We start from the raw sequence: 72089 nt of genomic DNA, 5'->3' as shown, positions 1-72089 counted from the left end.
ATCGATGCTCTCGCAGCATGTGTGTATGCATGAATGTTCATTACACACGGCCAATGGTGATATCAATAACAGCAACTTACAATATCATCTCTTGTGGCTTCCGTCCAAGATGGTGCAATTAGTTTACTATATAGTTCCCCTTTCATATCTACATGGTATTTTAACAGTGAAGGGGTTTATGCTGGCATCCATAAAACATAAAGGGGTCACATTTAATTGCAAGGGAGGGAGCAGATGAGACAAGACTAATTATCTTTATAGCCTGAAGGCAATATTTTATTTAACTTCAGCACTGGGACCTTCGCTATGGACGGTGGACATGAGGAGATTTACTCCTTGGGCTTGAGCAGGTTTTTGTGGCAGCTATGACTCCCCATCCAGTGCAAAAAAGACAACAGTGATATATAGAGATGTGATGTATTCATTCTCGGGGACCTAAATACAAAAGGTGAGTGTACTACTATAATTCTGCATACACATATTTGTCATCTTTCCAATTTTTTTTTCCTTCTGTATGCACGCTGCAAAACTAGTGGCCTGGTTTATGGCTAAAGCAGCGCTAACGCTAAGACTAAGGCAGTCAGGGGGAGATGAGGGCATAAGAGACCTGAAGATAGAAGGAGACGGGGGAAAAAAAACTGGAAAATAAATTGAGTGAAAAACCTAAGAACAGAGAGGAGGGCAGTAGAGTGGTGTCATGGGAGCTGAGAGAGGCTAGTGCCATGCTATTGAGCGCCTGGAAGAGCACAGTCTCTGATTTCTTCTTTTTTTCCCCTTTTCAAAGAGCACTTGAAAGCTCTTCTGAGGTATCGAGCAGGTGGGAGTGTATGTTAAGGTGGACTGGGGCTGAGAGTGGCCAGGGCTGGGTAAAGCGGCTCCATCTTTCTCCAGCCAACTCACAGAAGTGCAGGACTCAGAGGTCCAAAGGCCCAGTGGCCCAGAGCTCCAGCCAAGAGTCTCCGAGGAGCCCTCAGCCAGGCAGAGGTGCAAATTGGAGGCGTGAGGTTGGGCAACGAGGATGAAGGCTAAGCACAAAGGCTGCCTAAAAAGTATCCCCGCTCCGAAAAAGGAGAACAACGTTGATACATATTTGAAGAGAAGCTACCTTGAGAGTTACTTTTTTATATAAAAACATTTGACACTGTTATTTTCCATTATAATATAGATATATATATCTGTTGATAATAATCCATTGTACTGTTTCCCATTGTTCAATAAGTTTCAAACAACTTTTGTGATACAAAAACTATACCTTCTATTTTCTTCTTAAGCCCCTTTTCCACTGGTCAAAAAACCCACTGACACCCACTAGCATCTGACTTTGTCTGCAATGGGAATGGATAAAATCATCAATTACTCCTGGGTCAAATGTCCCTGCAGATACAGGTTTTTAATCGGGTCCAGCGCTGATCAAAATCGACGGAAAGACTCAAACTCAGATCAATGCGCTAATAACTTCTTCTTCTTCTTCTTCTTCTTCTTCTTCAACTTCTTCTTCTTCTTCACCTTTTCCCCACAAAATTATGATGCGCATTTAACTTTTGGCCATAAATAGCCATGAACATTTGCAAACCAATTGCACTGGCGAGACAGCGAGATGAGAGAGCATGTTTGTGACGTCGAACATAACGCACCAGGGGACAAAAAAACAGAAGGGCAAACTCCTCTACTGGCAATGGGAAATTAGAATTTTAGTGCATTTACTTGCGTTCAAAAAATTGCATATACCTTCTAAAAGTTGGATAAACTCTACAGTTATTAAAGTTCATAGTATATTTTATGTAAATCAGAACAAGAAAACAATGACGGTAGTATTACCTATATTTTTATATGTAAATATACTGCATATTAGTCCATGCTAAGGTAATGACCACACTTTACTTATGAGTCTTGTCATGACACTTGTGTTTTTATCAAGACCTGCAGAACACTGCTGAATAAAGTCAGACTGGAAGGCAGTATTGACGCAATCCAGATTTCTTAAAGTTTGCACTTTAATATAATTGATCAAAACAGCAGCCGGCCTTTGAACGTTTGCTCCTCAGGGAGTAACTTCAAACAGTATCAATTATAGAAATCAGCGCGGAGGAGTGGAGTCAATTCTCTATCAATAAAGTATTCAGCGGCAATCGCCAAGAGATTAAGGGAGAGATGAGCCAAGTGCAAACCCAAAGGACTGCCTAAACCTACTGCATGGTGGATGCTCCAGTAAACTAAGTAGCTTCAGATGATCAAACAGGAGGTATTCCAATCAAACACTGCATAAAACCAGCAGGAGCTGTTAATACAGTGTGAACCTCTGGAGAACTGCTTTCCAGCCATGACTGAAACATGTGAGCTCAGAAGTGGCGCAATACTTTTTTACAATCGCTCTGCATCTATTGTTGTAACAAATCAATCAACACAATCAGGAGGGGGGGGGGGAGGACAATGAAACTGGATTGAGATGTACAACAGAGTGCAGAGAAATCAACCAGGCCATGGATCATGATCGACTTTCAGTCATGAAGAAACACTGTTTGCTGTGGCTACTGAGTCATTTAAAAAACATCTATATCAGGGTATTAACTCCTGGTAAATACATTCATTACATTGTGGTTTCCCTGAGGAACACAACTTGCACAGAGAAACTATTCAGAGAATTATCTAGATATTTAGCAAAAATACATACAACCTTATCTTGAACATATTCTTAGTTTTTTCAGTCCCAAAATGACCATAAGAATCAAAGAGCTATATAAACTGTAAAAATAGGTCCTCGTTTAGCAAAATAAAATCTTCAATTTTCATTTTAAATAATCAAAATGCATGTTTAGAACACACATACATATATGTTAAATTTAACATAAAAAGTTTAAAAGAATCTCCAAGAAATATCAACGCACTCTCTCCTGCATTCTCAGCTCTCATAGTAAATTCAGAATGGCATCCTGTTTAATTGTTTACTCAAAATTCCTAAAGTTTTAACTGCTGAACCAAAGACTTTTTGTTCAAGTGAATAAGAAATGTAACTGTGCACCAGTCCACCAGGAAAACCTCCTTTTAAAAACAACATGAAAAATGAAAAACAGGAAAATGCTTGTTTTTGCAGCTGACACAAAGACGTGAGGGTAATAATCTCCAGCTAATGCTTAACAATTAAACAATTAACAGTAAGTGTTATCAGATTTCCTATCTGATCTATAAATACCACAGAAAAGACAGAAGTGCGCATGCACACATTCACTCACATGAATACATAGAAGTATCCTCCACTGTATCAGCATTACACTGTATAGATCTATTGACAGAGTCATGCCATATCAATGACACCTTCAATCTTTACAGGCCCTTCTCCCTGAAAGCCTCTGTTGCGACACAATCATTACAAATTGATTGCAAAATAGCTAACAATCATGATTAAATCATTAAATTCTTGTCTGCGCTTCAGAGAATGGGGAGAAAATTAACTTCCCACCAACCTCATTTTTTTCCGAACACGAAATAATGATTTTCTGCCAGTCTAATTACAAAGCCAACATCTGATCAAGCCCGCATCCAGGGGGGATTATCACATGCGCCAGTATTAGACCTCATTACCAGCCTGAGTGCAGAATTATTACATCTTGTAATTGGATGGTGAGATTTATATACAGATCAGGCTGGTTTCTGTAAGATTGTAATTACAGGCTTCGTTGGTTAGCTACTTATCACTCAGTACTGGAGTGCAGGAAATCGGCGCGTGGAAGAGCATTTCATTAACCCCTCACCCTGTCGGAGGGGGAGAACCTTCACATGTGTGTTTTTAGGGACAACAGCATCATGCACACATCAAATAATTTATCATTGCCTCATTTGGCCCGCACCTGGTTAGGGAAGCCCTCACTTTGTTGAGCTCTTCAGTGAACAATTAAGGGAAATTTGTCTGTTAACCATCCATTTTTATTGTTGACTGAGCACCATTTTCATTTTCTCAGTAAGATAAGAGTGTAGAAAATGCCCTGCAGAGGCTTCATCAAACCCTCTGCTTCAGAGTAAGCTGGCCAGGGTTAACAGACTATAAGCTCACTTTACCCAGCAGGTGGAGGAGTGTGTATCTGTGTGTGCATATAGATGTTTGTATAGCCATCCATTTGGCTTCGCCCATGTGTACAGCTAAGAGACCACAGTATCTTTCTCCTCTCTCTTTGGGCAAAGCCTTTTCTATTTGCCTTTAGCTCATGTAAATTATTGAATACACTTTCTCCCTTTTTTCCTTGAGGAGGCTCTTAATTAATGGACCGGGACGCTTGTTAAACACCTCACTTTCCATGGCACAAATCTGCCAAGTGTGATTAGACCGGGCCGGCGTGCTCCAGTTCAGCGCCGGAGCAAAGGAGCAAGATAGAGAGGCTTCTGCAGCCATCATCATCATTCCTCATCACAACTCCAGCAATGGCTGCTCTACTTACAAACAGGTCACTCGAGATAAACCAAAGTAAATCTGCTCTGACAATGTCAAGCTCTGACACCTTTTACATATGGTAATAAATTGAAAACGGGGCCGAGGCAAATCTTGAGGCAAATGGAATGAAAAATGACAGAGAGGGGAAAACGGGAAATGTGTGTAACGCGGAGCTGATGGAACACAACTCATTTGCTGCTCACAATCGTGCAAGTCAGCAAGAAACGCCTTGATCCTCGTGTCAGGGTGACACTGGCGGCGAAGAAAAGAAACCATCAGCACCTCTTCCCGGTTAACACCCATGCAACTTACTTTCTCTCTGCATATCACAGAGCCCTCCCTCCGACAATCAATACAGGCCTACATTTTATGAGACAAGGAGTTAACTTGTTCAATTATGCCACAGACAGCTCTATTCCTTTGTAACAAGTAATCTGGGTAGTGAAATCAATACTGACAGGCTCACGGCACGCTGGCTAATTTCATATTACCTCCAGCCAATGGCGGAGCGGCTCGTAATGGAGATGCAGTTCCACTTCATTATAAGAAAAGAGGGGGGATCAATACTAGCACAGACACACACACGCGTCCATGTTAACACACACATGCACACACGAGGAAAAAGGTCTTACTCTCGGCACATAGACCAACACAAACACATACAGGCAAAAAGAGCAACCCCTGCTACTTCAAAGTCCCCAAGGGGCCACACAGAGCTGTCTGAAGCAGGGCAGATGGGACAGGGGGAGTGGATGGGGGTCCGGGGGTCACAATCCCCGCCCAAAATAAATTACACTTCCAATCGCCAGTAAACATGTGCTCACACACACACAAAAAAACAGCTTTCTTCTTCAAACTGTCGAGCAATCAAGGGGGAAACGTTCACATTTTTATTCACTAAAACACACACACACACACCATTAAACACTTGACTTTTTCACAACAAGGTCATAATCAGATTCAGAGCATGACTACTGAGAGGGAAAGAGAAAAAGAGAAAGAAAAAAATAAGGGCGGATAACCTTCAGATGGCGGATCAAGTCTTTGACCTCTGCAGCTAATTACAAATTAAACTCCATATCTGCTTTTGGAAAAAAAATATCTCCATTCTTTTTTCCCATTATTGTTATCACTCTGTAGGATTAGCTGGGGACTAAGGGGATGATGTTGTCTAAGCCGATGTCAACTGTACAATTACTCGACTCATCCATCCCTTTCCAAGAAAAATAAGACACTGTAGATTAAGATAAGCCATCTTGAGAAAGAATGGGGATGTAAAGCCTTTGACAATTACTAAGTACACATGGCACAGGGTGACAATTGCTCTTGGTAAACAAACTAAATACTCATTAGACTAAACTCTGACATTCTTTTTCTCATAACTTCCTATTATGCAATTTGGATTTATTGCACTCATTAATAATCATCTTTACCAGGTTAGGCTACAAACACTGTGACAGCAGCATCATTTAGCTTCAGCAAAGGGCACACGCAGAAAGGACGGCGATGCGAGAACACATCTCGACTGCGTTTGGAGAGAACCCAATTAAATGCATTTTAATCTAAATATCCTTCAATATGCTTTATTGTTCTCCTTTAATTTCCTCGCCACTATTCCATATGGGGCTCCAGTTATCAAGCAGACAGGCTTTATGAGCCCGACAGAGTTGTACAACACTGGAGCTCATCAGTACTCAGCCATTAACAGGCTGGTAGTGTCTCAGCAACAGGGGGCACAGGCCTGTAACAAATGCCTGGTGCTTGGTGGGAATGCAGTTAGGACGCAGCTATTCACTGGAGATATTCAGCCTGTATCAACAACTCAGTGTACACAGCATCCATCTCGTGTTTAAATGAGAGTTTTGGTTGATTAAAGTTTTAATGTGAGGCTCATTGTGAGATTTCAACGTATCAAGACTACAGGGAATCGACTATTGGTTGTATATCTGTGTGGATTACAGGATGTTAAAGTCACACAGTTTATGACACACTTACTCTGCTGCTACACTGTGGCACAACATCACTATTGAGGCAACTGGCCTCTCATTCTCTTTATGGCCATTTTGTCAATGCAAAGCAAGGGTTTATGTGTAACTTCTGCAAAAGATCATTGCGGCAGAACAGGGAAAATGGGGGCTATGTGAGCACTACATCAAGTAATCTGCCTGAGCAGGAGCATTTCTCCTAATTGCATGTTAGTTTAAGTAGATGTCAACTGAATTAGAAATCAAGTTATTTATGATTGGTCAAAACACAAAGACAATATATCTCTAACTATATGTTGACAAGGAAATATCTAGTCAATTGCTGCCCAATATGATAGAATTGACTGACATTGTCTATAAAATTAGAAAAGGTGAACCAGGTTGGAGTATTTACAAGTCACAGCACCACAACATATCTGCAACTGCAATCTGACTGATACTCTCAAGGTATGCACGGCGAATAACAGGTATTTTGACTCATCTGATACCAAATAATAACTGAAAAGCCAAAATAACAGTGTCCATCAGTTTAAACTATGGTCACCGACATCTGGAAAAAATGCCATGAGCTTAAGAAATTTGTTGTGAATAAGAGCTGCCATGCACTGACAACTACTCAGGAACTATTGTGTCAATTGTTAATTTAGTATCTCCTGGCACAGAAACAAACGTTTGCAGATTAATGAGAACTAGGGCTGCACGATATATCGAAAATGTATCGTCATCGCGATATCAACATGCGCGATATACGTATGGCAAAAGACTGCTTGAACTGCGATAAATGGTGTTCCATGTGCCATGCATTCACACTCTGAATGTCAATATATTTGGCCAATCAGATGGAGCCCTGCTGCCCTAGATGATAAATCATAGATATTCAGATCATTGACGGGATTTTCTGTCAATCAATTATTGTTGGAAGAAGAGAATAGAGAGACAATAGAGAATAGAGACAAAACAGAGCATTGCGAGGCAGCTCCATCAAATCTCGTGCCACCTCTTGCCGACTAAATTCTACTTTGGAAACTTTTGGTGATCACGTTTGTCCCGGGTCAGATTCATCACTATGAGCCGTCGATCATTTAAAAGAATTGCGTAGCATATTTATGATCCTAGAACCTGAGGGGAAAGTAACCACACACACACACACACACACACACACACACACACACACACACACACACACACACACACACACACACACACACACACACACACACACACACACACACACACACACACACACACACACACACAGCTGCTCTCTGTCTCTCTCTCTCTTTTTCTCTCTCTCAGATGCAGCTGACGTCGCTGGATTACCCCACAAGCTTGAGAAATGGGCATATCAAGAGCCCTAGACCAGGAGGATTTAATGCAGGCAGTGGCAGAGGTTCAACCTCCATCCTCTCCCAGATTATCACCCAGGTGCCCCATCCCACCAGGTGGACTCGCTGATGTAACAACTCAGACATCATTTTTAAAACCAAATAAACCCCTGTAAGGTTGAAGAGCAGAGGATGTTTCAACTTACTTAAAAATGACATGCTTTAATTAATAATCAATAATAATCTAATATCTTAAATCCAATCAAGGCACTCATCAGGTATCATCTATTCCGAGACAAAGAATATACTGAAGAGAGTAAAAGAAATTAATTCAGACAGCAAACCAACAAATGCAGTAAAGAAAACGGTGTCAATCCCGTTTTACAGGACGATGTGATGTATGTGGGAGGGATGCGGAGAAACACAGACGGGCAGAGCAGCAGTCGAGATTGAAGATTCCGACTCACTCACTTCCCATTTTCACCTCCCATTATCTGATTAGCCTCCCATTTTTTCCCCATCAGTGCAGTGACCTGGATTTCGGTGGGATAGTGATGGTCAGCCAGGGCGGGGTCTGCTGAGAGGGGCGAAACCATTTGAGGGTGGCGGCACCATAAATCAGCAGCAGCAGGAGAGAAGAAGAGTGAGGGGGATTTATAAAGATGTTGTGCTCGACCAGCCCACTTGTGGACACTGTGATGAATTCACAAGCACATTGCCAAGGCAAACTACTTCATTATACCATGGCCCAGTGGTCATTAATCTCCCTGGGAGGCCTGCATCCTGGGGGATCGCCAGACCAGAGAATTTATTCAGGCCTGGAGGTACCCATTTCATTAGCCATTCAATCTGTTCAGCCCCCCTCCCCTCTCTGTGCCTCTCCCATCACCATAGTTTATATTATCTAATAAGTAGTGGCACAATTTTGGGCAGTTGTCTTTCACAAAAACATTCACACAAAAATTTTGACTGTATCCAGATGCTGGTATTTTTTATAGAGAGGGTTGGATTTGTACGAACATTGTATGAAGGGTTGGACACTGCAAGTTCAGGTGCAACACACACGCTCCGAGCCCGTACGACTAGGAGGTGAGGCAGAGTGGAGAGAGAGATTAGATTCCCAGAGGTAAACTCACAACTGCTGGCTACTTCAGTCCTGTAATAGTGTCATTACTGGGGGCAAGTGCTGCTGGCTCAACATGTTATGGGAGGGACAACATCCAGGGATTACTTATTAATGCCAGGTCTCCTTATTTCACACACATATAGAGAAAACAAATATGCTATCCCCTCTGTCTATTACTGTGATCAAACAGATGCACCTGGACACAGAAAAATAGAAACTACAGTGCGTGTTCACTCACACACACACACACGCACATACACACACACACACACACTAAAGGTGAATCAAGGATACCTGTGACATTGTAAATGCTAAAAGATATCGATATTTATCTTCAGCCAGGGCGTCCTAAACAACTGAGGTTGATTAGAATAGCGTTATGAGAAATTGCCAATTGGTAAAACTGTGTCAGACGCGACAAACACTTATGCATACAAATCTTGTCTGACACAAAGACGTGCTGTGTAGCTATCTCTCGCACACAGCCCAGGAATCATTACACACATCACAGTGAACTCAGATCTTGTGAGGTCTCTAATACTATCATGTTGGCCAAGCACACGATCACCCTCAGTGTGTTATCATGTTATCAGAACTTGCTTCTTTTTTTTTTATGTAGGAAAGTCTTCATATTTCTATGTTTCCTTAATCCTCTCCCTGACAGATTTAACCATATATATATATATATATATATATGGGAATAGTTTCATCAACCATGCTCTGTCCCTGTGGACCCTTCCACTTTAAACACTTAACGGGCTAAATAAATAATGACGGCTTGTGCACTGTGTGAGTGTTAACGTTAACGGCACCAGGCACTAGCTCCGGGTCCCACAGCAGCAGGAGTCCTTAAAGCGAATAATTTGCTTCCGCTCAGGCCGCCGCACTGTAGCCATTTGCCAAGCAGATTATGGGCCTTTAAGTAGCAGCCAGGCCTGAAATGTGACTCTAGGGCTCACAGGCTGCTGGGGAGGAGGCAGGACTCCTCGGAGAGAAAGAGCAGGACAGGGACAGAGAGGGAAGGATGACTGACAGTCAGCAGAAAGATAAGTCTATAGATACAAAGGGAAGAGAGAGATGGAAGCAGATGTGCTTAAAGATGTAAAGAGAGCAACACAAAGTTGCTGCTATCTGTTGAGTTAAAAGGAATAGGTATGGGGAGCTGACAAAAACAATTATGCACAAACTACTACAGGGAAATGAGGAAATAATTCTTCTTATGATAAGTGTCACAGTATTGTTGCATACAATTCAAAATGAAGTTGTGCTTGAAACTGTAACTACGCAAGACCGTCCTCGATCACTTGTTGCTAGGTAAGATAGAAAAAGACACTAAAGGCTCATTTATGGACAACGTATATGGAAACAGATGGAGACTTCTGTTCGGAGTCTACGTTCATTTCATCTATAATTGTGCATGTCTTCTGAAAACAGATATGGACGCAACAGACTAAACAGAGCAGTACCACTAGAAATCGTAGGGGGCAGTGTAGTGAGAACGACGAGGGCGAGACGATCATAGGACATGGGACGAAATTTCAACAATTGCAGAACTTTTTGAGGATAGACTTTAAGAGTCGGTAATAAACTATGATGATACTTGGCCCTGGCACAGGGACAAACAGCTGCTTGTGCCTCTTTCTTTACATAATCACACCTCCTCCACTGTCAACACCATGTTGTTGTCAGAAACTATGGACTCTGTGCTGCCATCTTATGGATGTGTTGCTTAACAACTACATCAACGTAAAGGATGTATGGAAGTATGTGGGCAGGTTGCAGCAACATCATTTGACACTGATCTCTTTTTGTGTGTAAAGGCAGCATAAATGAAATTTACACCCTAAAGTTTCAGACACATGTACTTGTTCTAAACATATGATAAAGTTGTGATAAGTGTGCAGTGTGTTCCACAAGCAGCCGTAATCAGAATCTGTGATGCTGACAGAAATGACACAGTAAGAGATGATTCTTAACTGGAAGACCTGCACCTCCTCTTCATTTAACCAGGTTTCTGTGGCTCCTTCCACTTTCACCATTCACTCCTCAACGAGGAAAAACAAACAGAATTTCACAAACTTTTGTCCACAAACAGTTGGACAAAATATCAGTATCATCCCCTCCCCTACTTTTACAGTTGACTTTTATCCCTTTGCTACTTTCTGCTGGTTGACCCATTACCTCCCATGACCCCAACTCCAGTCGTAGCACAGTGGTTTACTCAGCATTCTCTCCATTCAACATCCTGCTGTTCTCTGTGTATTTATAACCCCAACGTCTACATCCAACATTGATATAAATTCAAAACATCTGTATTACAACACAGTAGGAAAATGCCCTGCTTCATAAAAAGTGTTTTGAGACCACCGTTTCTATGGAAAGAGGGATAAAGTGGTGCCTCGGTTTGTGTTTGTTTGGAGATTAAAATGATAATCCCATTAAAATATCAGGTTTTTACTCTAATTCTGTAGCTTTCCTGACAAAAAGAAAAGCATTGACACACACATTTTCCTCTTGTTTGTTTGTAAGCTCCGCACATTCAGTCCCAATTTCACTTCCACAGCTTCACTGGGCTGCAGTAAAACCCTGGAGAAAGTGAGCAGACACCATCAGTTGATCTACGGTGGCATCTCCTCACTGAAGAGAGGACGGAAACTTCAAATCCCTCTGAAATGACATCTGAACATCAATACACGGTCCCCGCCCATCCAGTGTGACAGTAAAAGGCGTATTGATTTCCACCCCGATTAAAGATACTGCTGGGAGCAATTTAAACATACAAGCTGAAGTGTCCCGGCCAGGCGTGAGTGATGTGTTTCACCATGTATAATCACACCAGCGCCGTGCATTTCTGAGAGGCACAGTGTATCTGGATCATGGAATTTCAAATAACTGGAAAGACTCAGGGAGATAGATACAGAAGGGGAAATTACAACAATTTTAAGGATAGATAGATTGATAACAACATTTTGGCTGCTTTTGGCTCTTTGGCTCTGATATATTAACTGAAGAAGCGTCTCCAGATTCACCCACTCAGTCACTACCCCCTACTGACTATATAGTGATTTTATGAGTGCTGTCATTGTTGCAGGTTTATGCAACACAATAACAACACAGGTACAACAACCGGTGCAAATTCCCATACTACATTTTAAATGTTTATTTTATACTTATTTTTGGTAAACAGCATGTTGAACAGGCAATTTTAAATGAAGACATAAACTGTTTTGTTCTGTGACATGCTGCTCTACTCTTATTGCACGTTTTATCTACGCACTTCACACATTTGTCCTGTACCGGTCATTCAATTTAAACAAACACCATCAGAAATATTAGGGACGTACACTATAACAGACTGTTTCAAACGACTGAGACATGCTGCCCTCTCTCCTCTCATCGCTACACTATTTTTCTAACTGTCAACGCCGCAAGCACAATGCATGATGGTATACATTGCCTGTTTAGTGTTCATCGGTTGTACAATACTTCTCATGATGCATTGTGGGATACTATGAGCCCACTATATAGGGAATACAAAATAGATCTTTAAACATTGTGACAGCCATACAAAATAGCAAACTTACTATAAAGTGGATGATATAGAGATTAGTGATTTCAGAAAAAGACTTGGTCATTGTTTATGAAATATTACCAGATAAATGTTTAACAGATGTTTTAATCGTAGCTACAGTAGAGTACAAATGACTGTTAATGATGTTTTCTCTTTGTTTCTGGTCAATATTCAAACAAATAGAGTCACTATGACAACTAGACTTCACACAGGTTAGCTAGCTGCAGCTAGCAGCTTTAGCTAAAACAATAGTGTCTGTCTCCAGTGACCAGGTCAGTAGTTCTGTTGTTGGTGAGTTAGTAAAATAATGTCACCACTGCAGGTGTATAAAGTTGGTACAACTGTTACTTACTTGAGTTGAACACGTGGTCAGCTCTGATGCTGCTTCCTGTATGTGATGTCATCAGAGACGCTCTCTGCGCATGCGTGAGTCACGTTCCTCACGTGAGGAGTTGTGTTTGTCCACTGCGTGATCCGCTTTTCCTAAGTGACGTCAGGTGGGAACAAATGTCACTGCTGGCTGCTTTTAACTCGTATTTCTTTTCTGGGCTGAGTGCTGCTGCCTTAATAAGACTTGCTCTTTTTATTTTATTTTAATAAAATGTATTTTGTTGTGTTATTTTATTATTGTATACATTCTGTATAATAACCACTATGAGTCCTGATATGTAAACGTTTATACTTGTACTCATTTTCTCTCATTAAAATAAAAAAATATTAAATAAAATAAATAATTTAGCTACCTGCAGGAATCTGAACCAGAGGGAACAGCCCAGCTTCTCATCAATGACCTAATAAACGGACATTTATAATAATAATAATAATTAATATTATTATTTTTACAGATATTCTGTATCTGTAAAGTGTGTTCAAATGAAACATTTCATAAAGTAGAACATAAAATAAAGTTTTCATTTATATTAGACAAAAATCTAAACATTTATTTGAGAGGGAAGCTACAGTAAATGTCAGTGATACTACCGCATCATTTTTAGCATCACTATTTATTTTATATTAAATAAATATCATATGTATTTTATTTATTTATTTAGAAGTGATTCCTCAAGACAATAAATTGTGTATTAATAACCTGTTTAAGGTAAAAGTATTCAGCAGACTCACATATTCTCCTCTAACCAGCTCTTGAAGTTATTGAGAGCAATATCTAAACCATCTTTCATGACCCTCATATTTACACTGCTGAGACAGCTGCACGCAGGCACCTACAGATGTGCAAATAAACACATGTCCACATACACACCCAATGGGCCATCCAGATTTTCCCTTCCCCACCCCAGCTGTGTAGCAGGGCTGAGGCCATGTATCCTGATGGCACTGATGATGCTCCATGCAGCCCTCAGGCCTCTGAAGGTTAACTCCCATGACCTCTGTGGTCCCTCTGCTGTGGGCGGCTGATAGATGGAGCGGCTGTGCTACAGTACATAGTCCAGAGGAAGAGAGCACACAGCGCTGTCATCCATCCACTGTTAGACATTTTATAATGGATGGAGCTCAATATTTTCTATTCTAGCAGTTCGTATTTTGCTTGGTGTGAGGACCACCAGGCTGGTCACATGACCCTCATCAATGTTTTAGTTGTCACCTAAAATTCTCCCACATGTACAGCTTGTAACACCTGTACAGTGTAGTCCATGGTAATACTTATTGCAGAGGAACTGATTTCAATTTCTCTGCCACATATGCACATACCTAAAATAGTATGTGTGTATTTTTATGTACGTTTGATATTAATGAATGATATATGAGCTGTATGATAACTGAATTCAATCATTTAAAAATATTTTTATTGTAATTAGTGTGATGTGCTGTTTGCTGTTTGATGTTTGCTCGGCCTGCGGTGATGCTGGTTGTAATTGTCTTTCTAAAACTGTAAAAGTGACCTGTAGTTATTGAGCTGCTGCAATAAAGACTGAACTCAGTCCATAGAGCCATGAAGCTGCACCACCACTGCTGCACAAAGAGCTGTTCACCTGTTTTCAAAGTTCAGTGAACTTGACTCAAACGCAGAACTCAACAGAGTTGGAGAATAAGTTGTTGTTGTTGGCGGTGTCGTGAATCTGCATGTTGTCATGATTGCGATGATGTCGTGATCAACAATGTCACCTAAGTGGATGAGTCCGAGCCGCTGCTGCTACAGAGTGCTGGTCGCCTGTTTATTCAAACTATATACATATTCAACGTATCACATGTCCATGCTCTGTGTTGTGTTTGCATGGTCTCCAATCCCCAGTGTTTTTGTCTCTTCAGGGCCTGCCCTTACTCAAATGCTGCCTAGGCATATTTGAACAACATTCAAAATGGGGAATACAGCATAACTGCATTAGTGAAGGCGGCGGAGAAGGGAGGAGGAGGAAAACAGTGGGGGGAAGAAACAAGGCACAAAGCTAGAAAGAGGAATGAAACACAGGGTTAAGAATCAGATGAAAGACGGCAGGGAAACAATGTTTTAGGGCCAAACTTAAACGACATCACATCGAGCGCTGAGAAACAATCAAAGCCCGGGTGAGACCTGAACACACATGCACTTGAACTTGGCTAAATGTTGCTCTTGAACGCGTGATAGGTGCCGGGGAAAAACAAGCCATTAGAGCAGGTTCAGGTAAACAAAATGGGACCCCAGCAGGAACAAGCAACATTGAAGTGCGGTGGGGGGGTAGTAGGTGGGTGTCTTTGAAGTGGCTCCGAGTATTCCCCTGACACTCCGGAGATATTTATTTGAATAATGTGCAGATTCACACCCGAGTGAGCAGAGATCTGTGCGGTGGGTGGGAAGATGACAGGGTTTAATTTCCAACTCTACTGAGGAGGAGCGGTGAGAGTGAGGGAGAGAGAGAGACAAGGGAATTAAAGAGAGAGAGTAGGGGGGGGAATAAACAGGTAGAAATGAGATGAGGACGGCAGATGGAGGCACATCAGATTCCCTAAAAACATTTTGACATTTTAAACCTGAGGCAGTTTGCAGGCAGTAAATAAAGGGAAGGGAATCGATAGCAGTCAGTGATAAGGGGATAAAGCTAAATATGAAATACAGCCTAACAAAATGGTATGGATTTCCAATGGGGCCACATGACACAAGCTGCTTTGAAATGCAAATAGCAACTTATGCACATTGTCCTTCTCAGGCCCGACCACCTATTGATTGGCTAAAACAAATTCTATTGATCATTGAATATTTAATGGCGATAATTAAATCTCTCATGGAGGTACTTACACCCTATTTCCCGTTTTCATCGCCTCACTCAGGAGACCTGCCTTTGACTCGCTGCAGCTTCAGGACCGCTCGGTGAAGAATTGTAACAGAACTAGATGTTGCGTTCCTGTTGAGAATATTGTACTGACTGTTTCCGGTTAACCTGTGAGTTCCCCGCAGGTGAAGAGACATGTCTTTGAGTTTAAACAAATATTGTTCACCATTGTTGAACCTTGTCCATGGCAGCGGAAAACTGTCCTTGCCATGTCATTGAAAAGAATGGTGTTCAGAGTGCAGTGGTGCTGCTGCCTGGTTCTATCTAAAGTCCCTTTTTGCTACAGCTCGATGAATGATGACCTTTTTGTCTGAGGTGAACCTTTACACCCATAAGAGTGTCTGTATTATGTTTTCATATTTGACACAGTGATTGTTTTGAACTGTTAGTGCTGTCCTTTGGTCCTGTTACTTCTGTCAGCTTTTCAACCGAATCAATCAGACTTGCATTGTAACTGAACACTTGAAAGAAATCAAATATTGCAGAAATTTATCTATCACTTCGTTAGTTGTCTATTTAAAATCCTCTGCGTCCGTGCTAACTATGACACAAAAGGCCTTAAGGTGGTACAACTGGTGTTACAGGTCGGTTGGTAGAAATTGAATGTCATTTTGTTTGTCTGATTGACAGAGCTGATCCGCAGGAGTCCCATGTAGCTGTGCAGGGAATCCCTGGTATCACCAGGTATCACAAAGATATGGGCTAAGCTTGTTGCTGAGAGAGCATCCTGTACATGTGCAGCGTGTGCCTACAACCGATGTTCCCAAAGTAACCAAATGTACAAAACTACATTTAAAGCGAAAAACATAACTTGAGGCAATGCTGAGGACATTAGCATCTGGTCTCTTGAGGTCCCATTGTAGCCTGCCTGTATTTGGCTTGTTACATATCCTGTCAAACAATGTACGACTCCCTTTTCCAATCTGTGTTGTGATTTTAGGAGCACTTCCAATGGAACCTCTGTATTTCCAGCAGTGACTCAGAATCTGTTTTATTTGTGTAGTTGCAAGTAGTGGACTGCACCTGGACATTTATCATTAACTTAAACAGGTCCTTACATGTAAAACCCATTTTGAACAATACCCTTGATTTAGTATTCCACGACACAGTGTTATGGCTGCAGACTCTGTGCAGAGGTGCTTTGCAAATGAGTAAACAGATACAACAAGATAGAACAAGAAATGTGTTGGGACTCTTAACTGCTTCCACTCGTGTTTCCTGTATTTCTCTACAGTTTACAAAAGACAATTTGTGAGGTTTCAGCCCTGATAAATATCTGTAACAGATGAAGAGGCAAGTTATTGATATCAATCTCCTCAACTGACAACTGGATGTGTTTGACAGCAAACAGACATCATGCTCAGTATGTTGGGTTTCAGCTCTCTCTTCACTGCTCTTTTCAGGTGCCATCTGTCCTCACACTAACAGAGGAAAGTAACTCCTTAATCGACTGACATAATTTATGACATTAAGAGACTGGCAAACAGGAAAAGGTTGCTGTCAGGATGGTATTAGAGGGCAGCTCTCACTGCATGGGCCAGTGTTAAACAAAGTGCCAATCAATAGCCCTTTTATTAGTGACCGCAATCAATGTACCGGTGACTGAGTGAGCCAATTAACGCTATCGACCGCCAAGAGGAAGAAGAGAGTAGGGGACGGGGACGAAGGAGAGAGATAGCAAAGAAAATATGGGAGACGGCAGCAGAAGAGGAGCTGCGGTGTCTTCCTCAGGTCTTGTTTTCCTTCTCATCTGCAGGGAGGGGGTTGTCTGTGGAGTGAGAAGACCAGATTCCCACCAAGCGAGAGGCCCCAGGGGTCTGCTGCCGAGGACACCCTGACAGAAAGCAGAGGCCTCCTATCTCCCTGGAGGAAGTGAGTGTATGTATGAGTTTGTGTGTGTGTGTGTGTGTGTGTAGCAGTGGTGGGGGTGGAGTTCAGGGGAAGCGACAGCCCACCCCACACACACACACACACACACACACACACACACACACACACACACACACACACACACACACACCCATTCGTGCACATCATCTACTATATCGTTGGGGGTGAGCTGTACTGGGAACACAGCACCGCTCGTCTTCTCACCGCTGGTTCTGAATAGTAATGAGGTCACAGAGCTGGAAGGTCTCTGTGCACGCTCAACTCCACCTTTCTCCCCCAAGAGGCTGACCGCTGTTTGTGTGTGTGTCTATGTGCGGGAGATAACATGGCCTTGGTGACAAACATTACATCATTTCCTGAGGACTCTATAATCCTGACACTGCATGTGACAATCAACGTCACCACTCCATTAGATTTGTCTGAGCTTGCTAGTGTGGATAAGAAACTGTTTAAGACAAAGTCCCCATTATTGTAATTTCATATGAGTGGTGGCATCTTTCTGTCTGCAAAACATCAGCTTTTCACCAGCTAAGAAAAACAGATCTGTTGTCTGTTTTGTGACAATGTATTTCCAAAAATGTGGAGATTAGTACTAGTAGTAGTAGTTTTCATTGGACAGCCATTGTGTCTATAGGTTAAAATAATGTTGAACGATAACATGTTTTTTTGAAGCTCAGGAAACTCAAAGATCAGAATCTTTTTACAATTCAGAAATTGTCATTCATGCTTTTATTCCTCTCTTTTGGATTACTACTTATTGCTCATTGGATTACTTCTCTTCTCCTGATCCAACAGAGTCAAAATAAATTACAGCATAAACATATCTTTTTTATTTAAAATACATTTCAGGGGGGGGGGGGCATTCATTTAACATACCAGAAACAATAAGTGCTTTAATTAGAGCAATTTTTTATTCTCTTTAACTTTTATTTTAATTTTATTGATGATGAAAAATTGGTCAGCAGAAAAAAAGAGTCTTGTGAAATATGCTAGTAATAATAATAATATATATAAATTGTATTGTGCACATGTTTTTCTTTACTATTAAATAAAAATCTTTCATTATTCGTGTCTGATGCTGCAATTGATAGCTAGTCTTCAATAGTATCTATAGAACAAAACACACCACGCCAACACTCAACTGATTTTAAAACAATTCCTGCAATTCAGATAGTCTGAAGTATCATGCGACACCTCCTCAGTAGCGAAGGGGCTCTGCTGACAACCAAGCCCCAGTATTAGTGTCCGGGTGTCCTGTTCCCAAAGAGAAAAAGGGTGAGAAGGACATCTGCTTCACGTCAGCTGGCAGTGCAGCACTTGGCTTCGGGGTTATCAGGGCTTCTTCTATCAGTCTGTGTTCGGAGCACGGACCTCTCCTTCCTGAAGGGAAGCCCTCGGAACCAGCGTGCCAACAGCTTGAGGAGGTACTGCGGAGAGAGAGAGGAGAGGAAGAACTGCAGGGAGGTGGAAGGAAGAGGATGGGGATGTAGGATGAGAAGGGGAAAGTGTGTAGGAAATGACAATGTGTGTAAAGCGATAAGCCCCTGGCAAGGACCCCCTCACCCTGGGGAGGACTGGGGGCTACAAGACGTCAGCCTCAGCATTCAGTCCTGTACCACTGTCCCTGATGACCCTTCCCCACTTCGGTCAACATTGCCAAGGCACAAGACAATACGAACATGCAATAACTGACTAAAATGTAGTTTACATGAGTTCTTGTTTTGCTGAAAGTCTACAGTTCATTTTACACATAGAGATGAAATTTGAAAATTCACTTTCAATATTAAGATTAGTCGATTCAAATTTGAAACCACACAAAGCTTATTCTTCTAGAAAACACTTGGAGGCATCAAGTATTGAAGGACACTAAAGAACACCCGGTTGGAAAATGGAAACAAGTTTAGTTATAATATTTGACAAATATGGGATATAGTTTGCTGTAGTAAGTATTAATATTTCTGTATTTATATCATGTGGGTTCTTGGAAGAGCTTCTTTTGTAATAAAATATTCCCTATATAAATCAAATGTAATTAAAACGATCAAAAAATATCTAAAAAAGAAACGATGCTTCTATATCAATACTAAAACCAATAAGGAATTATTATAATTAACAAATAAAATGAGTAAACACAGTAAATGTAAATATGGGTTAGTGTGTAGACATAGGGACAAAGGAATGTGCCACCTTCTAAGGCTGTAGTTCTGAGAAGTAGAAGTTCAGAGGAAATGTGATCCCTTGAAAACATCAGTGCTGTCCCATCTTTCCTCAGTTTTATTTTCATTCTTTTATCATTCTCATCTAATAATGAAAAATGTATTAACAACGACACCACAGTGTGTTTGTATTTCAATATCAACTCCACTGAGGTGACAGTGTGTCGGATGTTTGAGGATCTGTTGATAGCTCAGATGTAAACTCTGTCTGGAATAGTGCTGACACAGGCCACGTCTTAGTGAGCACCGCTGAGCGAACAGTGAGAGAAAATATACAGTTGTCTGTAAGGGACCGACTCAGGATATACACTCAGGGCGCTTTCACACATACCTTGTTCGGCCTGGACCCTTCTGACTTTTCAGTTTAGTCCAAACCAAAATAACAGGTGTGAATGGTGCATCAGGCCCCATTCCAGACCAACAGAACAAAGTTTAGTCCAAATAAAAGAGGTCCAGATCAAACTGAACTATGATTCGGTTTGTTTGCAGCGTGAAAACACTTTTTTTTAATCAGGTTTTCGGACCAATTGCAGAAGAAGAAAAAGAAGTGGCTCACAGGATTATATAGATATTAGATATAATATTCATATAAGGACATTCATTTCACTGGTAGTAGAACAATGGTCATATTACAGTGGCAATATTTGATTTACTTAAATCAAATTAGAAAGACTATTTTTTCCTATGCACTTTATAGAAAAAATGGTCTGAACTTTCAGGTGTGAAAATGCTCTTAATCTGGACTGATGCATTGCTCTATAGATTGTAAAATTGCAAAGATTGAGACAAGCTAAGCAGAAAGAGATGAGTGAGAGAACAAGTCAAGTAGCTGCATGTAAGTGCAGTCAGTCTCATCCCACAGACAAACACTTCATCTCGAGTATAATGGGGAAATGCTGCAGTGCTCACAAAAGATTAAAATCACACAGCACAGGTCAGGTGGCACGGACAGCCGAGGGAGCAGAACAGAAAAGAGAGACAGAAATAAAAGGACAATGACAGAGAGGGAGACGGAGAAAGACAGTGACAAGAAGAAGTGTGTGTGAATGCAGCCGGGCACTGGTCTGTGTGGACCCTGCCAACAGTTTGTGATGAGGGAGCTTCAGATGAAGCAGAGCGAAGCGAGCTCCAAAGCCGGGGCTAAGTGAACAGATTAGAGGACCGCACAGTGGTATCACTCTTCCACTGCAGTTGCTCTCTGACGGGCAGAGGTCAAGCACGTACTACATCCACACAGTCTGCAGTGTATACACACAGACACACACACACACACGCACACAAAGATACAAAACACAGCAACCACACATACAGATGTACAAGTTAATGAAGCCAACAGTAACATGAATTTGAGCCTGGTAACACAGCTCATGGTTTGATCTGCAGAAGGTGACATGACAGGATGAACTGCTCTCTGGACCTGTAGCTGTAAAGTAAAGGGTTTAATTTGCTTAAGTTATTGTTTGGTGCTGTAGAAGGAATCCTGGCAGTGTACAATCACAGTGCTCTTCCAACATTTTGCTCCAGATTGTTCCACTTACATGAGAAAATATTCCAGCTTTTTCCCTAATTCCAAACAGAAACGCCCTACAAAGCTTTTTACATGGATAATAAAAAGTCCATTAATATTATTTTTAACATACAACCCTGCATATTGAAATTAACATATACTGTGTGCACATTTTCAAACATATCCAAAAACCTACTGTCACCAGCTGTCTACCTCGTCTTTTCTGTCATATTACTGCATTCATCACTGACTAGTTAAATAAACATATACCATACCATCTTACCACAGATCATTTGATGTGTTATTCCCTAATCAGCAATGAGTGACAGCCCCGGCTGTTTCACACGCACGCTCGTAACTTGACCGTACTTCAACTATTTACTTTTCTCTGTGCTGGTGGGATGGTCAAATGGCTGTTATCAGTGGGAAGTATGTTCCATCAATCTGACTGGACCAATAGGTTTATATATATGTAAAGTTCTGTTTTATCTCATAAACAACCTCCTCCGTGAAAAGATGGGGGATGGAAGTGACAGTGCAGGTGTTGCAACACCCAAAGCCCCCACTGGTGCAACGCCCTTGAATGTGTGTACTTTATATAAAAGAAATAAAGCAAAATAAGTGTTATTACTTGTTCTCCTCTTTGCTGCTCCGAAGCAAAACACTCACTCTACTTTGTCAGTGATGTGCACTTCAATCTCTGTGTGTTTTTCCCTCCTATTTAGCCTAAAGGTAACACCGTATATTTACTCTCAACACCTTGGGGTGTCACTGCTTGGAATTTAAGCCATGCTCCCTACTAAAGAGCTGTTTTACAGCCCCCTCAGACGCCGCCTGTGTCGATTTGTTTTCCCACAAGCAATGTAAACACAACACTTGTTGAAGGACCCTCATTCACCATATATTTAAGGGAATGCTATCAGCCCTGCCTTCCCCTCATGCACCATCTTTCTCTCCATATTTTACCCCTTATCTTCCTCAGGATAAATATCCTTGAGATAAATAGAAGGCATATCTCAAACTCAAAATGGAAAACATCTTGAACTGAGCAGGGAAAGAGGATCTGAGCAGGAGCCAAGTTGTATTTCAAGGATACTGCCCCCTTATTTAGAGGCGTCTGTGTTACTCCAGAGCAGGGGGGGGGGATCTTACAAAGACCTGATCCAGTTCCCTCGCTTTCTCCAAAGTAAGCTTGACAATCTGCAAATCAGAAATTAGCCTTAACAAGCCAAAGTTGAAACAAACGTGTGTTTTTTTCCCTTGTAATCTGATGATGTATTGGTCATGAGGCCAAGGTCAGGGTTCACTTGGCAACCATGTACTAAGCTTGTTTACATTAACCAGTAAAAAGGCTAATCAGAGGTATATGATTTCACCTTCTCTACAGTTAACAGGACCTTTTGATGTTGGCAACCATGTAACATCTGCTTTTAGGTTGGATGGACTGACGGAAAAAAATATATTCTCAGGCCCGCTGATAGAGCTGGAGTGGAAATCCAACTGATGGGCCAGAAATTTTAGGAAGCAAAAAGCATAACATCGTGATGGTTGACACTGAGGTTTATTTGTGTAAGTCAGAGCTATGTGCTATGAATAGATAGGACTCCTTTTTTCTTCACTTCACCTACAACCTTAAGACTTAAACACACAATCTCTTATGTTTGAAAAAAGGCAATTTGTCAAACTTGTTTCAACTTTTATTACTCTGGTTGCTGAACTTGTCAAACCTGTGAATGTGCTGCAACCAGGGTTAAGACAGAGTAGAAATGTAAGGTATTTGCGCATTGGACGACAAAATGCCCTCATTAGTTCTGCAGTCTGACACAATGTAGATGCAGAGGAGCTGAAGAAAAAGACAAATGTTTTTAGCTCCATCTGGATTCAGTTTGGAGTCGACCATGGAGGGACCTCCACTGGCCGAGCAGCAAATGAAGAACAGAGGGCCCGAACGATTGAACTGTCATTGGTAGAATAGCAATTTCATCCTATCAGGGGCTCTGGCTGAGACTAAAGGGGCCTGGGTATCTGTAAAACTTTGACAAAAACCTGTCTGGTTTCAGTTAGCACTAAGCAGAGACACTTACCTGGACATGAAATCAATCAGGTAAATTTTCTTCTACCTGAAGCAAATCCAGAGCTAAGTGATGATGACTACCAATTGGTCGCTATGTCATTTTTTCCCCCCCAGGATGGCGGTGTGCAATCAAAACAATAAAGTGCCTGCAGTAATGGAAGATACATTTTCACTGACTTTTTTCCCTCTGTGTAACACAAGCCTAATTCACCTCACTACATAACTTTTTCCTTCCTGTAGTGTTGCCTTGACCTATGGGAGAAAAATCAAAGTGGATATGTGAGGACTTTAGGAAAAGAGACATTTTCCCTTCATTGCATTGGGCCTCTGAACTTTTAACTGAACTTTTAGCATGTGTTAAACGCTACGTTGATATTATCGAAATTGACACTGCTATGCTATGAGAGAAGAGAGAGCTGTTCAGCATGCTCTGTCATCATACGGCCACATTCTACAGACACACACACACACACACACACACGCAACACACTGAAAAGTTCACAGTCCAAACTCGTTGCCAGGAATTGAGAAGAAAAATCCAAAACAATCTTCTTTTTTTGAAATTTTTTTAAAGAAGACCAAATCTAACTGTCAGCTCAATGAGGATTATTCCACCACGGTTGGCTCCCCAACTTCCCCACCATAATCCACCCCAAAAAAACTCCTGGTGAAGCCTTTCAAAACAATTTATGCAAACAAACATCAAGCTCAGCTATTTGTATTGGCACCATTCTCCAGTAAACCAGACTGAACCAAGACCAGATGGGGCTGGGCCATTTCGTTCTCAGTGTGGTGCAACACTATGGAGGCAGACATGCTGAACCCGAAGCACTGTCTTCTGTAATGGAGCGAGTTTCAATATTTAGACCACTTCTCAACACATGCCCCACTTCTGGGTGTATACTGTAAGTGTGGTGGGATTTCCACAAGGACGCATAAAGCTACAAAGGAAATATTGCCATTTCTGTATTGCATGGTGTCATAATATTTTATTCGCTAATTTGTACATGTTAGTAGTGCAGGAGCATGCTGAAGCAGGCTATAATTCACATATACTCCCTGATTACTCCCTACTCCGCTCAACTGTTGACCCCACATAACGGCTCGTTTATGATAAAACATTACGTTAAACGTTGATAATCATGTGCTTATAGTTCAAAGTTGGGCTGTATAACATTCGAGTTCCCTGGTCTCGAAAATATGGCTACACATGAGAGAAAAGATGCCGATACATACCATGACCCGTCTGGTGTTGACAGCGGTGGCTGTGCTGTGGCCGGTAATTGGACTGACAGTAATAGGAACTGTCTTTCTGCCTCTGCGGGTCGTAGAGATGGGCCACAATGCTGCCGTGGATTTAGCAGCTGCAGTCAGATGGAAACCATGTAACTGGAATTTTCCTCGTCTTCCTTTCTCTTCCTCCGTTTGAACGCTGACATGATCATTTATGAGGCGAGTCAATTTCATGACCCTCAGGCCCTTGAAACCTGGTCAGCTGCCAATATGTGATTTCAGAAATACATGGTTGTCAATGAGAAAATGAGCCCTCCATTCGTCATTGCAGAGGAACTTGTTCTTTTTTCTTTTTTTTTTTGCAGATACTTGTATTTACTCAATGGCAGCGTTTTTGCTGCTGCTGGCGCTCCGCCTTGAGGGAAAGTTAGGTTTGAAGTCAGCATCCATCTTGGCGAGGACCACACATATACAAACACGGGTGTAGTAGCAGGGAGGTAGCCTACACAGGCTCCTTAATGCGGGTGAGTGAAAATACATATTCGATCACTCTCACGTCCAAATGTGAATGCTAATGTTTGAGGAGCTGCACACACAATGCCACCGCAGCAGCTTTGACACGCCCAGAACCGACGTGTACACGCACCACTCGCTGACATGAACACACATAGACCAAGAGCCTAAGGCCTTGATATAAAAGGCGGCACATGGATCCACACATCACATGATCAACCCACAACCAACTTGTCCATACACACACAAACGCAAACACACACCCCGGGGAGAAAACCGACACTCGCCCCCTCTCTCTCACTCTCTCTTATAGACACCTACACCCACACAAGCTGTGGGAGCCAGGCTCTCTCTCTATAAGCACTTATTTCCCAGAGTCACTGCCAGCGCTCTCTTTCTCTCAGTGACAAGCTACAAATCCCTGACACCACCACTGATGATAGCTTTACAGTAGAGCCTCAAGGGGACTCTGCCAGGCAGCACACACAAACAACACACGCACACGCCTTCTTCTCTCCCTGCCTCTCTCTCCTCTGTGTGTCCCACTCGCTCTCCCAGGAGCCCCAGGGGCCTCTGGGATACGCGGCTCCCAAACACAAAATGCCTAGGGTTTGTTTGAGTTAAACATCTGACTACAAGCAATCAAAGTGACGAGGGTACAAATGAAACAGCAATTACGCCTGTCCATTCATGTACGGATCTGTGTTTAAATTGTGGGAAACAAAACCAAATGGATATACAGCAGGGTCCAAGTGGTCTCAGACTTTTGGACCCCACAGTATCTGTAATTATGTTCTGTCAGATTACACATTGTCTTTTAAACTCAAACTCAAAGCGTACCGCAGCACAGTGGCGCAACTTGTACGCTATCATCACGTACAATTATCTTTTTTTTCTCTCTCTACACCGGATTGATTTATTGAGACAGTCGCCCTGACGCCATACTCGCCCTCTCCCTTATTTCTCCGTTTGATTAAAGTCTAATGACTCCCTCTGTGCGCCCTAAGTATTCACCAGCCCCAAGGATGTTTGTTTTGGTGTTAGCCGGGCCACTGCTGTGACCGCTGTATCCTCCACCGCTCTATTATTTCTCATTACAATATTTATTACTTTTCTTTCCATTTTGGATAATTTAGCAGTACTAATAATGCTCTTGGTGGGGGAACTTTGTGTGTATGCAGTGTGTGTGTGTGTGCGTAATAATTCCACATCACAAGTGCCCTGGATTTATTGGCATATACCAATTTGGCTTTAATGAGATCAGACACCTCCAGGTAGGTGCCGCATCATCCCTCTGCTCGGCTCGAGGTTCTCCCTCCGTTTCTCTGTCTGTCTGCCCTTATTACCATTTCGTAAACCCCCCTTCTCCACCCCCCATCTGATGAAAAAACAGGAAGGCTTTGTGTGGTTCATTAAGTCAGCATAGGAAATGTATTAAGTAGGAGAATAGGGCTGGGAGCTGTTGAGTGTTGACTTAACCTTTCCAGTTTTTTTTTTCTCCTCTTCCACTCAGTGATACTTTAACGGAGGATGCGTGCAAAACTCAGTCTCATTGGGAAGCACAAGGATCATTTAGAACGAGGTTGGACTTGATTATTCTCAAATAACATGAGTGAATCTACTGTAGGGGTGAATGCCTTTGTCTGCTAGTCGTTAAATGTTCTAGTACATGATCAGTTGTGGGCCGAAAGGTTTGTCTACAACTGCAACTGGCGGAGTTTGTTGCAGCCTGTTTCTATCAGAGGCACAGTCACTTTTGTGTATCATGAGAACTTACTTGCAATAGTTTCTTCTTCTCTGAACTCCCTTGTGCGCTTGGCATTGGCCCCTCTGACCATCCTCGATTAACTCCATCCCCTTTCCGAATTTCATTTTCTAAAGAGCAAACTTCATGTAAAATCTGCATAAATTAAACACAGGGTGGTGCATGCTGATAGGGGGGGTTGGGTTGAGACCTGATGGCTAAAGCCCAACTCATGCTTCTGTGTTGAAGCTACACCGTAGCCTACACGTAGACTTGTACCTTACGCTGAGCCCTTTTCTTTAAGAAAAAGTAATTGCTCTTCGACATCTATCAGCTCCGACACGATCCACTCGCCATTGTTCTACATGTAAACAGAGACGCCAGAGAAGTTGTAAATAAGCGGACCAGAAACCGGAAGACACTCAACACCAGCATAGAAACTCTACCGCCACTAGTGTTTTGACGGTGTAATTGCAGCGCGACTTACACTCACCTATGAATGCTCGGCCCTGTGCGTAGGCTACGTGCGTACTTACAGCATAGCTTCTGCGCAGAAGCGTGAATTGGGCTTAAAGGAGGCCTTTCCTGTTAAATGTTAAAATACAATGTACCACCCCTTAAATGAAAGACTTACTTATTGATAGATATACAGTGAAGAGCCACAGACACATCCTAAACATTTTAAAATATGAATAACTAATTCCTATTGTCAACGATTTAGCTTCCAAAAAAAAAACCTTGTTACAACGAGATTATAAATAAACACACAGAAAACAGTGTAAAGAAATGGTTCATTGTCAGGTTGTCATACAGTTTCTGGGGAAGGGCACTGTGGTCGGTCTGCCATTACAATTAGTGTTCATTTGGGCCTGATTCAGGGAGATCTGCACTGACTGCTGGACATGCATTATGCATGAGTCTGTCCATATGCACTTGGGCCATCATGCATGCCCTTGTAGAAATGCATCGACCACCGGCATGCAATTACATTTAGCTTCTTTTTTTTTCAGCCTTCTCCATGTGAGCATCCTCCAATGTAACAGAGGTTTACAGGCATGACAATGTGCCTCCTCCTGAGATAATAACTTCTGATCTATGCACCATTAATGGGAAAAAGAATGTTAAGCATGTTAAATGTTGCTTACTGTTGTGATCTTTCTACAAACTACAACCGAACGGGAAATTTTGTAGTCGTGGATTTTTCTGATAAACTGAATTTGTAAGTTTTAGCAGCTGATGAAAATAACACCATAAATAACAAACAGCTTCCACGGTTTTATTTTCCGTTACCCTATAGAGTTATATGCCATGTTTTCTTTTAATTTTAAAAGAAATGAAAACAGGGTCATGTTATCATTTATCTGGCTTGTACGTCCATTTGTACACATTGTTTTTAAGGTATTTACACTGACCCGTTTTTGGATGTGATTTTTTGACTGAAAATAAATTGAGAGCAGCCTGACCCTGGTTCTGAGGTGAAAAATCGGTATACGTGAGACTACAAGAGAGATGGCTGGAGGTGGAAAGCATCAACAAGTTGGAAGAGATGTAAGTAGAGTGCATATTTTATTCAAAGAATACTTCTGCCACATTAAAGCTTGAGTACAGTTTGGTAACACAGGGAATAATTCTCACTGTCGAGCACCAGGATGTTCTGTCCAACAGGTTCCCTCCTGTGTCTTAGGTGCCTGTCACGAGCAATGAGCACTTTTCAGGACCCCAAAACACTGGTGTGTGTGTGTGTGTGAGAGAGAGAGAGAGAGAGAGAGAGAGAGAGAGAGAGAGAGAGAGAGAGAGAGGGATTCTTGTATCATAATGTATTGTATCTTATCTGTAAAATAGATGGCACTTCACTGGGCCTGGGCCACGACCACTCTGTCCACTTTCATCTCCGAGGAAAATCTCTGACAGATCTTCATCTCCAACACGCGGCTCTTTAGCGCCCCTCGGAGAGAAAGGCTGTAATCGCACAAGCGTCTCCAGGGGGAGGAAGGAACCTCCATACATGCAGTTTGGAGAGACAGTGCCCAGACAAAATTTTTGCACATGGTATCAGTAGTGACAAGGGAAACCTTACACCACCCCAGATAGTCAGAAAGGGAAAAAAGGCAGATCATATGACTCAGACTGATCATAGCTGTCAATGCCAATGTATACAGGGTAAATAATACCCCCCTCCATCCGTCCCTGTGCTCAACATGAGGAGGGGGCTCAGCTTGTTTATGTTTATAGGAGAGAGACGGTGATGGTTGAGCTGCTGATCTAATAAGGCTTAAAATTATTTCTCTATGTGAGGCAGCACCATTTCTTATACCCATCTTTCAAGTGAGCATCATTCAATTAAAATGCAATTCTCGTCGCCCCCATCCACGGATATTTAATTAGACCGAAGAGCAGGGCTTCCACTGTCTTTTTTTCTTCTTCCCCCTCTTCTAAAACAAGCTCTTCGGATTTCACCTCTAAGGCATATTTTCACTCTGTAACTCGTTGGTTAAACAAGGGCATGTATCCATTTGTTAATTGATACAATTACGCATTACGCGTAATGGTCACGTAGGTCTCCTGGCGCGCATCAATCACTGGTCTATTGACCTGCCAAATAACCCCCCACCCCCTCTCTCTAAATCTCCCCTGCTACAGGACCCTTCTCTCTAATAGAGAAAGATAGAAACATCATCGTCATTAACTTCGGGATGGACCTCTGGCCATGAGTGCCAGAGGCAAACAAGGGGTCGACATTAAAAAACAGGAGGTGTTATATTTATGCAATATATGTAGTACATAAGAGAAGTGATTATAAACGAAAATCTTTTTTGTATAATACTCAAGAGACTTTTAGGAGATTCTTATTTGCCTATAAAATAAACTGTATTATTCTGGACGTGTTTGTGTGAATACTGGTTAATATATCTACAGTTTTTTTCTAATTTATTTATCTACACAATGATTTCCATATGACCAACTCTCACACTGCTGTCTGTATCTATGGCAAATCAGTGGGAGAACTGTGTTATAAAAGCGGGACAAGGCAGTGCGCAGTGCACCTTAAGAAAACCCTGCGTTGGACGTGATTGGCAAAGACATTATTCTATCCTTGGTACCCTGCCGTTCCGGGATTACAGTGACGTCACGCTGATACCCTTGCATGGACGAATGCTAAAGAACTATGGAGCCACAAATAATAGCACAAGCAGAGTCCATATCTTGCAAGTCTTACGTTATCCTTTAAGCCTCCTTCAGCTAACACAACAACAACAATTTTTTTTTTTTTTGCACTTAATGACGCTTAATTTCATTTCTTTATCGGGTCCTTTGGGGGGGATTATTCATTCATATAAAACAATCTGCAGCTGGTGCCAGCCCAAAAGTCTCCCTCCTGTGAGTGAAGTCATCTATTATTGAGCGAAAGGCCGTGCGTGGAAATGTGTGTAAGACGGTGGATTTGAAGTAGAATTGGTTGCAATCGATCAAGGGTGAAGAATATTGCTGATGGTAACAAAAGAAGCAGCTATGTCTTTCTCGCAATTTGGATACCCATACAATGCAACTTCACAGGTAAGACCCTCTGCTCTTTTTATTTCTACTAACTTTTGAGCAAACACATACATTGTTTATTTTTGCACGCTTTCTTCTATTTCCCTGAACCCTTTTCTCTTGTAAGAAACATGTGTGGATGAGTGACTGCTGTGACACTATTGACAGTTGTTTTTTTTTTCGCGTGCTGCAGTTGTTGTTGAAGCAAATATCGATATACACGCGCCCGTGTCCAATTACACTGAATTATGAATGAACTCACGTGTTTTTTTTCTGATGACAATAGAGATGAATGTCACCTATTGCGCACTGCGAGGTGTAATTGGGCTGTAGCGCGTGCTGTGGCCACACACATTCGCAAACTTTCTGTTTGAAATTCGCTGGGACATGTAGACACACTGGATTGGTTTTATAGCTTTTAAAACTTGGTAAAAGTGGGTTTCTTAGATTTTCAGACACCTTTATAGCGCATGATGACAAGTTGGAAGAAGCTGAGGTGGATGGGGGGGGACAGCTGGCAAAGTTGTCAGCCAACTTTTATCTCGATAATGTTTTTAATGTTTAGAAGATAGAATGTAAAATTCTGATCATTTAAATTCACAACAAAGTGGAAATTTACTTGACAATGACATTGATTCATATTTTTCTCATCCTGTCCAGAAGTTCAATTTTGAAAGCGATGATAAACTGGAACAAGTCACTTTTACGCACGGATTACGCACATCTCCTTTCGTAATATTCACTGTAAAATGTCCATTATATGATGTAATTTGCGTTCATATGCGGTACTATTTTTTATTAAACACGAAAAAGGACTAATGTTGTGGCATCGCTTATTGCACTCGTTTCAAATACAAGGTATTATCTCTCTCCATCCAGGAATCATCTTTAAAAAAAGTGACTTACCTTGAATTAAGGCAGGTCACAAGTTAAAATAATGACACCTGATTCATGCTAATTGTTCTCATGTGCATCAGAAACAAACGACATCTCTTCACATTTCTTCGCTCGATCGTTTTTAGACTCGACACTACTGACTGCACAACTTGTTTAGATGTGAGCACCTTTTTTTTTTTTTTTGCAGCGCACCAGCCACATTCATTACAGCGCTTGTCACAGACATCCAGATATAGGAGCCGGCACAGCCAATGACCATGTCTGTCCACGATTCTCTTCATGCAGTTTTTCGTGTCGGCAAACCCCAGTACGACTTGCTGCGATTCGATTTCCAGGTCGGTGTCTGACGGGACGGCGGGAGGCTCCCAGACCGCCGCTGCCGCCGCCGCCGCCGCCGCCTCCTTCTGCTGCCCGTCCTACGAGAACCGGCTCCTGGCGAGCAGCCGGACGGAGCTGAACGCGGCGCTGGGGATGTACGGCTCCCCTTACGCCGCCGCGGCCGCCGCCAGCCAGAACTACGCCAACTACTTCCCCTACAGCACCGACCCATCCGCCATCTACTCCTCTCTGGTGGGCTCCTACTTCAGCCTCGATTTGATGCGTAAAGAGGGGGGGAGGAGGAGAGGAGGGGGGCTCAGGCTGATCGATCAACAGTGTTTTTTTGTTCAATCAATTTAACGCATCCACCACGACAAGCCGTTTAATCCTGCAGCCAGTCGTGTCTTTGTTATTCTTTGAAACAAGTTGCAGGAAAAGAAACTGTCACTGAGGTGAAGGGCAGAATTGTCTCTCTTCAATCTGATGGCATGTTAATATGAGAGAGTGATCCTCCTTATTCATTTATTACTTGTTTCAAAATATTTGCACTTGTGTCTGTTGCTGAAGAGGAAAAAGTAAAATTAAATGATTCCACATTCACTGTGATGTGAATAAAGGACTAAAGGACTTGTTAAATGGGCTTTTTGTAGCAGCTGAAACTTTTCTTTAATTGTTTTGGTATTTTTTAAACTTTGAAATTTACTGTCCATGAAAAGGCTGCATATAGTTGACCTGAAAACAATTAAAAACGTCTTGTGATGATCAGAAAATAACTTAAGAAATACAAATATAAATTAGTATATTATACATTAAACTTGTTAAATTATAGTTAACAATGAAAGGTTGATGTCATTCCTGGGATGTTATGTCAGTTTGATAGTGAGACTGGGTTTAAAAAGAATTAAGTAAGAAATGTATGTAAATCAAAATTCATGAAAATGTTGAGCAATAAACTTGCAGTCACATCTCTTGTTGCACTGTTATAACAACCCTCCTTCTATTTTACAGAATCCACAGTATGACATCAAGGACAGCACAGCCACTTTACACTCTGGCATCACTCAGACTGCTGCATACTACCCTTATGATCCTTCACTGGGACAGTATCAATACGACAGGTAAGGTCTGGTCTTTTGTGGTCATTAAAAATATGAGTAATACCAGCTTGAGTGAACTTGGTAAAAAAAAGTATTTCACCACTGATCAAAGCAGCCATTCACTTGTGCCACATGAAGTTCAAAGGTCAGAGTGTTACCGCATACTGATATCTGCATGGAGAGAAGTGTGAGTAGTCTGATATCCTTCTCTAACTGCACTAATGTGTCTGTTTCTGTGTCCAGGTACGGGACAGTAGACTTTAATGGCACGGCCAGACGGAAGAACGCAACTCGCGAAACCACCAGCACCCTGAAAACATGGCTGTATGAGCACCGCAAGAACCCCTACCCCACGAAGGGAGAGAAGATCATGCTGGCCATCATCACCAAGATGACCCTCACCCAGGTGTCCACCTGGTTCGCCAACGCCAGGAGGAGGCTAAAGAAGGAGAACAAGATGACCTGGTCACCAAAGAATAAGGCCAGTGATGACAGGAAGGACGACCTGAAAAGCGACCAAGACTGCGTCACCAAAGGTAACCGAGTCCAAATAGAACTTTGGTTTCTTACGTAACTTTGAGCAATATAGGTGCCGGAGCAAAAAGGTTTCTGAGCAAAGTACGTCACTATAAATCTACTAAACTGTGTTGCCTTAAAATCTACTTTCTACCACCTGCAGATTCTAGTGATTGCAAGGATGAAAAGGATCTGCATCTGAGTGATCTGGACGACATGGACGGAGATGACTGTGACAAGCTGGACAGTGACTCTGAAAAGGGAGCTGCAGACGAGCAGGACCTCCAAAGGGCCATGGCAGTATCCGGAGTCCCTCAAAAAAGAGACTGCAGCTCTGAGCTGCAATTGAGTTTAGCCAACAGCTTCCACGCATTCCCCTGTGCCATTAAAGGCCTCACCACTCTTCCTCCTCTCCCATCCGACTTCCTGGATCCTGTGGAGTCCAAGGCACCCTCCTCGACCGGCCCCACGGCAGGAACTCTCTCCCTGTCCCACTTTGAAGCATCGGACAAGCCGCGGATCTGGTCTCTGGCTCGCACGGCGGCCTCAGGGGTCATACTGAGCCCTCAGCAGCACGGCTCTGAGCTGAGGACAGGCAGCTCAATCGGGGACTGCCAGCTCCAGAGCAACAGGCTTAGCGGGGCTCCGATGGGACAGTGTGGGGGTATGAGAGGCCTCCATGAAGCCATCAGCGTCACCAATGCTGAGAGCCCCTTCTCTGAGGGCTCATCCTTGCACTCGAAAGTCTACGGCACTGGCAGCTACAGTCACAAGGGCCTCCAACTGCACTGCTCATCCTATGCTGCACTCCAAGACACATGTCAATACTCCTCCATTGAAGGTTTGTGATGTTTCTCCTCCAATTTTTAACATACTCTATAAGAAGGGATAAAACTGGTTTTAACTCTCCCCTGTTATACACCCAGACAGAAATAACCACCGTTTACTACATCAGCTTTGACAAAAATGTTAAAGCATTATTCCTTGTGATTCTGGATGTATAATATACAATTTCTAAGGTTATGAAGTGAAAAGGTTGTGCCAGCCTGCACCCTGTGGGCCAGTTTCTTAGATGTGCTTTTATTCGGGTGTGTGCAGGATTCTCTGGTGGCAAAGCAGAGACGCAGTCGTCGGACCTCAGCGAAGCCTGCGGGACCGTGCAGGATGACAAGGTCACTGCATTCAGGACGGTAATGAAGAGGTGAAGCAGGTGGGCATCTGCACTGAGCCGAAAGGAAGCAGTGCAGCCACAACACACACACACACACACACACACACACACACACACACACACACACACACACACACACACACACACACACACACACAGGGCAAAGAAAAACACACTTACTGGTGAAAACACTGATTCTCACCTGTTGTTAAATATCTGTTGTTTACTATTATTCTATCTAATGGCGGCAACATGAAAGGTTGCCAATATGCATGATGTCACAACTAAAGTATATAAGGACCTAAATATCAAACTAAATATGAACATTTCTACTGCAATAATAATATATATTTTAAAATATTATTAAGAGAGTTTATTCCCTCTCATTTTGTGAGTTTATTATAACTACTGCTGTCATGTTCTTCCCCTTATAGATCTCTGGAAACTGCACCACCATAAATAAAGGGACATTTATTATGCACTAAAGGACACACTGGTAGAGCCTCAGTAGGACGCATGGGAGCAACCTGGCGCCGCTGCAGTGAGAGCTGTCAAACTGTGGACGTGGCCATCATTTTGCACAACATTGTTTTCTATGGTGTTCAAAGACTTTATGCAAAAAAAATTCTACATGCAAAGGTATGAAACTGGCCAAGTGAAAACGGCCGAATTTGTGTATGGCAATCGTGTAGTGTAGCAAAACGTATTTATTTCTCTGTGTTTCTCTGTATTTATTCTTTTTTTTGTCATGTTGTCTGTTTGTCTGTTAATTATTTAAATGTGTTTATCGGTTGGATTCCTTTAAGTATTTGTGTTATATGTTCAACTGTGGCTTCGTGTCATTTTGCCTGATGTAAAGCTGACTTTAAAAGGACTGGGTCCCCCTGTGACTTTTGGAGATTTGTTTTGTCATTGTGTTAAAAATGTGAGCTTCTCCTGTGTTTTACCGTGAATGATTTTTTTCTAACAATACAACTTTTTTCCAAGAGTTTTTCTGTGTCATGGTTATTCATGCATCGGCCAATTAAAACATTCGCAGAAGTGCATTTGATCAAAGTTTATCATCTTGACTCGGTGCGTAAAAGGCGCTGCGCCCATGGAGGGTCATAACGCAGAGGAGGACGTGAGTGAAATGCACAAGTTGCGGAAGAAAGGGGGACATTATCTCTCCATTGTCGGCGTCTAATCGGAAGTGGCATCAAACACTTTGTTACTGTTCAGGCCGAGCATGCGAGGCAGGAATATGGGGGATGAATGCGCGCTTTGTCCCCTGTGTAGCGAGCCGCTGCACTAACTTAACATTGTGTTAATTAAAAGGTCATTTGTAGGATCAAACCCGGCACAGAGATTCACATGGTCCATCAAAGTGTCCTTTGATTTGTCTGTTTTGCCTATGGTCCACCTCGTTATGTGTTGTGCCTCTCCTGCCTCTCATGGAGACAGCTGTAATAAGATGATCACTGCAGTCTGTGGTGCGTAATGGCGCTCAGCAAAAACTTTTTCCACCCTTATTGCGAACTTTTTTAATCAAACTCTTCCGTAGAAAAAGACAAAGAGGTCCTGTGCAAACTTATTTCTGAGTGTATATTAATTTTAACCCATGCACAAACCACAGAAATATTACATTTGCCAAATCTTAAATATATTTTACACTGCAGAGCAAATTATATTGACAGCCTTTAAACAACCTCAACGTAAGAGAGGAGAGGAAAACTGGCTTTAGCCCTATTTGTGATATAATTTTAAATTGTTTCAATCACTTGATTAAATCAGTGATTTCCTCGGTAGTGATGTGAACGCCTGTTTTGATTTGTTTCCGTCTTGATCTCCTGTGAAATGTTCTTCCACCAGCAGGAAAAACAAAAGATTTAGATTTTTACGAATAAATTAGATTCCCGGACCACCGCTGGAAATAACACCTGCAACCAGTCCCACAGCCTCGCAAAAACGTCATCTGGGATCGTATTTGTTGGGATTATACTTGTAATAAAAAGTCTTTTCCTGTATTAAGGCAATTCAGGCTTGATTTCCGAGGCGCTGTGGTCATCCCGTGCGTCCTTGTGCCAGGGGCAGACGCACGGAGCCATGGTAAATCCAGGGGAAATCTACATGATGAGGATGAGGAAGGTCAGGAATAATAACTTAGGCCTATTTCAATTTTTTCCAGTTCATTTTTCTTCTCTGAGTTAATCTGAGAAAAACTGATGTAAGTGAAGCTGAAGGCGAAAACATGTTGTGTGTTTTTTTAATATTGGAAAAAATATATACATAGTTAATTAAATGACCAAACATGGCTGGATTTTGCTTTATTGATTAACATTTACACATCATAACCAGTAAAAAGGACTCGTGACATCACTGATTGGCTAAATGAAGGTCACTTGTAGGGAAATTTAAAGGGCCATGTTGGAGCTGGATGCATTTCTCCTTTTTAAACTATAGAAGTTTTATTTAAGCATTCTAAACTGTATAAAAGCAGATGGGGATTAAAAGGTTCGGCAAAATTTGTGGAGATTTAAGAACAAAAAGGACCAGTTCACTCCACCTAATATGGGGCCGGATAATAAGTGAATCACTCAGGCTGATGGCCTGTGTAACTGTCCGCCTGTTAATGACAAGCTGCTAACTGGAAGCCCCTCTCTTCCTCCACAACTGTAATCAGTCATGACGCATGATCAGTTGGTCTTTACATTAAAACGTAGGGTTGGTGTGTATGAAATATTTACAACCAAATTTAATTAAATTGAGGTGGGGGGTTGTAAAGGAGAGCTGCCTTATGATATTGAAGGTAATGATGCATGCGCAATGGGATTACCACCAGTGCGACGTACCTGAGGGGAAACGGCAGATAATGGCCATGATGGGCTCATATAGCAGCTTATGCCTGGAGCAGCTAACAGGTCAATTAGTCCGTCCTATACACAGTGTTTTACATACGGCTAAAGCAGTTGCACAGAGCAGAGACAATCAGGCAGATGTGTATGGACGCCATGGATCAGAAACCACATTAGCCTGCTGCTATTCACATCTATACCATTGGAAGAAACCCACCATTTAAATAAGTGAAAAATAACCTAAAGGGAAAAGATAAATGAATAAAAACTGGGGATAACATTTGGTGGGTTGTGGTGAACACGAGGGGAGGGGGACGAAAGTAAGACATTTTCTTTGTCTGTTGTCTTTAATCTGAGGTCAGACATGAAATCTGTGGCAAACTACCATGTTACGGGATAATAAGTTCCTTAGGTAGCCTATATAGGTCTATGCAGGACTAAAGCTCCCTAATACACGCCTTCCTGTTGGTAAATTACATTATTTCATTCGGGGAAATGAGGGGCATGTTTGCATAATCCAAAACAGATTTTTGATAATCTGTGAATGAGGCTCAAAAAAAAAAAAAGGAAAACAAGCGAGGGTTAACATGAATACTTAAATAGGTTTGACATTATGAATCTGTGACCATCATGAGCATCAGAACATGTCTCTATATATGCTTATATGCCTGTTATTATTATCAAACACTTCCATAAGTGTACAGTCAACCTGAGCCCCCACGCCTCCGCTGCTCTCATGGATCACATGGATCACGGAGCTTTTTCTTGTTGCCGCCTTCACCCTCTGCTCTTTTCAAGTCAACAGGGCAGCTGTCTGTTGGAGTCAGTGTTTGGAAACAGGATTATAATTGTAAACGTGTTAAGATGCGTATTTACCTTCAAATAAAAGGTAAACACCATGTCAAATTTCACAGTAAACTATTGCTAGTCGACTAAAGACACGATTTTAGCTATGAACCACTTACAAAATATAAGATGGAGACTGTGATGAACACGTGCTGCTGTTTTTCTCTTTTATAACCTGCTATTTTTTCAGTCTCTCAGTCGCAGCAGTGCCCATAATCAAGGTTCAGAATTACAGATCTGAAAGTGCAGAAATCTAACATGAGTTTATAATGACCGTGAGGTCACTTGTTACAGGTTGGCAAGTTATATTTGAGGAAGTTAAGTATGGGCTTTATGACTTTCTGAATATGAGCGTGACCTATTTAGAGTGCATGGGCCTCTCGTATCACAACTATTTTGGACTGCAGGAAAGTACTGTAAGTGTGAATTTTAGCACTTCTGCGTTCAAGGGCAACTCCTTCAAGTCATCCACATGAATATCATTTTAAAGCTCAAACGTCTGGGAGGAATGGATGCAGTTAGCGAGCGCAGTTATTTAGAGATCTAATTGTTAAATTTTTCTTCTGCGACTATGCATCTTGTAAAATGGGGGTCAGATTAATGTCTAAATATAAATAACAATGTAAAAAAATAAACATGTCGTGCGTGTGCACTTACAGACACACACACACACACACACACACACACACACACACACACACACACACACACACACACACACACACAAATAAATAAAGAAATCCCAGCCCAATAGTAGATCAGTGGCATATGTGTGAACGAAACAAATTTAGTGCTTGTTTTGTGTATTCTACTTCTCTTGACCTGTTAAAGAGGATGAAACCAGTTTCACAGTGAATGTAAACTGTGGTATGTTGTACAACATAATGTTTCAGGTCAATGAGGGGTTAACCTCTGACAAAACACTGTCAGGCCCATCCATCACATGGGCTCTTTACATTTAGGCCCCCTACTTAATGAGCATGTGCCCACAATGTAAACGTGTATGAATCATTCTGACACGATAGCAATGGCCTCTTGGTATAAATAGGAGCCATAACAACAACAACAACTACAACAACATACCAAACAATAATTTGCCCTCTGGTCTGACAAAGGAGCCCGCATGGAGGTGCCATTTGTTGTGTCCCACGCTGGGCAGCTTAGGCTCATAAAACAAGTACCAAGTCTCTGTAGCAGTGGCTCAGAGTTCAGATGAGGGGGACAATATACACACTTCATTAAATTTTGTCAAAAGGCGCAATGAAATGTGTGTGGGACATTGTTTCTGTGCATGTCTCCCTCCATGGAATTTCTGATTGCCGATGTTGCTACAAGGTCTCTGCTAATGAGTTTTGTCAAAGACAATTATGGACTTGGTGGAATGGCCAGAGAAGGAATGAAAAGCTGGCTTTGTGCAGTTTGGGTAGATGTGGTATTGTGACCCCTGCTTCTTTCTATACCCCGTGTTTGACCTACGCTTCATGTCCGGAAAAAAATCCAGGCCTCCGTTCCATTATCAGCGGTGAACCCGAGGCAGAGTGATCTGCTCCGGCACCTTTGCCCTCTTCATATTTCATGTTCCCAACCCTGATTCCAATGTGCCAGGCTCTATCAGGCTGGGGCACAGAACAAAGTGATGCTAGCGCTGCCATTTCCCAGGGCCTTCTGTCTGCTGCAGACCCTCTGTTAGAGTGAGCAAGGTCTTTGAGTAGTAAAGGCCGATGTGACTCAAACTGTGGACATCACCCTTTTAACAAAACCTTAGATCTATGCTTCTGCTAAACCAGAGGACAAGGAGGAGTGCAAATGGTGCTCAGAGAATAATTGGACCAAGGGTTGTCAAGTTCACTATGAACTCATACAGCAATAAGCAGGTCAAGAGGCTCCAATCACAATTATAGACCACAAGGAAATGCAATGATGTACATTTCACTGACTGCCAGCGCAAGATGAGCTTTCATGTGCGGCCTGATTCCCTATCTGCGAAACCAACCATTTAAGAATCCTGAATATAAATGTCTTTAACAACAAAGACGCCGGTTGTATCACACACACCCCACCCTCCCCCAAAAGGAAAATCGCCCTCTTCATAACAGCCTGAACTGGGTGACACGCCAAGCCGATTGTGTTGTTGCGCGCATAGTAGTGCACAGTTGGTTAGCTCACGAGCGAATCAACAGCCAAGCTACTGTCAAAGCTTGTGCTAGTTGTTTTGGAGCAATAATGATCAGAAATAAATATTTCACTTTACTTTAACAGCAAAAAATAAATCCTCATACTTGTTTGGGTGCTCTGTGTGGGATGAGCCGACACCATCATACCATGGGACTCTGGATTTACCATGGTGTCATGAAACCTTGCACAAGCATAGTCAAACTATAACCTGTGGCATAAAAAGCATTTTAAACCTTGTTCTTTCGGGAGAAGTCACCAAATCACAACGTCTTTAAAGGTGTGGTTATGGCCATCACCCCATCGTTTAGATAGGGACCTGATCTGGATCTTGTTCTAACTGCATGGGGTCGTTGCCAGCACGGCTGCAGCTTTGCGAAGCTTGCCTGAAAGGACTTAGGTTGTACCATGCAGTGCGGAACTGTGTGCACTTTTGTTCCTTGTTGTCTTGTTTGTTGTTTCATGTGTGCCTGCTCGACTGGCTGGTTTTCTGCTGCTGATCTTAGGCTGGCGTCACCGACATCACAATAATCTTCTGTGTCATTTTAATGCCCTTTAATAATCCCCTGCATCTCATTTTTAATCTCGCTCTCTCCTTCTGTTTTTCTTCCCCTTTATGTTAGGCATCTGTTGGCCTTTAATGCCTTCTGTTGATGCTCCATTTGACTTTTAATCAGGGTGTATCGTCTTGTAGCCTGACCACAAAATAGGTATCAGTCCCACATTATGCAGCCTCTACAAGACGTGTAACTGCAGTAAACTTGAAACATCTCCTCTTTATGAATCCCGGCACACCTCGTATGGAATTCCATGAATCACATGAAAGACGAGGCAGAGATCATGTGACTGAAAAAGGCAGTGTGTTGACATAACGTGGTAAAGGTGTTGCAGCAGGGGTGGGGGGTGAATATCAATTCACTTTTATCTCTCCCTGCCGAGGTTCATTTTACATCTCATGCATACCTTCTGCTATGAGAGAACTGATATTTCATGTCACAATAGACTTAAACCAGAATTATTCTGTTTTTCATTTTTGGCCCATGGCTGTTTTAGCTCGTTGTCGCTATTTTTTATTTTGTTTATCTACCCCCTAAAATATAATGAATGAGTGAATGAATGAATACATAAACGAATAAATAATTGTGATATACACTAAACAATCTCTGATTATCCAGTTGTTCACTACCTGCCCAGCATCAAATGGCAGCCAAACATAGCAGCTAGCTGCTGAAGAGCTGCATAGCGTTATTTATTTATTGGTGTTATTATTAAATATTGTTCCCAGATGAGGAGAAGAGCAAAAAGTGAGTTGAATAATGGATTACATTTATCAGGTGGATCGGTATGCAAATCCAAATAAATGATCATTTGGCTTTGATTTTGCACCACTACGGATAACTTTTTCATTTAGGTGCACCAGCACATTATTTACAGTAGGTGCACCCAAAATTTTTCACTGCTTCTTTTGGCACCACCATCAAAATATTATATATGTTATACCTTTTCTTGACAGTTCCCATATATATTGGTAATTTTCTTAAAGCTGGGTATTGCCACTGATTTCTCAAATCGATTCGATTCAAATCCACAAGGTCTGTATTCGAATCTATTTCCGATTCGATTCTATATCGATTCACTAAAGATGTTTCATTGTACAATACCAACTTTGCGCGGATATGAAAGAAATATTAGAGAATTAAAGCTGTAAACTGAACAAGGAAACCTCTAACTTAGTACATTATTTAAAACCGTAGGGAGCAGTTCTGGAACTGTACAGGGAAGAACAGCAAAGCAGTTCATCAGTTTGCCATAAGTTGACAAGAAAAAATGCCCAGCGGTCAATGCGCCTCTCTGAAGCGCTTAAAAGAAACCGAAGAAATTGCAAGTGGAACAGCCATTAAACGATTGGAGGACACATTTTGATGGAGATCGCAAAGGGGTTTACGTATGTGTGTTGTTATGTCTAACAAAGCCGTGTAATAATTTAACTTTAACATTAGCTACTTGTCACGTGGTTCAGCAGAGCCCTCATGCATGAGAGTCCACGTTGCGCATTGGAGGCATTGCTGTTATTGCGGGCTCGGAGCTTAACGATAATATTATTCATATCTGTCAATTCAGGGTCCTGGGGTGACACAACCAATTTCATTTGCCAACAGTAGCAGCAACAGGTATCCAATGTGTTTACGTTACCAGGGTAACACACGTGATGACCACGCGTCTGACGCTGCAGGGTGTTCAGAGTGGAGGAGCACTTTGGTCGCACTCTGGAGCCCTGGTTTTATACATTTTGGTTCTGTTGAACATGACAATAGGCAATTGTTTGCTAACACATTCTGCCTCCTAGTGGCAAAACAAAGTGATCAGTGCAGCTTTAATCTATCAAAAATAGTTTTGTTGCTTAATCTAACAAAATTGAATCAAACCCAAAGCGGTTCATGAAACTAAGTGAATGAAACAAAAGTGATAGACAGATATAGTGAACATTAACTTCATTGTAAGTTTTAATGAGGACAATGAATGAGAACATATAGGGTGTGGATTTGAGGTCGCTGAATGTCTAGTCAGTGGTGAGTTTACATAAAGTTAAAGTAAAAGGATGAAATGATATTCCACAGTTTGTATTCTTGATTATTTGGAGGAATATTTATAAAAGCATAATTGTAGTATGGTGTCTCTCCACTGAAACAAAGTTCTCTTGTTTTCTGTTTCTATGGTACAGACGATGAAATAATAACAAAATTATAAATTTGAAGCCATGACTGTTTCCGAGCAATAGTTTGCTGTGAAATATCCCATATATCCTCTGCAGGCCTACCCACACAAGTTTGTAACTTTGTATTACATGGACATAAATCACATACAACACAGAACTTTTGGTTCGGGATGATTGATTTGTTGAAAAATCAAGTCACACTAGGTTTATTTTGGTGGGATTGTACAGGTGACAGCCTGCAGAGCAGTTCATTTGGACTGCACATAACAAAAAATGTTCAGCAACAGTATTCTGCAAAGCAGCAGCAGGCCTATCAATTCTCTTCAATTTATGTCTCCAATTTCCTGGGTCCAGCCTGTGCCAACACCAGTGCAGATTTGACAGATGAAGTCCAGCACGTGAAGCCACTAGCTTGTCTCTCTTGAAGACTCTACACCTACCTACCTACACCCCCCACCCCCACCACCCCTTCTTCACAGATATGCAGCACAATGAGGAGCAGTAGCACCTATAATGAACAGCTCCTCCACCTGAACACAGAGTATTTCCACTACATTAGTTTCACTGGCATCATGCGGGCAGGAGGAAAACTCACAGCGGGGCTGTGTAACAGTATGGTGTCGACAGCACTCTTCTCCACTGGGCTCTGCTTGGGGGCCTGCCTCTCTGTGTGAAGCTCCTGTGTAGGATTAGACACTGGTGTGCAAGTCAAATGCTCGCTAGCTCTAATGGCGTCTCCACACCTGCCTGATGTCTACATCAGCTCTGCTGCTTACTGTTACTCGTGGCCTCCATACAACAGGGAGACACGCCAAGGAATGCGGAGCCACTTCCAAGAACCGAATCTCCATGATTACAGAACGTATCATTACTGTGACAACGCTGACCTCAAAAACCTATGCATGCAAAGTGACTCAAAATTACACAAGTGCACTTCGAAGCAATTATGTCACGCTGGATACCTACAGAAGGCTGCTGATCAAAAACAAAAGTAATTGATGACGCCTGAGGGAGCCCTATGGAGCCCTATGGAGAGTAAATCAAATGACCTCCTTTAAAAGACATTGTATAGAAGCCATGAAATGTGAACAATTTGCTTTGTTTGTCGCAAACAAACCGAGTGGGCCCTCATCAGGCGACGGCAGCGAGTGGGCCGTAAAGCGCCCTGCAGCACAAGGAGCGAGCAGGGCGGCTGAAAACAAGGCGTTGTTGTTGTGGTGGCACAGCGATCGTGACGTGGCTCTGACACAGCGGAGCAGCGAGAGGCATCAAAGGGGGCAGTCAGGACACGCTCCACGTTCCGCTGCGGCGAGGTAAACAGCCGAGGGGGCGAGGAGAAGGAGCGAGGGACGAGGTGGTGGAGAGAGGAAGAAAGGAAGAAAGAAAGGAGGGAGGGAGGGAGGTGACACACAGACCACACATATTCAAAGTTCACTCTTAAACACACTACGCTCATAAAAGTACTGGTCCCATTATTCACGGGTGGGATTTCTCTCCTCTCTCTCTCTCTCTCTCTCTCTCTCTCTCTCTCTCTCTCTCTCTCTCTCTCTCTCTCTCTCTCTCTCTCTCTCTCATAGCACGCAGGCAAACAGCCCGAACCCCCCGGGCTGTGTCAAATGATGGAGCATCATAATTACGCCCTTTTTATTGGCCATCTTATTCCAGCTATGACTGATGCGGCACCCAACCCTAAGTGTTTCCATTTGCACTTTCATGTGGCGAACGAGGAGAGAAGCCGCGGCTCGCCTGCCTTTCAAAGGTGGGCTCGCAAATATTTATGGGCTGACGTGAAGTCACTTTTAATCAGAGCCGGTGACCTGTTCCCGGGGAATCTGGCTGCTGGAACACGCTTATCTCCTCCGTAATAAATGAGCCTTCAAAGGGCCCACTGTGCTTGCATTATGCAGTTGTCTAAAAATAATAACTGACACATTTCTTTTGAATCACTCATAATCAAGAACCCCCCCACCCCGGAGGAGGAAGCGAATGCAGATCCCTGCCGTAACATGGCAGAAATAAATCAATGACCTCCCTCTACTGGTCAGAGGCCAAACTACAGTACAGTGAATTAGCAGCCCTCTTGACTCGGTCTGCTTTCCACGACCAGCGGAGAAACGTGTAGGTGAGGGGGGTTTGTCAAGGAAATATTCTGTCAGCCTAAATAACACTTCCCAAATTCTCTTTTTATGCTATATCTTCTATCCGTGAACCTAATTCTCTTTCAAACTCGTGGTCCTAGCCATTAAAAAAAAAATGGATGTGAATACTCCAGTGTGTGGGCAGCTGAAGATGTGATGGATGGCAAAGGAAGCCAAGAAGCCATCTCTTGATGACGCACTATTAATAGAGATTACCTCAAACTTCCAGACTTCACATCCAAGCCTCTCAAGATGTTCTGTAATCTTTTGCTTTGGTTGAACTTTCTCACTCTTGTCCCCCATCTGTAATCCTGCAATACGTGTTATGCTGTCCTGTTTGAAATCTAGATTTATGACACCAATATGTTCTTTTCCATGCTTTAACAGCCTATAAGGCATTATGGGAGAGCTCCCTTAGTGAAAACAGATATTTTTCTCCATATTAGGAGTTATGTGGGGAGTGATCCTTAAAAATGAAAGCCATAAATCATTTCCCTCCACGATTATGCCATTAACGGGAGCATGGTTTTGTCGTTTAGGTCATGCTAATAGCTTGGGCTTGAGGTTGTGGCCGTGGGGGGAAAGGAGCCCGGAGCACCCTTGGCTGGCGGGAGGGAGGCGTTGCGAGTGCAAGAGTTTGTCTTGGTGGTCCTGTGTTAGTGCTTCAGCTTTCCCAGCTTGATGACTGCAGACGTTATCCGCATCTGCTCTGGATTTCTCCTCTCCTCTCTCTCTCTCTCCCCTTGTCGTCCAATTGAAGATTCTATATTGGGCCTGGTTGTGGTCTTCCAGAGAGACCCCACGACAAACTATCAGAGCATTTTGCACTCTGCAAAAGGCACCGGATGCCAGCGGAGCACATATTAAATTTGTTACTAATTTTAAACTTGGCATGGCGGACCACGTACTGTAGCTGCCACTAGCTCCCTGGAAGCAGGCGGTTCTCGGCCCCACTGCGACCACAACCACAATACAAACAAAGCATATGGAACAGCAGCTTTAGTGTACTACTGACAGTAAATGTTTAGAAAGGGAACTTTTTAAAAATAACCCAGTGTAATAGAATTAGTGGCGGAGCGGCGCCTGGCAGCATGTATTCTCCTCTCTCGACTCCTGTACAAGATTAAAATAATAGTTTGAGAAGCCTAACCAAATCAAAGGAAAGTATGAGGCTGCTTTTGTGTTTTTAAGATCATTCTTGTGAGTCTTGTGTGGCTGGGAAATCGCTTTTTCAAACTTTTTTTGGTATTCCTGGGCTTTCCAAGAGAGCACTTAAAAATCTGAAAATCAAACTAGAATATTTTTTTTAGCAGTGTGCATGCTGTAGTGATTGATGGCACGGAGTAAGGTGTTAAATAATCGTGGTGAGGGGACACCAGAGGCACGGGTGCATGTGATCTGTGGTGTTAGTGTGAAATCACTGCTATTCGCTTCCAACACAGTCTCATGCTGATTTGGATCTGCACCTTTTGGGTTTGTTTCATAGGTGCATTTCTCTGTATGTGTGTGTGTGTGGCTATCGACAGTGTGGGACTGACTGTGATAGGCTCTGGTTTCTCTCAGATTCCCCCTCTTGCCTCCAGTTCACGCCTGTTGTCTAAATGGCTGTATTAAACAGGATGTTGTTGATGGCCTCAGCTGCATCTGTCACCCATGGAACTGCAGTGACCTCTAGAGACAGCTCTCTCCACATACAGTGTAGAGGCAACCTGAGGTGCTCTGGCAAAAATCAGGTGAAGTGATTGTGTGTGCGTGTGTGTGCGTGTGTGGGTGTGTGTGTGTGCGTGTGTTTGTGTGTGTGTGTGTGCGTGTGTGTGTGTGTGTGAATCGCACATATATATGCTAAACAAAACATGAACACAAGTCATTAAAGGTGCATACCAGGCCTCACACAGCTAAACAAACACAAACACACGAGACCCCGGGCCACCCTGCAGATCGCCCTGATCAGTGCGAGGGCCATGTCTCCTCTGATCTAATATGTTTAGCAAACATTCATTTATTCTCCCTCAATCAATAACAGAGCAGCATGTGTTTATGACTCTGCCTTTACTCGCTCAGTTCATCTGCAGTTCATCGGAGCCGACGCACTCCTCTTCCCTCTGGCCTCTATCTCTTTTTCTCTTCCAGTCAACGAACACGTCTATGTCACTCTCTCTTTATAGCCGCCTCTGTCTCTCTCTCACACTCACCTTTTCATTATTTGCATTTTCTTCTTGTGTTTAGTAGCTGAACTCGCATTGCAACATTAACACCATTACTACAATATGTCTGGAAGCATATGGATCAAGGGAAACTTGGGGGCTGTTGTGATTTCATGTCATATTTTCAGAACAAAAATATGTCTGCCACTTTGACAACACCAGTGCAGTAGGAGGGAGGCAAAATAGTATTTTACGGTTCCTGTTAGCCAATAGAAAATGTTTTGATAAGGACGCAGATGGAGACATATATATCCACCTAATTCTGATGTGCAAAACCACCACATCGAAAAAGAGAAAGTATAACCTTTAGCTGCACTATGAAAGAAGAGGGGCCGCAGCTTAAAAGAAAAAAAAATGATTATACGGCATCTTCAAACATGCTGAACGATTCGCTCCGGAGCCTTTACACCCCAAAATTCCCAAGATAGAAAATTATCCTGAATAAAATGTTCCAAGACGCAGCTGTGAATCAATATCAGATGCAGGCTGAGTTTCATTTTGGGGAAACCGGCGCTTGCTTTAACTCTCCAGCGAGGAACGCAGAGTGGAGTGCAGGGTCGGGAAAAGAATACAGCTCATTCATAGTCCCGAGTGTTGTGGAGGTGTTTTATATGGGTAGTTATTATTGTTATCATAATTATCATTCTGCGTGTGCCATAAAAGTGGATCACGGAGGATATATGGATAGCAGGGGCTGTAGATAACGGCTGTGGTGGAGGGCTGTAAAGCTGTCCCCTCTTTTCTGTGGCAGAATAAATAACGTGCGTGCATGTGCTCAGTGCACATCTACACTCGTTCTGCTTTGTTCTCTGGGGCCACTGGGTACAGTGATGCTTACTAGGTTATCTTTTATCTTTTCTGTAGATTAATAGCTGTAAGGGATAAAAGTCGGTCTGATCTTTGGAAGTTAGTATCAGTATTTATGTGCAGGGACAAAGCAGGTGAATATATCCAGGCCATCCAGAAAGCAGCATGGATAGACAATACATATCGCATATACATGTGTATTTACAGTACAGTATGTGCCCCCCTTAAGCCATGTACAGTACAGGGGCTGATGCACAGATGCCCTGAGTGGTGCCATACGGCCGATGGCTCATTAGAGCTCAGATGGAAGACATGAATCAAAGGAGCAGAGGAGAGGAAACAATCAATCTGCCTAATGGGAATCCCCTGTGAGGAGCGTGGGCCAGCCGTCCCAGTGCAGCTGTAGCCGTTTTTATATGTGACCTCCCAGCTTAAACAACCCACCGAAAAAAGTCCCCACGGTGCCGTCGCGGCCACTGCCACCGAAGAACACAGGACACACACCGAAAAAAACACACCACAACAAGCTATTAGCACAGGGGTCTCCCACAGAGTGTGTGGGCGAAGCTCGGTGGTGATGTGGTTTCCGAAGTGGAGCCGGGGAGACCTGATGTCCCCAACGCGTCTCCTGCGGCACCCCCATCACACATGTGTTGTCCATATCCTTCGTTCCAAAGAATGACACCCAGCTTGATGTGTGGGGGCTATCAAAGAAGCTGGATTTATAGTGTGGAGGGCGCCTGTGTGCTGGGAGGCATGCAGAAATTGAATGTTTACTGTCGGCGTGTGAGGATGCGGCCAAGGTTAAGAAGTCATTGTTGTGGTGCGGCCTAACGAGCACTTCCCGGGGTCAAGGTTAGGTTTCATCCTATAGTCTACCTGAACTTTCTCCCATCAGATCTTTGATCTGTTACGCGGCACACTCTCTCCTTGCAGAAGACTACTTATCTATTCAGCGTGGGGTTGCCAGCAGCGCTTTAGGAATCGAGTTATGCTAAACAGTGGTTGATTTAAACCAGAGGTTGACCTCTGACCTGGGCTTAGAGGATAATGTCCCAGGCAAAGAGAGCAAAGTCCTGTTACCGTCCATGAATCAGGCCCACACCGACATTATTTCAAAATTGCTTAGTTGCATGGAACTCCCTTTAGTGCTGAACGGACTTTCATAAAATTGATTTTCTGAGTACACCCTTTTAGCAGCTATAAGCTTGAAATATGAACCCTTCATTGCTGAAAGCATTTCATTTTTTTTGCCCCTGTGACTAATGATCCAGGGAAGAAGTGTGTTTGAAATTCTCCTCGGCAGCCATTTCCATAATTAAACACTGCTAATTATAGAGCTTTGGCTGCCTTTAAACAAACAGGCACAGTTGCCGAGCATGCTTTCACGCCTTCCATTTGGAGATTTATGCAAATTGCGCCCATATCGTGTGTTTTCGAAGATGAAACTGACAACATTAAGACACATTGCTCGTGCTCGCAAAAGATCTGACAGCAACGCCGGGAGAAACGCTGAGCAGGAGCCGACAAGCCATTGGTGGTTTGGAGGAAATACCCTGCACAGGTACGAAATTCTGTACAATGAGGATCAAAGCTTGCACTGCACAAGTATCAGATGATTGAATGTGTTCACATGCATGTGTATGTGTGATTGTGGAGACATGAATATGCATTCATTCATTGCATGGAGTGCCCTATGGTAGAAAAAAAATCGCCCCTGTCTTGGCCAACAAACATTTCTGCGTTGTTGATTCCAGTGCTATGATACTGCTTGTCAATTTATCAGCCTCTGACAGCAAGTCACTAGAAGCCATTATATCAGACAAATGAAAATTATATATGAAGATTAACATCAAGTCATTTGTTAGGGAGAAAATAATACAGCTTGGAAATAAACAGGGCACAGGACTGAGAGCTATGCTGCCAGTAATTCACATATCAACAGCATTTAAATTATTAAAAAGATTGGAAATCATAATTGGCCATATATTTTTCCCATTCTTCTCCACACAAATGGCTCGCCTGGGGTACTTGACATTCACCAGTGGTTTGTAATGTAAATGACAGAATGTATTTCCTCCGTATCTTAACAGCGGATGGAGTGATTGACTACTGAATATAAGCAAGCTACAGGTGGGGGTCAATTATCATTTGAATAATCGAGCATCAGTGGCTGCCTGGCTTGGTTGCGGAGTGTGACACATTTTTATCTCTATGCATTTCAATGAAGTCAGACTGGTACATAAAAGGTTATCACCTAGGAAACATATTTGCCTAGGCGCAAGTTAAACAGGCAAGTGAGATCAGCATAGATATTCAATTTAACCAGTCAACCCTGACCCATAAATATTTCAACAAAACCCAATGAGGAGCCCTCCCTCCACCCCAACCCCCCGTCTCTCTTTCTTTGATCCAATTCCATTTCGGCAGCGGGAGATACGAGGGAAGAGAGGGAGGAAGGACATGTGGGGGGAAGAAGGGAGGGTTACCAGTGAAGAAAGTCAAGCACATTGTTGCTTATCTATTAAGTGAATTGTTTAATGCATCTTGCATCTTCTCACCCAAGGGGACGTGTGCTGCGGTGAGAGGGGAGAGAGAGTGGACAGATTTACACTACAGGGCACTGGTGGCTTCAAAGTTGAGGAGGAGACGTAGACTAATCTATAGTTGTGAGCTAACAAATCTGGCCTGACACAGTCGCTGTGTAACGGGGTGGACTCGGGAGATGGGCATTAATCACGACGTGCGCTCTACTGAGAGCACCGGCACACTGGGGACACCTCAAAGTGAGCTGGAGGTTATACAGGCGAGGGGATTAATCAATACAGGCCCATAATAACAAGCCAACACACCAGCACTTAAAACCCCACTGGTACTGGAGGCACCACACGCTCAGCCCGGGCCGGCTCGTACTGGGGAAGCGTGCACGCACACCTGTATACGTCTTCCATTCAAAACTGTGTGAAAGACGTTGTGTAGACACCTCAGGCAAAAGGGAGGCACAGACTCAACACAAAGCCAGTGATGTTCCATGCTTTGTCTCAGAGGGACCAGTAACTGTTGTGAAAACAAAAGTGAGCGAAACTGGGTGGTGATAATTACATTATTACAATTTTTCTGTGCGGTTGCTGGGAGTGTCTGGACATGAAAGAAATAATAGGTTGTCCATATGAGTTATGAGTTATCCTTCTTGAGGCAAGAAAAGAAATGGAAATTTAAACTGTGTCAATAAATACAGTTAAAAAATATCGCTAAAAATACTTTTACACACAACATCAAAACAGTCCATCTCACGGCCACACCTCATCTGAGAGCCAGGTGCACACTCTGTAACCCCACACTGTGCCGTGATTGCAACGCTGCCTCGCCAACACCAAACTGACAAGCCCTCTCAGCTGGAAGTGTAGGGGGAACGGGGGGCAATGGTTCTCTGGAATCCTCCACTGGCACATCCCCCTAACCACTGTGTTTGGGGGAAGTGTGCGTGGGAGTTGGAGCGGGGCAGAGTGCAAGATAACTAGAGTCACTGTAGTGTGCAAAGAGCCCCCCAAAACTGGCTCAAGTGTTCTGTCAATGGCCAGCGCCACCCCATCCCAGCCCTCCCCTTTTCTGTAGTAGTCTGCCACCCACAGAGACCTCGATCAGCAGCCCCCGGCCTGACAGCAGATCTGTCAGCCCTCCCGCCCCCTCGCTTCATACAGTCAGCGAGGGCTGGTTTAGCAGGAAGCAGACAGTGTAGCAGGAGGTGAAAACTCCAGCTATTTGTCAACGTGGCGCCCGTGTCAAAATGTCAGGCCCGGGGACATTCCCCGTGCAGCTGGGCTGTTAGCTAAGGAGACAGGCCGTATGGTCGGAGCAGGAGCATGCTGTCACCGACCAGTCAAAATGCCTGCGACCGGCAATCAAGAGAGCTCCTTCCCTCTGTCCCTCTCCCCTCTTTATTTATCCATCACAACTCTCCCCTGCGCGCTCACACTGACTCTTATCTATCTGCAGCGCTTTCCCCCCGACACTGTCAATCTCTCGGCCCATTCGGTCTCACTCTGTCATTCTCACTTCCTCCATTTTCTATCTGAATCTTTCAGTCCCGCACATTTCTGCTCTTGTCCATAATTCATCAATTGATCAATCTATGCAGTTTTTCTTTTATCAATTTTTCCTCCCACTGAAATGGAAATGGAAATAGAGGTTAATCATTTATAAAAAATCTATATGATTGTACTGCATCTCCCGCTTTTCGACAGCGTTGTATTATTTCTCGCTTCCGAAAAATTAAGAGGAGAAAAATAAAACACAACAAAACAAGTTGAGGACTTCCCACATTCTGGATAAGCTTGAAGCGTGTATTAAGATTCAGCCAATCACTGGTAGGAAGCTATTATCCTGACATTGTGAATTCTGTTTGTGGCAGATTGATACTTTGTCAAAAACAACCATTCCTGTTAAAATCTCACATCGCAAAAAAAACAGTAAACATCTTAGCATTTGCTTAAAGTGCCAAGTCTGGTGGTGATTTCATCGTCTATATATCGGCCTGACTGAGATACACCCGGCCCGGAGAGTTCCAATCCCAGAAGATTAAGAGCCGAAATGACAATAACAGAAAATCAAATCAAACAACATATGAAACCTGAAAAAACAACATTAACTGTATTCATGCGCAGCAAACTCATTGCTCTGTCTTTTCTTAAGCTCCTTTTGACGCGGCGTTCTCTGGCAGAGGAAGGAGGATTTACTGTGGCAAAATGCAAACAGGGTATTTATGGGTCAAACACAGCCTAGCTGGCTTTATGGAAGATTATGACCTTTTTTTTCCCCAGAGAAGAACACAAATTCAGTTTGATAGCGGTTTGATAACATTTTAGGGCGTTTAATTCTGAATCTTATTAGGTCATATAGTCAGAATGCTACAGGGGTGGTTCAGGGTGGGGAGGGCGGGGGGGCGGGGTTGGGGTTGGCTGATCTTTCGTGACAATTTTTGACAGCGTTGTAATTGTTTGTGTGTGTGCATGTGTGTGTGTGGTGCATATATGTGTGTTTTGTCGCTTTTCTGGGCCTGTCTATCTCTCCCTTTTTCTGCCCATTGTTTTTTTCTTATCTCAGCACCCCTCACAGAGTCCATCTGGTACCTTTGCTCCCCCTCAGAACACGGGCTGGTGGAATTCCCTGGCCTAATTAATGAGCAGACACTCACAGACGGTCAAAGGCTCACATGTCTGTCTCTGTGCACCACCTTGCCTCAGGAGGCCCTTTATTGAAAGGGAGAAATAAATTAGATCAACTGGACAGGATGTACCAGCCAACAGCGTGAAATGTCACACACACACAGATTGTTTTGACCAATACATGATTTTTAAAAAGGAGAGTAGATGCTTTTAGAGGAATTTTGTCAATGTGGCAGTATTTTGTTTCAAAAGGTGCAGAGTTTCTGCATTTATTCCAGAATTATTTGAAGCTGCTTTCAGACATGCACTGAACTTCGCAGTTCCCCCGTATTTTCTCCGGAGGAGTTGCATGTGTGAACGCAAATGTCCGAGTGAGACGCGTGGCAGTTTCTGCTGACTTCACCCGCATGACCTCCTAGTATAAAGTCCATAGAAATCCAGAAGTCGATATGAGAACACAGCAGGGGATCCCCCGCTAGATTCAATGCAAGCAAGTCGGGGGGGTTGATGCCTCTTGTAACGCACAACAGACGCAAAAATGAAGAATGTCTCCCAGTGAAAAAGCTGATACCGGTGTCTTTGTGTTGTCACGTGATCTCCGCAGTTAATACGCTGCTTCCTGTCTCTGCCTGCTGCAACCGGCTGCTCCACCCTCTAATGTGAAGGATTTGATGCTGTTGTGAACGCGTCTGTGCAGAGAACCTCCTGCTGCATTGTGCATGTGTGAAAGGCAAACTGCGGGTAAACTCCGAAGCCAATTCTCCGGATTTTACCTGCCGGTCATGTCTAAAAACAGCTTAAGAGTATTACATGTAAGTCAATGCATCCTCAAACAGTGCATGAAAAGGGTGCAACATTTTCAGGGGGTTTAACAATAGCAACAGTGGAGTTGCATGTACACAGGTTTGCATGGGTTGTCTACTGTCCTTCTACATCCATTATCTACGGCTTATCGTTTTGAGGGTGGTGGGGGAAGCCAGAACCAATCCCAGCTGATGTTGGTCGAGAGGTGGGGAAAACCCTGGACAGTTTATCGAAGGGTCAAAATACAGAGACAAGCGACCATTCACACTCACGATCACATCTAAAGACAATTTAAAATCCACTAATTTTATCATTAAACATTTTTAGACATTCATGATTAGTGACTGCTTTCTACTCTCACTCGTGGACAGAATACACAACTATAAAAGATTGATTAGGGAAAGATATACTTAAGATATTAATAATACATTCTATTTTACTCATATATTTATACGATTATAGAACAAAAGAGAAACAGGATGAGTCAACAGCAGCTGCCAGGCCACCTAGGGCCCTGCTGAGATTCAAAAATCATACCAACGATTTCATCTCACTCTCCCGTCCCAAGTGCCAAACAAGTCCTGGAGAGCTCACAGCAGCAGAGTGGAAGAGTTGCAAAAAAGCGAGACAGGCATAGAGCTCTCTCTCTCTCTCTCTCTCTCTCTCTCTCACTCAGTCTGACAGAGTGAAAATGAACAAGAAATTATGTGTTTGAAAATATTTGCCTTTTTCTTGTCTCCTTTCGAGTTGTGACATTAGTCATGTGGGACATCAATCATGCAGTGAGTTAATGACACATCCAGCCCATGAATCTTTCAGCCCCTTTCCCCAAACTCAGCAAGGCATGCTGGGGCTGTTCCTGCTTAGCAGCTGCTGGAGCAAGGCTGTGCCGAAGCCCGGGCGGATTTGCCAACACCGGCACTTTGATCTCAGCTTGTGGAACAGATAGCTGTGAGGCTGGGCCTGGATCTGGCTATGGGCTGGAGTCTGTATAGTGCACTACATGGTGCACACACACACACACACACACACACACACACACACACACACACACACACACACACGCACGCACAGAAGCCAAGTGCCACAGGCCCCACTCTCCCTGTCTCACATATGACCTGACAAACTGACCTATAACTTGCATTGCATTTACTCAGAGCTGTAATTACTATAACATTGTTTTTTGTGTGTAGAAAGCTTTGTGTTTTCCTTTTTTCATACTTAAAAAATACAGCATTCTGATTTTAAATCAAATAAAACAAATAAAATATAGCACAGCCTGAGTCTAGACATTCTACAGCACAGAAATGCCATGTTGTTGAAACAATTAAGAAACAGTTTTTTGCAATCACATGCAGCCCTACTTCCTATCCTCTTCATTCCCGAGGAGCCGAATTCCAGGAACAGTCTGCTCCATTCACTCTCCCTGGGCAGCTCCACTGACATACTTTCCCTGCTAATGGGGCCACCTGCAGGTCTGCGCTGGGCCCCGTCCGGACAGTGTCAGAGGGGAATGCAGACAGAGCAGGCGGTGGCATGGTGGTGCTGGACATCTGTGACTGGCACCAGCATAAGAGCTCTTTCATTTCCCCCTGTTCTGCTGAGTGCCATGGGCACACACACAGAGCTGGGCACGGGCACATGCCAGGGCACCAACACATGTCAGGAAATACTTTCTCTGTGATCTGAGTGAGTGGGGCTCGAGTCAATGCTCCCCTCATATTTGGACAGCAGTGCTGAAAGCTGCAGAGCACACAAAAAAGAAAAGGATCACCCAAAAATCCACTAATTTTATCCCTTAAAATGTTTAGACCAGACCAGAAAGACCAGAAAACTGATATGTACCAGTAATAAGATTCGATGTTTTAAAATGATTCTAGCAACTGGCACATTTCCAGCTTATCTAAATGTCCTTGCTTGTTGCTGCTTTTTATGAAGTAAAATTAGTTTTCAACATGTTGAAATTGTGTTCTTTTGCTGGAGGCAAAGTCAGTTCCATTATCTGTGCTGAATCTTCTTAACTCTGATGTGAAGAAAATATGATTTAACACAATACAGCATCATACGACACGATACGATGCAATACTTTACAATACTATACAACACAAAGTGACGCTATATGATGACACAATACAACATACTATACATGATATTGTATAATGCATCACAATACAACATGATGTGATAAATGATACACTATCACATGATACAATACTGTGATGTGACACAACAAAGGCAGTAATAACACATGATATGATACAAAACAATACAATACATTATGATGCAATATAATACATTGTCAAAATTATACCACATGCTACAATACAATATGACATATGATATGATACTAGCTGATATTCTACAAATAGATACAATTAGAAGGAAACAATATTAAATGATATACGATAAATATAGTAGATACCATACAATACAATACGATTCGATATATTACAATACGATAGCATGCAATATGATGCGATTCAAAGCGATGCAATGGGATATGATACCATGTGATACAATGCAAAACGATTTGTATATGATATATATAAATTCACAATCTGCCATAACTACACGCCATGAATTTAACAAAATAAGATTATAAGGTCATACATGTTAATACATCTAAAAAACTTTTTCGCATGTATTAAAATTCCGACTAGCTGCAACAAAGACATACTGTATTACACAACTTTTATAGCACTGAACTGTTAAACGATTTAACTGCCGATGTGAATGAACTCGAACTGTAACTTTCTCTGAAGAACTCAGAGTCTTCTACCAGAGGCTAAAAGCTCCATTTCAAAGCAGAGGACTGAGCAGGGCTCTTTCAACCACTCTGATTACAGGCACCTTGTACAATGATTGTGTTTTAATTTGTGTACTTAAAATGATAATTACAAAAATAAGACTCACAGTTGGAACCCTGTGATAAAAAAGGGCATTCAATTAACAAAGCCTGGGAATGCCCGCTACCTGGGGTGTAATTTCCTTAAAGACCATCCTCAGTCGTTAAAGAGGAGCGTGAGGGAGAAAACCCTGTGCAACCCTGACACACTGGGCCCTGCCTCCAGGCAGCCGTGCAAATTTATGGGTTTACTTGGCTCATTGCACCAGAGAATAATTAGACTTTTAAAACAAACCTGTAATTTTCGGGGCCTCTGAAGTCCGCGGTTCTATTCATATCATTTAGCCGCTCGAGTTATATGTCGTTTGTGGTTATGATTGCTCCTCAGGAACAGGAAAGGAAATAATTTTCATAACTACTGTCTAATGCTCATTTCACAATATTTGACTTTCTAATTTCACAAACACATGCAAAATAATGCAGTACATGCTACTTTAACTTGGAATTGTTGGAAATTTATAGAAAATATATAAACCTTTATATATTCTTGTGGTATACAAAAAGGTATATTTAAGTATGGAGTATTGACATTATATCCAGTAATATATTAACTCAACTACATCAGTGTTATATGTTTTTTTGCAGTGAGGCTTGTATTAGATGATCAGAGATTATTTCATATATAATATCTCCCAATTCTCTAACCACTGTCTCATTGATCATTGAGCCCTATGAGACCATTTGTGATTTGTGAATATGGGCTATACAAATAAAATTTGATTGATTGATTGATCATATAAACAATAATATTGATACTCCCATGACCACATACAAATACGAATATCAGCACTTTCTTCACAGCACTAAATTGCTTTTAATTATCTCATCATGGGACCATAATTCTTGTTGAAAGGCTACAAAACACACGCACGCATTTATGCACAGCTATACACAGTTCGCCAAACACTCAATCACTAAGAGGAGAAACCTGACTCTCCATTCAGAACAAAGTGGAAAAACGCAGGCTGAGTTAAGAGGGAATCAAAAGAAGAACGATTTAGAAATTCACGGGGATCAAATGGTAGCTTTATTAGGCGCTGAAGCTACAGGGCCGGGCCGAATGAAAGCCTGGTCTGTGCTGGGCCTTACTGGCCGGGTCAGGCGAGACACTGAGCGAGCGAAAGCACTCAGGCCTGGAGGAGCCTTCACACCGTCAACCAAACCCTCGGGGGTCATCCCACCCTCCTGCCTGAGCATACCGCTGCATTAATGTCTTTCTCAACAGGTACAGTGAGCACGGGGGCAGCCAGGTAACCCAACGCTGATGGGATCAGTCGGCCTCTCTGAAGGCAGGGCAGTCAGTTTTTGTGATCATCGTGTTAGCACCGTCTCTGATGAGATGGCAAGCTTTTAGGTGAATGGGCTAAATGAATGGGAAAAGCATCGCCCTGAGCAGCGATTGCAGGTGACGACAATTCAGGTCAAAGATTATCGCGAGTCTAGCAGGGTTGTGTGGAACAAATCCAATTTTGGCTGCTGGGACAGAAAGCAAAGCAGGCCAAAGAGGATATCATTCATAATTACAAGGCTTAACCAAAGCAAATGCCCCCCCACAGAGACTTGCAACAATGGCCTTAATTAAATTTTTTCCTGCAACCCCACCTCAAAGTAAAAAACATGGATGACAAATTTGGCATTGGGATTCCAGCTCATGGCTACTCTCGGTGCCAATTTCACTTTTTTGCTTCTTGCCAAGACAAATCATATTAACACATTACTAAAGAACACTAAACCTTTTGGCTACGCACCAGCCTACCGCTGCCAGTAAACTTCATTAAAGTGAAAAATGCTTTTAGGAAACCTTTCCTCAGTTGCAATTATAAATAAGTTCCTTCATGGAGCCCCCCATCATGGGTGGGCTAGCAGCCCAGGGGCCACTGGCGTGCAGACAACTGATCACTAGCCTGAATAGAAAGCAAGCCCAGGGAGCCAGCTCAAGTAACTGCTTTGTTACAGAATAAATGTCGCCAGCAACAAAGTTTACAAAGGACCATTTGTCAACATGTTTATGCAATAAAGGACTTTAACTATGGTGACGACAGCCAGGAAAAAATGTCTGAGTTCATCAGGGAGGGGAAAAGAGCCTGTTCTGACATAACACAAAACAACCTTGGTAAGACTGGCTAATAGTGCTTGGACTGAAGAGCACAACAGACTTTTGATCCAGTGTGAACATGTAAGGTGAGATGCCTGGAGCTTCTGAGTGCTACAATGCTGGAGACTTGCGCCAAAGGCGTCCATCTCTGCCTGCCGTCACTACTGATAAAACAAAGCCTTACCTGAGTTGCTTCCCCAATTAAATTTAACTAAAACACACTGAATATGCAATTCATAAGGAGCGTTTCGCAAAATCTGGCAACGCTCACAGTTTTTCCGCCTCCTTAAAGACCCCAGAGGTATGGGCAGGCACATAATAACATATTAATTTAGTCTTAAATTGCATTATTTATTGCTTCATTTATTTGCTTAAGAAGCACTCTCAGACATGGGGAACCTGCCTGCAAATGAGCAATCTATTGAGACTAATATGGAGGGGAAAAAGTCCATGCTGACTAACAAATATATTTGAGCAGATTGAAGTGGGCCCAGTAAAGATCTACAATAAAACAATGGTACAGCACTGAAAAATCTAAAAATTTATAATCACTGTAAAATGTAATGTTTCAAGTGTTTAACTAAAATTCCCGTATTGTTTGATATTCACAGTGGTCTTTGGTGCTATGGGCCTACATAATAGCTCGAGTGTTTCCCTATAGCGTTGATCTGCCCTAACATGGTGTGGAAGTTAACAGACAATTAGAGATAATGATCAGACATTTGGGAGCCATGAAATCACGTTTTGGATTAAAGAATACAAATCTGCATGTTGTGAAGACATGAGCACTGTCATTTCTGGGCTGTCAACATGTTTCCTCTTTGCACAATTTGTTCAGCACACCACTTCACCTCATTTTCCCCAAAAAGTTGGAGAACAAAGAGTTGGGGTACGGTTCTATTTAAACTGGTCTTTTCATATCCTCATCAGATAAGGAGAGCTGCAGAGTGTTGAGACCTACCGACAAAGTATTCAGACCTTTTCATCTGCAGCTGACCTCCTGAGACTTGCTAGGGACAGAGCTATGAATGAGGGAGTTGTTCGTCGAGGCCAACCAAAGGCAGTTTGCTGTCTTCTCGTCACGCCATCACTCAGTGATCCTTTCACAGGACACACCAAACCAATCAGCTGAGAGGCCTTAAAAAATCACCCTACCTGTCCCTGGTGATCGCAGGTCAGTTAGCGGACCCCTCCCTGATAGGCAGGTTCACGGTAACTGGAGAAAGGCCTTCATTTCAGAGAGGCCATTAATCTTTCTTCCCTTTCCCCCCTGACACCTGAACCAGACCCACCCAGCAGCCAGCCACTTCGCAACAGCCTCCTCTCTCGGCTCGATAAGATCTGATCAGAGCCGCACGGCAGGCCGCCTGCAGAGAACCAGCAGCACTCCGCTACCCCAAACACGTGTCAAACACACACACACACACACACACACACAAGTACACACTTTGTAAAAAAATACTATATATACTGACACAAACATACACTTTTTCTCAGCTTCCTACAGGGAAACCATCTGAGACTGACACTGACGGCAAGATGATCCCTTCCCCTCTCTCTCCCTCTCCCACACTCACATCTCTACCTGACAGTTTCTCTCATTGTAGTCAGACGCCAAACGAAAAGGAGTTGAGGGGTTTTAGAGATGACTTTCGACGCTCAGCACAAACGAGGCAACTTAAAGATGCTCCTGAGGATGGGGGTTTGCCTAAACGCACGTTTGTTTGAACACACACAGGTGCACTCACACCCAGATGTTATTCCTGTGTTACTGACACTAAAATGATGTTCCTCCCTGAAACCCCTGATACTGACACTTCCTCGTGAACCGGGTGGATGTTGTGATGACAGTAAGTTCAGAGAATGCCGATGATGCACAGTGATACGACAGCTTACAGCTGTGATACCTGTTTAGACAAACCCTCTGACAACAAGATGTGTCACTAAGCAAGGCTTTAGCACAGCCGATTCCCCCATAACAAGATGTGGATGTGCTTGCCTTAGAAGTATGGAGACTAGTCTCGAAGCCTCTCTTATGACGGTTAGCGCTAAGCCACAATGTTTACACAGCCCCTCGGGGGTATTTCACTTTCCAGCACCAAAATAGCAGTCATCTCCCAAATCTTCTTGTGAGGAGAGAAAGTCTCATTGATGGGGATAAGAGGAGAAAGGGACAAGACAAGCTTGGGGATTAGTTGCCCTAAACTCCTGCACAGCAAACTCCACCGTCTGGTACTGTGCACTGAGCCATCTTGACAGGAGGAGGACGTGTGGCATTTGAGGAGGTTAGATGTGGTCATGGAGCGTTGCTCAGTAGGGATTAGGAGGCGCGTGGCCCCTTCGCTTTTAATCAGACCCTTCCAATCAGGTCAGATTACAATGGGATAAGCAGCTTCAGCACATTGTGTGGTTAACACTCCTCTCTTAACGGGTCTCCCCAAAGTCCTCTCCCTGCTACTTGAGGTGGTCTGCATTATGTCAAGAGAATGCAAATTATGTTCGTAATTGCTTTTTACAAAGTAGGTTAGCCAGAAGTGATGGAGATCAACATCTAGAACATCATCTGAACATCTAGACATAATGTTCTCGGGACTTTCCAATGATTCATCTTATGAAGTTTGTGTAGTTGTGTAGTTTTTCAAATCCCATTTGTGTTACACCTTTTTTTTCAAGGCCTCAGAGAGGCTCCAGTCCCTTCACATCCTTCCTCTTTTTCTTCACACTACGGCCATTATTGCTGCCCCTTTTTCCCACATTTGATTCAAGTAGCTTAATATTAGGCAGGTTAGTCATAACAAATTTATATGTTCTGCCCATAAACAACAAAGATCTGGCCGTCAGCTAGGAAACTACACCTACAGCCTTTATTGGTAAAGAAAAGAAAATTGATGTCACGTCAAGCAGATCACAGAGGAGGGGTTTTGTCACAACTGGTTGTTTTACTAGTTGTTTCAACTTTGCAGAGCTTTTCTGAAGAGTTAGGTAAACAGTGTTAACAAGGCAGAGGTTTTTCACGGCCCGACTGAACAAAAGCCAGAGACGAGGCACTTTGCCTGTGCTGCCATCCCGCACGATCACTACTCTTAATCTGGGAGTCAGGCTGCATACCTTCTGATTTCTCTGTTAGGAACGTGGGGAGAAGAGGGGCCTGTGGAACTTCAAAGGGGCAGGGAGACGCACATGGCTGCTAATTTTTCAGACTGGGCATATGTGGCGGAGAGCTTGGATTTGAGGCTCTCCTCTTACTTCAAAGCCGGCCGCCTTAAAAGGTCTGGCTGTGTTTTGACGTGGATCTGCAGAGGTGAATGAGAATCAAGCACCCGCTGCAGACCCTTCAGAAGTCAGGCTCACTCTGTTTAACCCCCCCTCCACCCACTACCCACCCCGGTTCTCCCTCTGCACACACTCTCCTCCCTGCCTTGACAAAGAGAAGAAGAAAAACAAGAAAATTCAATAATGCCTTGGAGAGGCAGGATTACCTGAGGAGACGCCCGTGCTGCTACGCCGTGAGTGAAATCTCACGTGCCCTCCTCTCCTTATGCTCCCACCACATCCCTCCCTCTTTTCACTCCTCTCTCCCTTCTACTCCCTAGCCTGGCTAAAGACAGCCCTCAAAAAAAAAAGCACATCAAAACTCTGCTTTGATGCCATGGCAGGCAATTAACCCCTCGGGTCCAAAATTACAGATTGCCGGGGATGTGACACATTTTAGATGGGTGGGGTGTCAAGTGTTCCTGTGCCCGCTCTGGGGGGTGTGCGGAACTGGGATGGGTGGGTGGGTGTATTGTTTGTTTGTTTTAAAGCAGGCTACTTCTTTAATGAAGCGATGCCGTGGCAGATTTGAGACAACCCATTTCTGTCAGTTTGAAAAGTAAAGTAGGGTAAACCTCTAGAGAAAGGGCTAGCTTCACCGGAGGAAGTGTGTGCACTCGATTATTTGTTCTCCTGCTCACTTCTGATGAACAATGCTGCAATACGGCAGGAACAAAGGAGCCAGGCTCCTTGCGAATTTTGATTAAGATGTGGGTGTAGCCAAACAATGATGAGGTCTATCTCAATTTCAACTGTGTTTTTGTGTCACCCGCTCTTCTTTTGTTGCTTTGCATAAGAAATAATTAGGCTTGGGGCTGGAGCAGCAGCATTGGATGGAGCTGGCAGATAAAGCTGATAGCGTTCCCCTGACTGGTGTAGGTGATAAGGTCCATCACTGAATGCCATGTGCTGTTTTGGCGCCGCGAAACGATCTGCGAAATGACTCTATTTTGAAAACTTGTCCGTCACGGGGAAGGTGTGTAACAAGCCTTGCCAAGTAATGCAGTAACACTGTAGTGGAGGTGCGACAAGCGCTACACGGTGTGACAAGAAAGGCCTAGTGTGAGCCCAGTCATCCAGTGTGTGCCGTGACTAGTGACCCTTGGCAACAGGGGCTGTCTGTCTGATAAAGTGCTGTGGCTGTTGCTGTCCACGCTGCTGACATTAAACACATCAAAACACCTGAGACCTTCTTCGCGTGGCATTCAGCCCCAGCAGTCTGTGCACAGCAGATGAAGCACAGCACCCGCCAAATAAGAAACATAAGGATGAAGATCTACAGACACACACAGACATATGCACACAATTCAGCAGTTTTTGCTGTATTATTGGTCTCAGACAGGACCTAACACTGCTATCTCTCATGGTGAACGGCTTGCACCCTTGGGTTTTCCGGAGAGTTAGCGTTTCCTTCAGTCATGGCAGTGGGCGTCTTCAACTCTGCCTCTCGTATGGCCTCTCTGTGCACTGCCAGACATTCACTTGCACAATTACCTTAGTTCAAGCAAACATGCAGCACTCTGATCTCTCAGCAAGTATCACAGCAGTGGGCTACACATCATCAATCTGCAGTTTTTCCTCTGCCGACGACCAATGAGTCATTTTTTCCCCCCTCACTGTTGTCTCCCTGGCTTTTTATCCTGCCAGATAAAGGCAAAAGGCTTGTGATCTCCTCAAGACATTGTTTTACTGAGGGCTTTTCTCGCCGCCCTCCCCTGGCAGACAGTGAGATTACACAGTGATTATAGGCAACGCAATATTGTATGACAGCCTCCTCCACGTGAGGGACTTACAATCATGTTTCATTAATTCAGCTTGAATGAAGCCTCATTTCAAGCATTGAGGAGCTTAAGATTTATGTGAAATTAATAACATAACAGATGTCTTCGGAATATCTTATTTCTGGTATAAATAAGAGAAATCAGATTCTTATAAAAATACATTCATGAATAAATAAAAGCTTTAGACAAGTGTTTAACCGGGCTTACAAGGATGGTAACCAGGAGTTCAAGAGCTCCTCATTTACATCATGCATTATCAGCTACCAGAGGGGGTGTCAAGTGAAAGATTTGTATCAAATGGCCTTATTTAACACTGCCTCTCTGCTTTAATACTGGCAAGTCATGACAAGCATCGTGTTGGTTATTTCAATCGAATGTAATCACCCGGGGATCTTGCTGAAACATGGTTTGCATCAGAGTTTTCCTTTTTTTTTACATTAGTTGCTTTACTTCTCATCTATTCTTTTCTTCTGTAACAAAATGCATCTGTGTTTCAAAACTGTCTCATGCACTTTGTTGAAGCTCAGGGAGCTCTACACAAGATAGCCTCAGGCCACAACGGCTGTACTCCCGTTCCCTTCTGTATGCACTGTCTCCGCGTAAACTAAATATGGGGACAAGAGCAACCCGCAACCCGCTGTCTTGCATGGTGCTGCCCTCCCCAGGTACTCCACGAGCGCAGCTCAAACAGAGGCAGTGGGGAGACAGTGTTTCTCTGCTCTTCAAAGAGGAGGAAAAGATAAATCATTCAGGTTGGGCTTTTGTTCCAATATACCACGGAGTTGCGATCACAATCCCTTTTTCCACTCCCTTTGTTTCCCAGAGTAAAGCGTCTGGATGTGACAGTGAATCTGACTCCTTTGGCAGGTTGTTTATGCAGCTCAATCACTATAATCCCTCAAATTTGAAATGACACCACTGACGTGCTCACTTTTAGAAAAGTGGAGCTGTGAGATCTTTTTTGTGCAAAAGCTCAGCCACATGTCATCTAAGAAACAAACTATACACACGCACACATACACTGTATATTACCAAAGACTTCAATATATAGATATATACTGCAGATAAGCTATGTGCTTTCTCAAAGTGTTCAATAAAGGCATAGAGTGACAGAACAATAAGTGCAAGCTCCAAGATGAAATGTCATTAAAATATGATTAATAGAAGTTAAACTGACAAACTGACAATGATCATTGTTATTTTGGAAGCTATTTGAGTTGAGGCAGATTGCGGTTTACTCTGTAATTAATTTAATCACATTTATTCTGCTCCACTAAGTCAGTTCAAGCATGAATTCAAGTTTTTGTCATCCTCACTGAAGAGGGCCTGTATTTATTCACGCTCTCCATCATAGAAGTGAACCTTGTGTATGTCTTTGTCAGGCGGAGATGCTGAGCTGCCGTCTATGCCAGCCTGCCATCCAGCCTGGTTAAGTCGTTTAAAGGAATACAATACAAACAGAAGAAAAAAAACAATAAAGGAAAATCAGAGTTATTAAATTGGATATTGCAGTAATGCATAATCTAACTTCATCTCAATGAATCCGATGGAAATTCTTTGTTTAGCCAGAGAGAGCTGAGGCACTCTAATAATTGAAAAACCAATTCAAATTTATATGAGCGCCGGGTCGGTACAAAAGTGGGCGGATGGAAGAATGAGGTGTAGGAGTGCATTAATCTTTATAACATTATTATTTTTTTCTTCATTTCTAGAATAACAATTGTCTGATGTATAATAGGATCAAAGTGAGTTTGCTAATAATGTCTGAAGAAGAAGGGGCTTACAGTATGTCAGTCAAACACTTTCTAATGGTGTCTAATTCAGTCTGTACTCAGCAACCCTTTGCACTGCTCGCTCTGCTTTACACATCAATGGGCACAGTGGCCCTCCAGCTCCTGCCGAGAACACAGTCGGGCAGAATAAAACACAGCATTGTACTAAACTGCCTTTAATCTATTCACTGTTAGGCTTTGGTTAATGTTCAGCATGTCTGTTTTATAATTACATCCAGACAACAACTAGAACAACTCCTAACATTCATCGTACATTCTTGCTACATCGCACCATCACACCATGGGACTTGTAAAGAGAAGTCTCTTTAAAGAGGCCTTTTCGCACGCCAGCACAAACTCCGTTTTTCCCTTTGATTGACATCCAGATACTTCAGGTCATGGAGGTCAGTCCGGAGATTCGGGGCAGGTGGTGAGGCAAGTGATGGAGCATCAATGTGACATTGTGTTAATTTACTAATAAATAGGGAGAGGGGGGTGACAGGAGGTCCAGACGAGGGGAAGTGCTCCCGCTCGAAGCCCCAGGGGCGATGTGTGGAGACATGGAGCCCCAGAAGCTCTGGCCACTTGCCAGTGTTAACTGTACTTCTCCTGCTCCTCCCTGCTGAGAGAACATCCATCTCCCTCCCCGCCTGACACTCCGTTTATTCCCACATTCATTTGTCATGTCCCCAATCAGCTGGATGAATAGAAGCGCTCTGACCATGATGGATGGTGATTCTAATTAAGACCAAAGAAGAAAAAAAGGCTACGTTGAACTTGAGATGCTATTTCCCCCTTTTTACCCCTCCTTCACCCTTTCTGTTTATCTAATACGAGGTTATCCCTCCATCTTTTTTCCCCTAGCTGGTGGTGAGTGGCCTTTACGGTCATTGCCAATCAGCTGTAGGTCATCGGAGAGAGACAGAGCATCGGGATGGGGAGTCAGTGTGGGGACGGGGGGGCCAGCTGAAGTAACTCTGGACCCAGGACGCTTTTGTTTGTTTGTTTGCTGTGTTTAAAACAAAGAGCGCATGGCATTGAGAATTCTATCTGAAGGAACTCCCCTCAGAGATTAGTTATTCAAAGGCATGCAAATGACATTGCCATGTGCTGGTTTACAAGGGGGTTGTGTTCATTTTGGATCTGCTTAATTGCTTCATTTCTAAAATAACTTCTCTGTTGTTTACCAGTACAATACAGATAAAGGCTGTGAAGCACATTTGATGCATGCTTTTTCTTCTTTTTTTTGCATTGTGTGTGCATTATTTCACTGGTTCGTCTACAATGTGTTTATCAAAAATTCATAGGCTGCTTAAAAAAACAGAGATCCTTCTGACAGCAAAATTGCAAACATGTAGAAAAAAATGGAAATTAAAATAAATGAGTTTAGACCCATCTTGAACTTCTAAAAATCACCCAAGCATTGTCTGTTCTGCAGACACAAGAGGTTGTAGGTTCATTTTATTCCCATTTGGGCTGATTACTTTACCTCTAAATATCATTCCAAAAGAAACTATATAATAGTTTACCTTAGAGTGCATATGCAGCATGATTAAATTAGTTTAAGGGAAAAGTCAGTTCTTTTAGCTTTATTTATTAATAAGGATTTAAAGTGTTATTATATTATATTATAATTTAATGAATGTATGAGAAACTTATTTAGCAAAGACTCAATTCTGCTCAAGACCGAGCTAAACCTGGAAAACCAGCAGATAGTAGCATCATCAACAGCCTCATCTGACATCTGACAAAGACAAGCAGGGCCCACCATTCCTTAGAGGTTAGTGTAATTTAGAAAAAGAAAAGAAAAAAGGAAGTTGTCTGATAACCTATATGATTTATTTCTCATAACTAATAGTTATGACAAATATTGCTTCTATCCCTGGCTCAGGCCCCATCGAATTTAGTTATTGCAGTTTGTCTTGGTTTTTAGCTCCATTTAGTTTTTTCTCCATATAAAAAAAACATGTTTTTAAAGAAATTATACATGTAGCAAAATTATTGTACACAGTTAATATGCTAAGAATTTGGACCAAATAGGAGGTTATTGCATTTTTACTCCATTTTGCCAACACAACAACCCAACAGCATCCACATTTTCAAATCCATGTGAGATAAAAAAAAAAAGATATACAATAGTGAGAGGAAGTATGTACAGACATTGCCATTATGCATGAGGTTACATGTGAACGTGATATTGGGCATAATCCATTTCAGGAAGCCCGGCAGCACTTGTGTCCAAGAGAGTTAATCACCTTGGTTAGGTGCAGCAAGGCCGGATAGAATTACAAGGAAGCAGCATATCTGTGGGAGTAAGCCATGCGTGACATGCCTGCACTCCTTTAAACATGCAATGCCAGCAGGGGCCTCAGCATTTTTAAATCATTGAAAAGAATCAATTATTGTAAATGCAACAGGGGCAGTCAAGCATGTGAGATTTAACATATCTTCACAGTTCAGTTTGGGGAGCCCGGAGCAGCATTTGGACTATCTATTGTGAGATTCTGTACGGTAGCCAACATTATTCTGAACTAATTCAACCGGAATTCATGGCACATTCATACCCCTAAAGGATCCTGGATAAATCTGTAATGCATCTTTTGTGAGAAACATATAATATAAGCCGACGAAGAGAGTCCGATTTTTAGCACTTCAGTCAAAAGAAACCACAATAACACCACTGAATATTTATGATACCTTGATAGCACATTTACTTTCAACAGCAAATGGGTTTTGAATCATTTTTTATATTGTGAGAGGCAGTAGTTATATTCTTACCGACCCCAGAGGGAAGTAGTATGAGACTAGTCGCTGTCCTCAAACCTTTCCCTAAGCCTTTCAAAATAACCCCAATATTGCCCAAATATTCTTATTATGTACATCACATAACCTGATTTACTTCCAATCAGCCCAGAAGCCTTACTTCAGCTTTATATCAGCAGTAACATGCCTAATCCCATGTTAAACGGAATAACACATAGTAAAAGGACAAAGTAAACATCATCCCGTGGTCAAGGACTAAATCCCTTTTTCCATGTCCGTCCTAAGTGGACAAGCGATGTTATTTATTGCGAAACAAGGCGGGGACAAGGATCAGAGCTCCTCTTTGGGCGCCATCTGAGGGCCGAACCACTGTTTTCGTATCATATCCTAGTGTATACAAGCTGTAAACCCGCGTTGGTATGGCCTAGGCCCTGTTTTAACACTTGTATATTGGTCCTTTCCTTGATCAGACACACTCACAAATATTGATCGCTGCAAATTTCGGACATTGTCCCCATTGCCAAAACAGTAACCTTGAAAAAAATGAGGGGTAATGCAGAAGAGGATTGCCTGTCTAGCTCTGTGTTGTGGAATGACACCCACACACACACATACACCCTTCTCTTCCTCACTGGCTCTGTAGGCTTATGGTGGCTGTTCTTGTTTGAGGGACATTGCTTGATCATTCATTATTAGCTCACATCTGTCAAACCAAACAATGAATAGACTGTGCAGAATTGATGACTATATAGAAGTGCATATGAGCAAAAAGACTTTCATTTAGTGCCCTACTCTCCATGTAGGAGGTGACAGCCATGATGGATATGACACTACACACCAGATTTATCTTGGAAATGGAATAATTATGCATTTAATGCATGACTGGTGGTCTGCATTTATACTGATAGCTAACAGGGCAGGCAGCAGGATAAGCAGAGGGGGTTGGACAGTCAAATCCCTGAGGCCTTATAGCCTTGGGTCCCATTGGAAATCTTTAACTAGTGGAAAATACATTTTCTTGGTCAAGGTTAAGATACAAGTCTACATATACCCAGTGACACCCTGACAGAGTCACCTCCACAGGGACGGTCGGCTCATTGCAAGGTGACCTTAGCACAGCTAATGGTGACTAATACCCCTGTAGAGGGAAGCAAAGGGTCATAACACACCACACCACTTTACAGGAGAAACGACACAGAGACATTGACGATCACCAATCAATATGTTGCACTGCAAATTCCTCCATCTTTCTTTGTTCCTCTCTACAAGATCGGACAGAGAGGCACATAATGTAGAAATAATGTAGATTTCCATCCAATCTCCAGTGAAGGCAGAACATAAACACCTTGCATGTAAATGCTCACTGTTTCAGGAGAACGAGTTTCCATTACAAGTTCTCAGTTTGGCTGCTCTGCTCAGGGAACTGAACAAACAGCTTCACAAGCAACGCTGCCGTTATAATTGAATGTGCATTTCCCAGACATCAAAATGATCTGAATGGGGCGGTGGAGGCCTTTCTCTTCATTTTGCCTCAACTGAACTTCACACAGGGTTCCTCTCCTCATGCCGTGGGGGGAGAATGGAATCCATCAGTGGTGTCGCTGAGTGTTTTGTGTAACACTAGACAAATAATCCCTCCTTCTCAGGGGCATGAATGTATTTTTACAGGTATCCGTCATCCAAGTGTCAATCCATGCCGGCAGATTTCACACGCCACTGGCACCACCTCACCTCCGCCTGCTCGCTTCCTGATTGCATAAATACTCCTGGTGACACAGTGGACTGCATCCAATTCCACACCCGCTCAGACATCTCAGGCAAGTACATGCACAAGGTGGGAGGCAGAGGGGGGAGGGCGGAGAAAACTAAACATTAAGTAATAAGCACAGAGAGCCAGTTAAGGACAGGGTGAGGCTTTCATCTGCAAGACTGGCTTCTCAACTCCTGAACTGTGTGTGTGTGTGTGTGTGTGTGTGTGTGTAAGATGAGCATCATGAGCATAAGAATGAGAGAGGAGAAATGTGTCATTTGGGAAAAGGGTCATCAGTGTGCTAGCTAAATACCCTGCACCTCAAAGACAGCTACTCTGTAGTCTGTGATTAAAGTAATTGTGGTCATTAGCCATGCATTTGTTTAATAATAAATTCCCACAGGCTTAGAACGATCACGCTGTTGTGTTTGAGGCCTTTAGAAAAGCCACAAATCCACCCTGGCGCTAAGCTATGTACAACAAATGTTACAATGCCAAATTCCAGGTACAGGATGATGAACAGCAGCTGAATGGGAAAACGGGTTCAAATCCATCTGGCAGCTTCCTATTCACTTCTACTCCTGTGGTTTTTGGAAGTATGCGGCGGTGGCACGCTGTCGTAGCCTTTGATCAGCTGATGGAGACAATGAAGCTCTCCTCAGCCCCATGGCATGAGGGTTTTTACCTGCTGCTAAGTCAGGTATCACAGCCAGGGACCGAGCACCTTAAAGAGGCTTTAACCCTCCTCTGGATCAGCCTGACATTATTCATGTGGGCTGGGTGAGGATTTGAGTCCCTGCTGTGGCACAGCGTCTTTCAAGTCAGGCTGTTTATGAGAATATGGAGATGGGTTTTGCGTGCTCGTGGGTGTTCCTTAAAGCAGCGATACGACCTCAGGCTGGGCTTGATCCCTGACGACTCAGAATCTACCTCTCGATGAATCTCTTGTAGCACACTTAATACCCAAAAGAACATGGTGCACGAGGCCCCTCATCTTGGTAACAGAAAGGAATTTGAGAGCAGATTAATATTATGAACAGTAATATTCCCCCGGCGGCATCTGCATGCGCCAGGGATTACAGGGCTCTGGGGTGATTACCGACAGGGGAAGAGGGGTTACAAGTCCAAAAAACTTTTCATTTTCACCCAGGGCACAAGAGCACACACATAGCAATACATATAAACACATAATAATAATATGGGTGTGCATGTCCGCATAAATGGGCCTCTTTATGTTCATCACGGCAATATTTATTTAAATCAGTTCTGTGTCATGATGCATGGATCACATTTTCTATCATATTAACCTATTGCCTCGTATTGCCTTGTATCTTTTTGTGTCTTTTATCTATTATTTTGAGATGATTGATGATGAATTCTGCATTCCTGCATATAGAGACATACTGTAGATTAGAGATGTTATATAATAGTGCAATGCCCATTCTATATTCTAGTCGGTTTGGAATGGGCTGTATGCTTGGCCTGTGGTAATGCTGGTAGCTGTTTTCTTTCTGAAATTGTAAAAGTGACCTGCAGTAGCTGTGCAAGTAAAGACTAGCAGTAGGACTCAGTCCACAGAAATCTGAAGCTGCGCCACTGCTGTTGTCTTGGTGTGTTTA

The 72089-nt window shown here is 42.8% G+C and overlaps 1 protein-coding gene across 4 annotated transcripts; it reads left to right on the top strand.

The window, feature by feature from the left end:
* Positions 1–29936: 29936 nt before the first annotated feature.
* On the top strand, positions 29937–35394 carry irx6a (iroquois homeobox 6a). 4 transcript variants are annotated; one of them, XM_035167163.2, is made up of 7 exons: positions 29937–30428; positions 31640–31874; positions 32631–32740; positions 32963–33255; positions 33399–34076; positions 34334–34445; positions 34841–35394. In XM_035167163.2, exons 1-6 carry the CDS (start codon positions 30415–30417, stop codon positions 34438–34440), a joined length of 1437 nt encoding a protein of 478 aa, XP_035023054.1. In that variant the 5' UTR covers positions 29937–30414; the 3' UTR covers positions 34441–34445; positions 34841–35394. The 4 variants fall into 4 exon arrangements, with proteins under 4 accessions (XP_035023054.1, XP_035022948.1, XP_035022973.1 ...); XM_035167057.2 differs by having other exon boundaries at positions 31590–31874; XM_035167082.2 differs by having other exon boundaries at positions 31492–31874.
* Positions 35395–72089: the final 36695 nt, after the last annotated feature.

This window comes from Hippoglossus stenolepis, chromosome 1 (assembly GCF_022539355.2).
Source record: "Hippoglossus stenolepis isolate QCI-W04-F060 chromosome 1, HSTE1.2, whole genome shotgun sequence".
In the NCBI taxonomy this organism is placed as follows: domain Eukaryota; kingdom Metazoa; phylum Chordata; class Actinopteri; order Pleuronectiformes; family Pleuronectidae; genus Hippoglossus; species Hippoglossus stenolepis.
The sequence above is the reverse complement of the archived record's forward strand: the minus strand, read 5'-3'. Positions and strand labels throughout refer to the sequence as shown.

Coding starts and splice junctions, on each gene's coding strand:
- irx6a (XM_035167057.2), top strand. CDS start 30,363: ATGGTAACAAAAGAAGCAGCTATGTCTTTCTCGCAATTTGGATACCCA. Junction 30,429..31,589: donor CATACAATGCAACTTCACAG/GTAAGACCCTCT, acceptor CTCTTCATGCAG/TTTTTCGTGTCGGCAAACCC. Junction 32,741..32,962: donor GGACAGTATCAATACGACAG/GTAAGGTCTGGT, acceptor TTCTGTGTCCAG/GTACGGGACAGTAGACTTTA.